This window comes from Mus caroli, unplaced genomic scaffold (genome assembly GCF_978045245.1).
Source record: "Mus caroli unplaced genomic scaffold, Mus_caroli_1 scaffold_5, whole genome shotgun sequence".
NCBI classification, from domain to species: Eukaryota; Metazoa; Chordata; class Mammalia; order Rodentia; family Muridae; genus Mus; species Mus caroli.
This window is the reverse complement of record NW_028227260.1, coordinates 1,292,215-1,364,303: the sequence shown is the minus strand read 5'-3', so window position 1 is coordinate 1,364,303 and position 72,089 is coordinate 1,292,215. Positions and strand designations below refer to the sequence as shown.

General features: G+C 40.5%; 1 non-coding gene across 1 annotated transcript; it reads right to left on the bottom strand.

Annotated features, from left to right (window-relative positions):
* Positions 1–45,364: 45,364 nt before the first annotated feature.
* On the bottom strand, positions 45,365–45,471 carry LOC115030335 (U6 spliceosomal RNA). The gene has a single exon (XR_003835915.1). It is a non-coding gene; the product is annotated as a U6 spliceosomal RNA (small nuclear RNA).
* Between the last annotated feature and the right edge of the window lie 26,618 nt (positions 45,472–72,089).

Below are 72,089 nucleotides of genomic sequence, written 5' to 3'. Positions count from 1 at the left end.
GGGAAAATGGCAGCTCAGGGGGAAAACAAAACAAAAGGAAAAGAGAAAAACAAAACCTGGGGAGTTCTAGTACACATTCAATACATTCTGGGAAGGGAGTGGGGTAGTAGGGGGCAGAAGAGCCAGTGATATAGCTCAAAGGATAAAAGTACTTTCCACCAAAGTTGAGTATCTGAGTTCAGTCCCAGGGACATGAGTGTTGGAAGGAAAACAAAACAAAACAAAACAAAACAAAGAAACTTGTCCCCTAATCTCCAAAATGCCTTTCTCCAAAAGTAAAGTGCATGCCTTTCTCCAAAAGTAAAGATGTAAAATAATTAAGTAAATGCTTTAAGAAAAAAAATACTTTAAAATCTAAAAAAGACCCCTTCAAAACTAAATGATTCTTAAAAATCCCTGTAAACCTCTTTCCTTCTTCCTCCTCTCCCCCTCCCCCTCCTTCCTCTCTCCACATGTTCCCAGCTGACCTCTTCCTCTCTCTCTCTCTCTCTTCTTCTCCTCTCCTTTCTTCTCCTCCCCTTTCTTCTCCTCTCCTCTCCTCTCCTCTCCTCTCCTCTCCTCTCCTCTCCTCTCCTCTCCTCTCCTCTCCTCTCCTCTCTCTTTCCCTCTACTCCCTCTCAACCCCGCTTCTCATGCCCCCAAATAAACTTCATTTTATACAAAAAAACAAAAAAACCTCAAAGTACTAGTAGAAGATAAGAAGTAGAAGAGTTTGAATAAGAAATCCCTAATGCCAGAGCAAAGTGGTATGTGTCTTTAATCCCAGTACTCAGAAGGCAGAGGTAGGCAGATCTCTCTGTGAGTTCAAGGCCAGCCTGGTCTATAAAGTGAGTCCCAGGACATCCAGGGATACACAGAGAAATCCTGTCTCAAAACAAAACAAAACAAAACAAAACAAACAAACAAATCCCAAATCAACTTGTAAAAGCTCAACTTTAATGTAACTATTGGTACAGTATATAAGCTAACTTAAGGTTACTATGGAAAAGGAGGAAACAGAAGGACAGAAAACACTTTAAAAATGAAAAGTTGGAGAGATAGTACTCCATTCCTTTCATATAAAGATGTCATATTAAGTGAGTTTAATTTTCTTTTCTTTTTAAATTTCTTTTTTAAATTTTTTTATTGTTATATAAGTATGTAAGTACACTGTAGCTGTCTTCAGACACACCAGAAGAGGGTGTCAGATCTCATTATGGATGGTTGTGAGCCACCATGTCATTGCTGGGATTTGAACTCAGGACCTCCAGAAGAGCAGTCAGTGCTCTTAACCGCTGAGCCATCTCTCCAGCTCTATTAGTTTAATTTCAAACTGAAGCATCAATGAGCAAATAAGTAAGTAGAAATAGACTAAAGCTAGGATATCTAAAAGAAATTAGTATTGGTAAAGCACTTGTGGATTATTCAATAACACTGAACAACTTTGTAGCTGCCAAAGGAAATAAAATTATGGGGGCTCTTGAGACAGGGACTGATAGTTGTCACCAAAGTCTAGGGGACCTGGGTATATTTGGTAGCCCCATTTTTGGTTGGGAGTGGCTATCCACAAACATTGTCAACGGAGCATAAAAGCAATTTAAACTCTTATCTCTTTTTACTCAATGATCTGCAGGCACTGAAGCTCCAAAGCACTGACCTAGAGATTGAGAAAAAACAATCAAATCTGAATCTCTGAATGACAGTCTGCAAGGAAGGCAGTCAGTGATCTGGAACATTCACCTCAGAGGCATTTTGATTTTGTACTTTTAAGACACTGAATTTTTTTACTCTTCCTTCTATGATAGGCTGGTCTTTACTGCTTCTCATACAAATATCCAATGTAAAAGTAAGAAGTGTAGTAAGATTTAAGATTTATTATTACTGTTGTTATTGTTATTATTTTTTATTAAGACATGCTTTTATTCTATTACTCAGGCTAGCTTAGATTTCCCATAACTCCTAACCTTCTCCTCCCATGTGCTGGGATTACTGGTATGTACCACCACCATACCAACTATTAAGCTCCTTATGAATTAAATTAGTTTTATGTACTTATGATACACAATTTGAAGACTTGCTATACAGAAATGTTGTGAAATAATCCCCACAATCAGGCTAATTATATACTTACCACATCACAGCATTTCCTTGAGTGAGAGCCTACAATCTTAGCTAAATTCAAATACATACTAAGGTACTGTTACCTACTGTCACCCTACTAGATATTTGGTCTCTAAGGTGTATTCATGTGATCTAACTGAAACTTTGTACTGATCCACCTTAATCTATTCTCCCTTCTTTCACAACCACTATCTTCTTTGGCAGGGGATTGCTGAGAGCTGGTCTCATAAGTTGACTTTGGGGCTGGCTAGGTCTTTCCATCAAAGCTAGAGAAGGGGCAGAGATTTGTCCCTCCTGCCACTAATTTGGAAATTTGCCCTAGTATCATTAACTTGTGCTAACGCAAGACCCCCAAAACCCTGGTCAGAGATCCCCTCCCGGGCCAATCCCTGAAACCCCATTTTCCACAGGCCACACCAAGAGGGCCAGATGTTTGTGACTGCAGCTGCCCCAGTTGCATCACAGGATTGGAACCTTCAGTAAGGACGCTGAGTATTTATCAGGCCCACTAGCCCCGCAGGGAACCAACTCATTGCTTGGAATGCCACTGCCTGACTCCCAGTCAGAGGTTTAAAGCTTCCTGGTCTGTTAACTCTGCCAGATGCGCCAAGGACTCCCTGAAGGGGAAAAAGCGTTAGGACCCCAGGATGCCTCCGAAGAAGAACCTGTCCCCTATCTTTATGAGGCCACTATCTCTTAGTTTCAAGACTGGTTTCTTATCAAATCAGCCTATCAGCCAGGGACAAACCTTTTGGGCGCCCTTTGCTCAGAGCACCCAAATGGTGTGGTAACTGGGAAACTCAGAGAAAATTATCACCTAATCTTCTGCTCCTCTGCAGGACCGGAGGTTTGGAGCCTTGCCTGCTGTGAAGTGCTTTGGTATGGAACGGGCCTTAGCTGGCTGAGACCAATGTCCCACGCTTTTATGCTTTTATAAATGCATCAGTCCCTACGACCAGACCACATCTCTCCCCACTCGCTGCCCACCAGCCCCCCCCCCCGTTCCTTTTTAGCATTGTTTGGCCTTTTGACAAGTCCTATCCATGTGTCCCAGACTGGATGTGCCTTTCCAGCCTCTGGGATTACAGGCATAGTTTATTAAACTCTCCCAAAATTGTGTGGTTTGCACAGTTCTACGTGCTTTTTATAGCTAAGTAGTTTATATCGAGAAAAAAAAAGTTACACACACACACACAAGCTGAAGATACTTTTTGCCTAGAACGTTTACTGGCGAGGGGCCTTGATCCTCAGCACAGTGCTGGAGTGGGTGTTGAGGGGGGCAATTTACAAGATAAAATTTTGCTGGCTAAGCATAAAATACTGAACCTCAAATTCTTAAATCTCTGATTTAAATCCTACACTCCTAGTCCACTGGTCCATATTGTCAACCTGTGTGATAGGAGGAACTGGGACACTGACTCACTGCGAGATACCTTGCGTAAGGAAGGACTCAGGAATGCCGTATGGTCCTATTTCAAGTCAGAAGAGGCTTCCAGGTTTCAGTTAGCCTAACTAACTCTAGGAAACTTTATTTTTCCAGGGCTTCCTCTCCAGAGTGACCCAAGATGCCATTCATGAAAATGTTTTGTCATCAGGGAAATGTGTTAATGGTGTGTTTAAAATTGGTTGGGACTACACCTAAACGTGCAAATCTGTAATCATGATAACAAGCCAACCATCTGACTGAGCAGTGGGATCCCAATGGAGGAGTGAGGGGAAGACTGAAGGAGCCAAAGGGGTTTGCAACCCCATAGAAAGTACAACCAACCAGTCCTCTCAGAGCTCCCAGGGACTAAACCCCTAACCAAAGAGTACACATGGAGGGACCCATGGCTCCAGCTGCATATGTAGCAGAGGATGGCTTTGTCTGGAATTAAAAGGAGGGGAGGCCCTTGGTCCTGTGATGGCTAGATGCAGGGGGGAGGGTAGGTTGGGGTGGGGGGTTTTGGAGAGGAAACTGGAAAGGGGGATAACATTTGCATTTCAAATAAACAAAATGTATTGGCTGGTTTTGTGTGTCAACTTGACACAGCTGGAGTTATCACAGAGAAAGGAGCTTCAGTTGAGGAAATGCCTCCATGAGATCCAACTGTAAGGCATTTTCTCAATTAGTGATCAAGGGGGAAAGGCCCCTTGTGGGTGGGACCATCTCTGGGCTGGTAGTCTTGGGTTCTATAAGAGAGCAGGCTGAGCAAGCCAGGGGAAGCAAGCCAGTAAAGAACATCCCTCCATGGCCTCTGCATCAGCTCCTGCTTCCTGACCTGCTTGATTTCCAGTTCTGACTTTCTTTAGTGATGAACAGCAATGTGGAAGTGTAAGCTGAATAAACCCTTTCCTCCCCAACTTGCTTCTTGGTCATGATGTTTGTGCAGGAATAGAAACCCTGACTAAGACACAAAATAAACAATAAAAAAATTATATTTTTAAAGTACACAGAACATATTTTGTTCTTTTTAAAAAAGCTTTTATTTATTTATTTTATATATATGATAAGTACACTGTAGCTGTCTTCAGACACACCAGAAGAGGGGACTGGATCCCATTATAGATGTTTGTGAGTCACCATGTGGTTGCTGAGAATTAAACTCAGGGCCTCTGGAAGAACAGTCAGTGTTCTCAATATTAGATAATTAAAATAATTTCAAGAAAAAAAAAACCCTTTTTCTTTTGAAACAATAGTTTGTCTTTGTTGGCCTGGCTATCCTGGCACTCACTCTGTAGACCATACTGGCCTCAATCTCACATAGATACACCTGCCTTTGCCTCCTGAATTCCGGGTCTAAAGGTGTATGCTACCACACCTGACTACAAGTTTCTTTAAGTATGGTGAATGGGATATAAATTGTATCTAAAATCTACTAGTTACTAAAAATATCTGAACCTAGTGTACTTGCCTAGCAAGTACAAAGCCCTGAACTTGGTCTCCAATGTCACATAAACCCTGTCTATTGTCTCGTACCTGTAATCCCATAACTCTGGAGGGGAAGACATGCAGACAACTTCAAGTGTATGTTTTTAAAAAATACTTTATTTTATGTATATAGATGACTTGCTTTCATGTATGTATATGTAGTATGTGTATGCCCTTGAACTGGAATTGCAGACAGTTGAGAGCCACCATGTGGATGCTAAGAATTGAATCCAGTTCCTTTGGACGAGTAATCAGTGCTCTTAACAGATGAGCCATCTCTCTAACTCCTCAAGTGCATCGTTAACATTGGGACTTTGAGGATACTAGTCCCTCCCTCAATATTTGTGTGTGTTAGAAGTGAAGAAGGCAAAAATGTAGCATGCATTGAATTTGCATATTGATTAATTTAGTGATTGTATTGTTTTCTCTGCATAGCTTGCACATGGGAAATCTATAATTTAAAATCAGTTAAAAAGCCTAAATTACTATTGTAAATCAATTAAACACATCACAGAAAATCCACAGGTAGAACAAACACCCTGAGCCCTTTAAAAGTTACCATAATAAAGAATGAGAGATGAAACTTAAGATATATTTGATATGAAAAGAACATCAGAAAACAATAGCATGGGGATACATTTTGCTTTGGAAAATGTACATTCTATTTGTGTGTAAGTTTGTATACATGAAGATGAATTGGTCAGGATATTCAACTTGGCTACAGTTGAATTATGTCAAGTATGTATTTAATTCGGTGTACCAGTTTTACAATGAGCATATATAATCATCCCATCAGAAAAAAACAATCTAATGAATATTTTCTGTCAAATGAATTCATATATATATATAATTTGATTTTGTCCTGCCACCCAGTGGCCAAATGGAAGAATGGATGGAGACCAATGGAATGGTTTCTTTTTTTCCCACTTTGGTCATAACTACTGTTGATTGTGGTTGTGCTGCCATCTTGTGGACATATTGAAAAATAATTTCATAGGGGCCTTAAAAGAAGTTTATTTTTACTCATTTGTGTTATTTTTATGTACATACATACATACATACATACATACATACACAAGTACATAAAATTTATGTGTTAATAATACAAGAATACATAATATGAGATAAATAAGTATAATGTAATAAATATGTATGTGTTCTTTTATATATAAATACTAATACATAAATAGAACCTTCTAAATACATAAATATAACCTACTCAGTATGTAAAATGCTTTTTGTGTACATTTTGATTGGTTGTGGTTTTCTGTAATGGTCTCTGCCTGCTGTAAAGAAAAGTTTCTTTGATGAGGGGTTAGGAGTATATTTACTTATCTGTTGGTAAAAGGACAAATGTTTCTAGGTTTTTGTTAGGGATTATACAGGCTAAGTAAATTAGTGCTTGTGGACTCTCCCCTAAGATCTATGATATAGTTGCACCAACACTTCAGAGTTAGATAAGTTATGAAAGAAGACATTATGAATATAAAATAACTGATAACATTATTTTAGTATTGTATATAATAGGCCTATGATTTCATCACGTGGACCAATGTGAGAACACATCTATAAATGTAAGGAACAGCACACATGGTTGTTATATACTGATGAAGATACTATCATTTGCCTTTTATGCAAATTTACAAAATTAACTACAAATGAATCAAGCACCAAAACATAAGTCTTGAATCTCTGAGCCAGGGAAGTTGATGCATACCTTTGATCCCAGCACTCAGGAGGCAGTCAGGTGGATCTCTGAATTCGAGGCCAGCCTAGACCACCGAGGAAATTCTAGGACAGCCAGAACTACACAGAGAAACTCTGTCTTGGAGAAACAAATACAAAAACAAAACAAAACAACAACAACAAGAACATGCAACCCTGAATCTGTAAGAGGAAATAGTAGAGAAGATCCTTCAAGATCTAGGTATAAGGAAGCAGTGCTTTCTGAATAGAAATTTAGTTGCTCAGGAAATAATGCCAATAAATAATGAAGGAGACCTCATGAAATTAAGAATCTTCGGAACCATAAAAGAGACAGTTAATTGAATGAAGATATACCTGTACAAGTGAAAAAAATGCCAGCTATATATGAGACAGAGCAAGAACATTCAGATTGTACAAAGAATTCATAAAACTAAAAATCAAGAGAACAGCCCAAATGAAAGATGAGTTAAAGAACTGAACAGAGAGTTGTCAGAAGAAATACAAACGGCTGACAAATATTTTTAAAAGTGTTCAGTATCTTTAATTACAGGGGAAATGCAAATTAAAATCTCAACTCACACAAAGAAACAAATGACAAAACAATGTGGTCAAGGGAGTGTGGAAAGAGAAAGTGATTGTAGGAATGTAAACTGATGCTTTACTAGGAAATTCAGTGTACAAGTTTCTTAATAATCAAATAAAAAATATAGAATTACCATATAGCCAAGCTACATCACTCTTTTGACCTGTACACACATATTTTTGACTTTTCAATGAAAATCGCAATTTATTAACATAGATTTTAAGCACAACCATTAAGAAATTATTGAAATGAACAGAATGATTGAGTAAAGAATAAGAAAAACCTATATATTTGGATATGGACTTCTCTAAGAAGAATCTTAATTAAGCCTTAGGACTAGTATTTATATCCTGAAATATATCCTGACTCTGAAGTTATAACTTGGAGAGTGCTTAATAATAAACTCCCCTTAGCCTTGTTGGATAAATAATATTATAGACTGGATCAGGAGGTGTTTGTGTGTGTGTGTGTGCGTGTGTGTAGGTAGGAATAATAGATGATAATGTAGAATCACGAGCTGCTATGCTTGATATGTGGTTCTGGGAAAATCCTTTTCCTCAATCGGGTATTTGTGGTTAGATTCTTAAAAAAACCTGCAGGTTTATAATTGGAACAAAGGCCTTTAAACATTTCTTCTAATTGAGTTAAATTCCTGATTCTCAGCTGGTAAGAACTTTCAACCAGAACTGGAATCAGAAGCTCTGTTCCTTTCTGTGTTATCATGTTTCCCCAACTTACTATCCTGCTTTGACTAGAAATGTCTTTGAACTATGAATATTGTAGTTCACAGTACAAAGTTGGCATAAGTACAAATACATACCAACATTCATAAGATGCAGGAAATGGAATGAGCCCAAATTTCCATCAGCTGATGAGTGGATAAAGAAAAAATGGTCCAACTCACAGTGGAATTCTATACAGTCATAAAGAAAATGAAACGCACAGGAAAGTGAGGGGACCTGGAAAATCTATTAAGTGAGGTGATTTAGGCTCAGAAAGTCAAATACTGCATGTTCTCTCTTGTATGTGCACACTCTTCTACTTTTATATATGTACATGTACATGAGAATGACTATGCATATGAAATGATATAAAACCCTGTGTTTTGCACAATTTTTGGAAAATTAGGCTTAATATTCAAAATTAGTACATGCTCATTACATGAAATTTAGGGAAATAATGAAAGCAGAACAACAGAGTAGCCCAGGAGTGGAAACTCATGTCTGTTATCCTAGCATGTTTAGTTTATAGCAAGAGGATTATGTATTTGAGGCCAGCCTGGGCTACACAGGATGACCTTATCTCAGTGAAAAAAGAAGAAAGGAGGGAAGGAAGGAAGAAAGGAAGGGAAGAAAGAGAGAAAGAAGAAAAGAAAGAAAAAACAAACAAAAAATCGAAAAGAAAGTAGGGAGGATGGGAAGGAATAAGTCATATCATTTCATTGAGCCATACCAGTAAATCTATAATATTACTTACTTCTTGGAGGGAATGATTGGAAAAGGGTTCAGCAGTTCTTTCATAGGACAGTTTTTCTGCTATTGGAATGCAAACTTTGGACCATCTTCTGATACTTGATTCTTGGTTTGTTTTTAAAAGCTATAGTTCAGCTTCTTTATTATTACAAACATCTAGTCATTTATTTATTTCATGATGACTAACATTGGTTGTCAACTTCACTGGATCTAGAATTAATTAAAATACAAATTATTGGGCATATTTTTCCTGTGAAAGACTTCCTTCTTTCCTTCTTTCCTTCCTTCCTTCCTTCCTTCCTTCCTTCCTTCCTTCCTTCCTTCCTTCCTTCCTTCCTTCCTTCCTTCCTTTCCTTCTTTTCCTTCAAGACAGAGTTTCTCTGTGTAGCTCTGGCTGTACTAGGACAGACTTTCTAAACCAGGTTGGTCTCAAACTCAGGGATCCTCCTTTCTCTCCTTCTTGGGTTCTGGGATTAAAGGGGTGTGCCACTATCGCTAGATGAGGCTTTTTCAATACAAAATAATCTTTATTTTTATATTATGTATATGGATAAATTACTTGAGGGAGTGTGCATGCAGTGCCTGCAGAAGCAAAAAGACTTCAAACTCCCTGGGATTAGAGTTACAGATAGTTGTGAGCTGCTGTGTGGGTGTTTCAAATTCAACCCAGGTCCTCTAGGACAGCAGCCAGTACTCTTAACTGCTGACTCATGTCTCCTGCCCTGGCTTTATTGATCAGATATCTGAAGCAAGAATACCCATCCTAACTGTGAGTGGCACCTTCTGGTGCCAATAGACACAAAAGGATGTAGAAGAAACTTTGTCTTTTGCCTACTTCTTGTCTTCACTCTTGCTGCCAATTCCATCCATTATCTTGCTGCAATATTCCATTTTTGATGTTAGGACCAGCTTCATTTGGAGTTCCAATGTAAAATGAAGACCAAAAGCTCTCCAGGAATCTTCAGAGCTTTTAGTGTCTAATTGGGACTGCTGAGACATCCAACCTTTTGGACTGAGCAATTACAAGACTCTCTGTCTCTCCAGCATGAGATAGCTGCTGTTGAATTACCCAGACTATATCTTATAAGTTAATCTAATACATGCTGTTAATATATGCAAGTACACATATATACATGCTCAATCAGTTCTGTTCCTTTAGGTAACCCTGAGTAATACAAATGCTTTAGAAATATTTATTCTCCTTTTTCCTCCCATTAATTTCCCACTTCTTTCCTCTTTCTTACTAGCATAAGAGCATTTTTCATGCTTATCCTGGTGAACCTGTATAAATATTTGTATCATATAAATTCTGAACAGTCTTCACTAGCTACAAATACTATAAATTTAATAGATATTTTAAATATCACTTGTCACATCATCTTTCAAAAAGTCATACCACTTTTTACTTTCCCAAAGTATTTGAGAACTCATTTCCCCATCCTCCATATTCAACTGCATCAAAGCCAGAAGTGGTTGTCAGTTCCCATGGAGCTGGGCTTACAGCTGTTGTGAGCACCCTGATGTTGGTGACTGTAACCAAATTAGGGTCCTTTAAAAGAACATTGCATTCCCTTATCCTCTTAGCCATCTGTCTAATGCCCTAAATAAACATATGTGTGTGCTTATGCATGTATGTGTGTGTGCATGGGTGCTTGATGTGTGTGTGCACATGTTTGCATGCCTGCATGCCCACATGCCTGTGTGCCTGCATGCATGAGTGTGAGTGTTTCTGTGTGAGTGTACCTGTGTGTGTGTGTGTGTGTATGTGTGTGTGTTTGGGGATTGAACCTGTTGCCATGTGCACAAAGGGCAAGTGCTTTCTCTATGAGCCACATCCCTATTCTTGACAGAAAGAAGCTGTGTCTTGAATTTTTGTTTCATGATTGTCAGTGTGAAAATTCATGGAATTGTACATTTAAGCCTTGTAGGTTTTGTCTGGTAAGCAGGAGGCAGTTTCTGAGTATCTTGAGTGTCTCTCCTTTGTGTCCTGCCATATGTTAAGAGTCTACACATCAGGGCACTGGATTACTATGCCCAGCCTAAGGCTGACTAACAAGACTCACTGATAGTTGATGAGAACAATACTAGGTGTCTCTGCAAGAGCAATACATTCTCTTAACTACTCAAGTACTTCCTTCCAGCACTCACATCAGGCTCCACATAACCACTTGTAAGTCTGCTCCATTGGACCAAGTAACTGCAGCAGTGTCTGTTCAAGATTCTGCCTGTGACAGAGAAACAAATGTCCTTCAAGGAACACCTGCTGCTGTGTCCCAGCACCAGCAGGCTTCTTGTGCTCTATATCTGACCTTTTATCTTAGTCTGTCTCTGGTACCAGTGCTGGAGGTGTCTTAGTTAGGGTTTTGTTGCTGTGAACAGACACTATGACCAAGGCAATTCTTAAAAGGACATTTAATTGGGGCTGGCTTTCAGGTTCAAAGCTTTAGTCCATTATCATCAAGGTGGGACTATGGCAGTGTCTAGGCAGGCAGAGCTGAGAGTACTTTATCTTCATCTGCAGGCTGCCTCTGCCTCCCAAGTGCTGGGAATAAAGACATTGACCATCACTGCTTGTTTAAAATGCTCTTCATAAGACTTAACCAGAGAACACAGTTTGCGACAGGCATTTCTGAGACTTCTCTGTTAATGCAATTAATCTGACTCTCATTACCTTAGCCTCAGGAAGACTCTTCAGACAAGGGGAAAACATAGCCACATTCTTCACCAAAATGTCACAAAAACAGTCTCTATTTGAAACCTCTTGGGCAGGACCACACAATTCAAATCACTCTCAGTAATAAAATCTTCCATATTCCTACTAGCATAGTCATTAAGCACCATTAAATCATTCCACTGCTTTCCAAATCCAAAGTCCCCAAATTTACATTTTTCCAAACAAAAGCAAAGTTAGGCCTATCACATTAGTACCTCACTCCTCATACCAACTTCTGTCTTAGTTAGGGCTTTACTTCTGTGAACAGACACCATGACCAAAGAAACACTTTTCTTAAAACTATTTTTTTACACTCCATATTCCATTCCCTGCAACCCCTCCAGCCTCCAACTGTTCCACATTCCACACTTCCTTCCCACCCCCTGTCTCCATGTGGATGTTCCCCCCCCCCACCTGACCTCTAAACTCCCTGAGGCCACCAATCACTTGAGGGTTAGGTGTATCATCTCTGAATGAATACAGACCTGGAAGTCCTTATTGCCCGCGCTTTTGTTCCCCCTGGTAAGAACATGCTCAGGGCAACCAGAATCTTCTGCAGCACAAGCTTTATTGCTTACCCCTTCAGGAGCCAGTGGAGAAGAGAGCCAGAGAGAGAGAGAGAGATAGAGAGATCACTAGAATGGCGGAAACCCGTCCCTTTTATGGAGGACTGTCCTCCGCCTCGGACGTGTCGCTCCCTGATTGGCTGCAGCCCATCGGCCGGAGTTGTAGTCACAGGGAAGGCAGAGCACATGGGGTGGGAAACTACCCTGCATGCACAGATGGTTTGATTACACGGGTGCCAGTGCCATCAGCGCCATCTTGTAATGGCGAATGTGAGGGCGGCTCCTTACAAGTCCTCTACTGTATATGTCTTGGGGGCCTCATATCAGCTGGTGTGAGCTGTCTGTTTTGTGGTCCAGTGTTTGAGAGATCTCAAGGGTCCAGATTAATTGAGACTTCTGGTCCTCCTACAGGATCACCCTTCTCCTCAGCTTCTTTCTGCCTATCCTAATTCAACAACAGGGCTCAGCTGCTTCTGTCCATTGGTTGGGTGCAACTATCTGCATCTGACACTTTCAGCTGTTTTTTGGGCCTTTCAAAGTTCAGTCATGATAGATCCCATTCTGTGAATGCTCAATGGCCTCAGTAATAGTGTCAGGTCTTGGTAACTCTCCTTGAGCTGGATCCCACTTTGGGCCTGTCACTGGATCTTCTTTTCCTCAGGCTCCTTTCCATTTACATTCCTATAATTCTTTCAGACAGGAACAATTATGGATCAGAGATGTGATTGTGGAATGGCAACCCCGTACCTCCCTTGATGCCCTGTCTTCCTGCTGGAGGTGGGCCCTTTAAGTTCTCTCTCCCTACTGTCGGGAATTTCATCTAAAGTCCCTCCCTTTGAGTCCTGAGACTTTCTCACCTCCCAGGTCTGTGGTGCATTCTGGAGGGTCCCCCCCCACAACCTCTTATCTCCCGAGGTTGCCTGTTTCCATTCTTTCTGCTGGCGCTCAGGTCTTGGACAACATTTATTTGGGGCTAGCTTACAGGTTCAGAAGTTCAGTCCATTAACATCAAGGTGGGAGTATGGCAGCATCCAGGCATGCATGGTGCAGGCATTGCTGAAAAATCTACATCTTCATCTGAAGTCTGCTAGCAGAATACTGGCTTCCAGGCAGCTAGGATGAAGATTGTAAAGTGACCCCCAGTGACACACCTACTTCAACAAGGCCACACCTACTTCAACAGGGCCATACTCTCTAATAGAGCCACTCTCTGGGCCAAGCATATACAAACCACTACAGTACCCTCACACTTACTGATCCAGGACACAACATTAATACTTACGTGATTGCTAGTCATTGTCTATCTGGTGAATTCTTGAAGGCAGTCCAACCAGGTAGCAGAGAACTTACAGTGGGATCTAGAATCTTCCAGTACTTTAGTGACTCTACATTTATCATAATAGACAAAAACCATCTTGATGAACTGTGTAGTAACCCAAATCTGCCTGTTCCAGAAGCATGAGAACAGGTTATGAATGATGCAGAGATGCACATATTGACTCCATTATTACTGAGCAGATGTTCCTACTATAAACTATTTCCATAACCACTTGGGTGACATTTAAGATGAACCATGAAACCCAGAGATGAAACAATTTTACTCTTGGCAGCAAAGGGTCTTTCTAAACAGAGAAGAAATAAAATATATTTGAGATGGAATATTATTGAGAACCCTAATGGGAAGATACAAGTCAATACTTTGTACCTTGAATACACAAGGCCACAAGGCACAGCCAACATCCTTCAAGCAGGGGCTATGATGGGTGGAGGCTTCAGAGACTGAAGGTCTCAGTCCTCTGCTGCCCTAATCCTCCAAATCAAAGCTGTCTCTCAATTTTCAATTGTGTCTTGAGTGTTCCCATGACTTTCTTGAAATAAAAATGATTTGTGGATTTTTGTAGGATATTGTGCCTGAACTAAAATGTGAAGTACAAAAGGAGAAACCACTGTAGAATTCAAAATAAGTTCAAGACCACCTAGCCCCTTTCCCTCTGAAGGGACTTTCAGAAACATAGCAGTCAAAATGACTAAGTCTACAGCTGCCAAAACAAAATGAACTGTTCCCAGAAAAATAACCATAACAAGATTAGCAGTTTCCAGAGAAATTCCCCTACCCCACTCCACACTGAATTCTGACAAAAAACACAAACTGCCCTGACCTTGCTAGAATTCCCTGTGACGTTAATAGCTGTGATGTTAGTAGTTGACCCATAAGTTCAAAATGTACTGCTGCTTTACTGACTAGTCATAATAACCCACCATAAGGGCAGGCAAAGTGAGTCACTAGGTCAAAAGTAGTCAACCTATGCAACCAACCAATGCCTGAAAAGGTTAATTGCTACACTAATGAGAATAAGCCAGCTAGCCTGTTGCCTAAATCTACCCCTTACAAGGTATAAAAAGTGTGTTCTTTGTTTGTTTTGGGTCTCTCCTCTGGCTTGCATGCTGAAAGAAGGGTCCCCAACACATTAGATCAATAAAAATCCTCTTGTGGTTTGCAGTGATGGTGGTCTCTGTGGTCTTTGTAAGAGAGGGTCTTTTGACGGACTCCAACACTACAAAAGAATATCATACGTACCCGTCTCTCCTCTCTGTTAACTTTATTCTGTCTAACTTTAACTATATGTATATGGTATGGTAAATTCTCCAATTTCTATCAAACTTAAGAAGTAAAATATATAACCTCTTCATAGCCAAGTGACGTAGGATTTTATTGCTGTAAAGAGAAACCATGATCATAATAACTCTTATAAATGAAGACATTTAATTGGGACTGGCTTACAGTTTCTGAGGTTTACTCCATTATCTTCATGGCAGGAAGAATGGCAGAGAGTTCTATATCTTGATCTTCAGAGAGCAGAAGGAGTGTGTGAGCCACACCTGGCTTAGCTTGAAATAGGAGACTTCAAAGCCTTCTCCTACAGTGACACAATTTCTTCAACAAGGTCATGCCTATTTCAAGAAGGTCCCCACTCTTAATAGTGCCACTTCCTATGGCCAAGCATTTAAACAAACCTGTCTACAGGGCCCCTTATTATTGAAACCATTATAACTGTCATGTTGAAAGTAAAATACAGAAGAAAAAAAGATGGATTTGTTTTTAAACTGTGTTAGTCAGGGTTCTCTAGAGTCACAGAACTTCTGGAATGACTCTATATATTAAGGGATTTTTTTTTTTTTGTGATGACTTACAGTCTGTCCAACTTAACAAAAAATGGGCAGCTGTGAAAGGGAAATCCAAGAATCTAGTAGTTGCTCTGTCCCATGTAGCTAATTGTTTCAGAGTGTCTTCTGTCTAAGCTGTGTCTTGGTCAGGGTTTCTATTCATGCACAAATATCAAGATCAAGAATGTAACAGAGGATGGTCTAATTGGCCATCAATGGGAGGAGAGGCCCTTAGTATTGCAAAGATCATATACTCCAGTATAGGGGAATGCCAGGGCCAGGAAGCAGGAGTGGGTGGGTTGGGGAGCAGGGCAGAGGGGAGGGTATAGGGGACTTTGGGGATAGCATTTGAAATGTAAATGAAGAAAATATCTAATAAAAAATAAATTATAAAAAAAGAGAAGGAAGTCAGGCAGGAAAGGATTTATTTAGCTTACACTTCCACATTGCTGTTCATCACCAAAGGAAATTAGGACTGGAACTCAAGCAGGTCAGGAAGCAGGAATTGATGCAGAGGTCATTGAGGAATGTTACTTACTGGCTTGCTTTCCCTGGCTTGCTCAGTTTGTTTTCTTATAGAACCCAAGCCCAAGGATGGCACCACCCAAAATGGGCCCTTCTACACTTGATCACTAATTGAGAAAATTCCCTACAGCTAGGAATCATGAAGGCAGTCTCTCAAGGGAGACTCCATTCTGTATGATAACTCTAGCTTGTTTCAAGTTGACACACAAAACCAGCCAGTACAAGCTGAAGGAGTAGGTTCCAACAGATGTACTGTTAAGTAAGTGCAAGCTGGCAGAGAAGAGTGAGTCTTTCTTCTTCCATTGTCCATATGTAAGCCTTCAGCAGAAGGGATGGCCTAGATTAAAAGTGTGTAACACCATGCCTGGATTTGGAAATTTCTCTGTCCCTGGCTATCCTTGAACACATAGATCTGCTTGTGTCAGTTTACTGGGATTAAAGGCATGTACTAAACCTTTTGGATCTAAGCTTTTCATGGACACTTTAACAGCATGTGTCATCCTATGTCAAGATCCAGGTCAGAAGCCTGTGTCTTCCAGCCTCATGATCTGGATCCCAGGTGTACCCTCCATTTCAGCATTGTAGTTTATTCCATATGTATTCAAGTTGACAACAAGAAATAGCCATCACAGTAACTAAAACAAAGTCTTCCAGTGTCTTAGCAATTACAGTGTGTCACTATATAATTTGCAGCTGTGTTTAAGATCCAGGTGACTCCAAAATATCTAGTAAACACACTTCCTTTTTGAGTAAAACATATTATTTCATTCTATTGAAGTACTTAATTTTTTATTTTATTTTACTTTTTTTACGTTTTTTTTCTTTTTTAAAATTAGGTATTTCTTATTTTACATTTCAAATGCTTTCCCAAAAGTCCCCCATATCTTCACCCCCCCACACACTCCTCTACCCACCCACTCCCACTTCTTGGCCCTGGTGTTCGCCTGTACTAAGGTATATAAAGTTGGTAAGACCAAGGGGCCTCTCTTCCCAATGATGGCCCACTAGGTCATCTTCTGCTACATATGCAGCTAGAGAAATGAACTCTAGGGGTATTGGTTAGTTCATATTGTTGTTCCACCAATAGGGTTGCAGACCCCTTTAGCTCCTTGGGTACTTTCTCTAGCTCCTCCATTGGGGATCCTGTGTTCCATCCAATAGCTGACTGTGAGCATCCACTTCTGTGTTTGCTAGGCCCCGGCATTGTCTCACAAGAGACAGCTATATCTGGGTCCTTTCAGCAAAATCTTGCTGGCATATGCAATGGTGTCTGCATTTGGAGCCTGATTATGGGATAGATCCCCGGGTGGTGCAGTCTCTATATGGTTCATCCTGTCATCTCAGCTCCAAACTTTGTCTCTGTAACTCCTTCCATGGGTACTTTGTTCCCTATTCTAAGGAGGGGCAACGTGAACACATTTTGGTCATTGTTCTTCTTGAGTTTCATGTGTTTTGCAAATTGTATCTTGGGTATTCTAAGTTTCTGGGCTAATATCCACTTATCAGTGAGTACATACCATGTGAGTTCTTTTGTGATTGTGTTACCTCACTCAGGATGATGCCCTCCAGGTCCATCCATTTGCCTAGGAATTTCATAAATTCATTCTTTTTAATAGATGAGTAGTACTCCATTGTGTAAATATAACACATTTTCTGTATCCATTCCTCTGTTGAGGGACATCTGGGTTCTTTCCAGCTTCTGGCTATTATAAATAAGGCTGCTATGAATATAGTGGAGCATGTGTCCTTCTTACCGGTTGGAACATCTGGATATATGCCCAGGAGAGGTATTGCGAGATCCTCCTGTAGTACTATGTCCAATTTTCTGAGGAAATGCCAGACTGATTTCCAGAGTGGTTGTACCAGCTTGCAATCCCACCAACAATGGAGGAGTGTTCCTCTTTCTCCACATCCTTGCCAGCATCTGCTGTCAACTGAATTTTTGATCCTAGCCATTCTGACTGGTGTGAGGTGGAATCTCAGGGTTATTTTGATTTGCATTTCCCTGATGATTAAGGATATTGAACGTTTTTTCAAATGTTTCTCAGCCCTTCAGCATTCCTCGGTTGAGAATTCTTTGTTTAGCTTTGTACCCATTTTTAATGGGATTATTTTAATTTCTGGAGTACAGCTTCTTGAGCTCTTTTTATATATTAGATATTAGTCCTCTATCAGATTTAGAATTGGTAAAAATTCTTTCCCAATCTGTTGGTGGTCTTATTGACAGTATCTTTTGCCCTACAGAAGCTTTGCAATTTTATGAGGCCCCATTTGTCGATTCTTGATCTTACAGCACAGGCCATTGCTATCTGTTCAGGAATTTTTACCCTGTGCCCATATCTTCGAGGGTTTTCTCGACTTTCTCCTCTATAAATTTCAGTGTGTTTGGTTTTATGTGGAGGTCTTTGATCCACTTAGACTTGAGATTTGTACAAGGATATAAGAATGGATCAATTCGCATTCTTCTACATCAATTCGCATTCTTCTAAATGATAACCACCAGTTGTGCCAGCACCATTTGTTGAAAATGCTCACTGAGTTAGAAAGGTCAATTTGCAAATTCATCCGGAATAACAAAAAACCTAGGATAGCAAAAACTCTTCTCAAGGATAAAAGAACCTCTGGGGGAATCACCATGCCTGACCTCAAGCTGTACTACAGAGTAATTGTGATAAAAACTGCATGGTACTGGTACAGCGACAGACAGGTAGATAAATGGAATAGAATTGAAGACCCAGAAATGAACCCACACACCTATGGTCACCTGATCTTTGACAAGGGAGCTAAAACCATCCAGTGGGAAAAAAGACAGCATTTTCAACAAATGGTGCTGGCACAACTGGCTGTTATCATGTAGAAGATTGCGAATTGATCCATTACTATCTCCTTGTACTAAGATCAAATCTAAGTGGATTAAGGAACTCCACATAAAACCAGAGACACTGAAACTTATACAGGAGAAAATAGGGAAAAGCCTCGAAGATATGGGTACAGGGGAAAAATTCCTGAATAGAACAGCAATGGCTTGTGCTGTAAGATCGAGAATCGATAAATGGGACCTCATAAAGTTGCAAAGCTTCTGCAAGGCAAAAGACACCGTCAATAAGACAAAAAGACCACCAACAGATTGGGAAAGGATCTTTACCTATCCTAAATCAGACAGGGGACTAATATCCAATATATATAAAGAACTCAAGAAGGTGGACTTCAGAAAATCAAATAACCCCATTAAAAAATGGGGCTCAGAGCTGAACAAAGAATTCTCACCTGAGGAATACCGAATGGCAGAGAAGCACCTGAAAAAATGTTCAACATCCTTAATCATCAGGGAAACGCAAATCAAAACAACCCTGAGATTCCACCTCACACCAGCCAGAATGGCTAAGATGAAAAATTCAGGTGACAGCAGATGCTGGAGAGGATGCGGAGAAAGAGGAACGCTCCTCCATTGTTGGTGGGATTGTAAGCTTGTACAACCACTCTGGAAATCAGTCTGGCGGTTCCTCAGAAAATTGGACATAGTACTACCAGAGGATCCAGCAATACCTCTCCTGGGCATATATCCAGAAGATGTTCCAACCGGTAAGAAGGACACATGCTCCACTATGTTCATACCAGCCTTATTTATAATAGCCAGAAGCTGGAAAGAACCCAGATGCCCCTCAATAGAGGAACGGATACAGAAAATGTGGTACATTTACACAATGGAGTACTACTCATCTATTAAAAAGAATGAATTTATGAAATTCCTAGGCAAATGGATGGACCTGGAGGGCATCATCCTGAGTGAGGTAACCCAATCACAAAGGAACTCTCACAATATGTACTCACTGATAAGTGGATATTAGCCCAGAAACTTAGGATACCCAAGATATAAGATACAATTTGCTAAACACATTAAACTCAAGAGAAGGAAGACCAAAGTGTGGACACTTTGCCCCTTCTTAGAATAGGGAACAAAACACCCAAGGCAGGAGTTACAGAGACAAAATTTGGAAGTGTGAGGAAAGGATGGACCATCTAGTGATTGCCATATCCAGAGATCCATCCCATGATCAGCTTCCAAATGCTGACACCATTGCATACACTAGCAAGATTTTGCTGAAAGGACCCAGATATAGCTGTCTCTTGTGAGACTATGCCAGGGCCTAGCAAACACAGAAGTGGATGCTCACAGTCAGCTATTGAATGGATCACAGGGCCCCCAATGAAGGAGCTAGAGAAAGCACCCAATGAACTAAAGGGAACTGCAACCCTATAGGTGGAAAAACAATATGAAGTAACCAGTACCCCAGAGCTCTTGACTCTAGCTGCATATGTATCAAAAGATGGCCTAGTCGGCCATCACTGGAAAGAGAGGCCCATTGGACTTGCAAACTTTATATGCCCCAGTACAGGGGAACACGAGGGCCAAAAAGGGGGAGTGGGTGGGTAGGGGAGTGGGGGGGGGTATGGGGTACTTTTGGTATAGCATTGGAAATGTAAATGAGCTAAATCCCTAATAAAAAATGGAAAAAAAAAGAAAAGAAAACAAAACAAAACCTGCCTACATGTTCTCAACTTGCCAGAATCTACTTATTGTTGCACAACTCTAGTACTGGTTTATATGGTGAAAGTTCCAAGTCCCATGTGCCAGCACCATCCCTACACTGCCAGGCATAGCTATGTCCATGAAACTTCTGCAGACTTTCCTGGTGATTTCCCTGAGCCAACCCATCTGTGTCATCTCCAATATCCAATCACTATCTCGGTGCACAGAGAGCATTTTCTTTTTTTTTTTTTCAATATTTTGTCTTTTTGGTTTTTTTTTTTTTTTCAAGACATGGTTTCTCTGTATAGCCCTGGCTGTCCTGGAACGCAGTTTGTAGACCAAGCTGGCCTTGAACTCAGAAATGTGCCTGTCTCTGCCTCCCAAGTGCTGGGATTAAAGGCGTGTGCCACCAACACCCAGTAGTTTTTCAATATTTCATTAGATATTTTATTCATTTACTTTTCAAATGCTATTCTGAAAGTCCTCTATACCCTCCCGCCTGTCCTGCTCCCCTACACCCCACTCCCACTTCTTGGCCCTGGCATTCCTCTGTACTGGGACATATAAAGTTTGCAAGACCAAGGGCCTCACAGAGAGCATTTTCAAGTAAGCCTGAGAATACTCCAATTCCATAGAAAGATGCACAAACTTTCATATTTTTGAGGCCGGACCTAGTTAATCAGTCTCAGGAGTGAACCATTGTCCACATAAAAGACTAGACATTAGGAGTTTCCTTTAGGAATGTAACTTAATGGTTTAGCAAGTGACAGTCTATGGGAAAGAGCAAAACCTCACAGCAATTCTAGAAGTGCTAGAGAGCACTTGAGCCACATGAACTCTCATAAAGAAAAACCTTTAGTTGGAATTGGCATTAAGTTCAGACATTTAGTCCATTTCCTCATAGCAAAAAGGGAAGTGCCATGCAGGCAGATGAAATGTTTGAGAAGTAGGTAAGAATTTTAATCTCCATCCTCAGACAGAAGCAGGAGATTATGAACCAAAGTACTCATAGATTAATCGTGTGAGACCTCAAAGTTTACTTCAAAATGATCCACCCCAGTTAACAAGTCCACACCTAACCAACAAATGATACCGCTCCTAATATTGTCAACTCCTGGTTAGAAATCAAGACCATGAACCTAATTGGGCCAACCTTCTTCATACCACAATAGCTGGCTTTCCCTGTTTGATTCTCCAGATGCAATACTACTTCCACTATGTGCATCATTGTAGTGTAGCTATGTAGGCACAGATCTCCCATCATATCTGATACATGGAATGATCCTAAGCTAACAAGGCAGAGCTTTTCCCATTGTATAAGGATTAAATTTCATGGTAACTAATCAACTGCAGTAGCACTCATTCCCTGATCATTCCTGAAATCATGCATGCCTAGGCCATTGCTACACTCCTAAGACATAACTCTGGGGATACAGGAAGTGCACTGGTTTGTATGATGATTTTCCCTAAACCTCTCCTGTCAGTTTCATGGCCATATTCCTTGGACTTGCTCTGGTGATATAAAATCTTCCCTGTAGTGCCCTTGTGAGGAGTTCTAGAAATGACATACCCCAGTGTATTTACATCCTGAGAACTAATTCCTGAGTCACCCATTATTTGGCACATTAGACTGAGAAATTTCTACACTTCCAGGCCTAGCTGTGGTCACAGAATAGCTTTACCTGGCTATTGCCCTAAGACAACATGTAACTGTTCACCTCTGCCATACAGTGCCTAGTTCAGGAAGCATAGATCAGACTTCTTTTCCAGTGCGCACCTTTAGGAACATTGGCTGCTGCCACCATTCTCACACACCCACACTGTCTATGGTCACACACCTGTCTATGGTCTCTTGCAAAAAATTTTTTTGTTGATTCCATGAAAACCAAGCAAGTATGCACAGCATCTGTATTAGGAGAATAAGGTCTAGTCCTGCATTAACTGGAACTTTTTTCCTTTTAATCTTCCACCAAAAATCCCACCTGTACCTTCTGTACAGTGTGCAGTCCTAGGTTAAATGAGCATATCTGGGAAGAATTTCCCAGATCCTTTTGTTCCACTCCTTTCTACAGACATCAAGACAACTTCTGCATAGTGAGAATACATACTAGCTTTCCTTGCTAATTTCTCCATTTTGTGATCCTACAGCCTCATTTACAATATTCCAGGGCCCTGCTGGTCATTGTTCTGCAGCACTGCTTTTCCTCATGGGGAGACTCTCCAGAAATAATTCTGCCTGGTCTATCACACCATCAGGTGTACCTCTTGATGTGTTGAACTTGTACCAGATTTACCTGATGACATTCTCTGTCAGAATAACATGAATGACAAACCAAACTACCCAAGGCTAGGATTGGTAATGGCATTCCTGAATGAGCTTTCACTTATCATTACTGAGAAGCCAGTTCCCTTTGTTCACATACACACTTGCAGATCTATCTTGCTTTTATTGCTAGTAAAAAATTTGCAAGATAATTTCTCAAGTGATAGCATGCTACCTTAATTCCTACAACCCTATGTCTACATATGTCTTTCACTTTTTAATTGGATACCCCTGTAATGTATCCCTAGACAAAGCACTCTGTCTTCTTCTGTACACTGACAACCCTTTTCTTTTTGTGCAATGGTCATATAATATCTTTGTCTGGTGTCCTACCAGAGCCTTGAGTAAGGCAGACTTTTTTTATGAAAACTGACAACTCAATAGAGAATCACCACCACAGTCTATAGTAGAGACACATAAGTAGTCATATTTCTGGTTGTGATGTTGGGTGTCTTCACTGTGACCTTGCTGATAATATGGGATGCTACCTTGGAGTGTGGACCTATGCTGTACACTGTGGATGTCGTTGCCCTCTGGGGAATGTCTCTCCTATAAGGCAGAAAGAGTCTTCTATTGTCCTGATTGTAAATATCACAACTGCACAGGCATTTTCAATGTGCACTGTGACCCAAATTGTGTATATCAGAGAGGGCAGTTCAACATAATTGGTTTTCTTATTTAATCACAGAGTTCATATCCTTGTGAAAATTCTTGGATGCATGTACCCTCACTCATGGAGCAATTATACATAGCCCAAGCACATAATTTTTATGATATAATTATCCAGAACTTCTCTCTATGGTAAAGTCAACTACATCATACAAAATATATATTATACAACCTAAGATTATTCAAGATTTTGGAGCAGTCTGAAGTTGTTTCAAAAATTCAGTATCTTTGGTATGCTGAACAGCTTTTCAACTGTGACAACCTGAACAATCTCTGAATCCAGCAGCTCTCTATCTGTAAACTAGGAATAAGATATAGTCATTTTCATTTTACCGGGCTTAAGGAGAGCTGGCATTCCAGCTGTGCTGGTTGGAGCCTGAAGAATTTCCTTATCATATACTTGTAGCTTTCCATACCAGTCAGAAGACATCCTGAACTCTCCAGCCCCCTAGAATCATAAGTGCAGCATTATTAACTTATTTCATAGCTTCATGTATGGCCCTCTCTGAACCCCCTTGCAGAATATTCACTCCTGACTCACATTTCTTAGACTTAGAACCCCACAAAACATCTTCAATGGTTGTGTTGCATTTTTGCTATTTCAATAATGTTTGGACCATCTTGCCAATTTATTTGGCAAAGTTTTGATGGATCATAGCTGTTCTATTTAGGGTTTAGTCAACTTGAAAAAAATAGAGTTTTATGAATAAAGGAAAGCTCAATTGAAAAAATGCCTTCTGAAAAATGGCCTGTAGGAAAGCCAGCCCAGCATTGCTTTGTTTGATGTTTGATCTGGGAGAAAGTAGCTCACTGTGAATTGTAATGATTAATCTAGGTGAACTCTGCTTACTGTGCATGGTAGTAAACCTGAGCTAGTGACTTGAATTATGTAAGAAGGATTTCTTAGTTTCTTTGCTGTGCAGAGACACCATGACTAAGGCAGATCTATAAAGTACAATATTTTATCATGGGCTATCACACAGGTTCAGAGGTTTAGACCTTTTAAAAATCACTGTAGGAAGCATGACAGCATCCAACAAGGCATGGTGCTGGGGGAAAAAAAAAAGGGTTTTTGTGTCATGATCTCACTACGCCCAGGCAGTTAAGTGGAGCATCTCAAAGCCCACACCTACAGTCATACACATCCACCAACTAGCCCCAAGTTCACTTCTACTCCAACAAGGTCACACTTTTTAACAGTGCCTCTCCCTGGGCCAAGGATATCCAAAGAACCACAAAGGCCATCTGAGGTACCTCTGAAGAGCCAGACAGTAAGCAGTGTTCTCTCATGGTTTATTTTTCATTACTTGCCTCAGATTCCCACATATATTCCTGTCCTAATGTTCATGTGGGACATTCTGTGAAGTCCCTGTGCAGTGACAATTTTGGTACTTTGGCTTCTTTTAAAAACAAAGAAATATTATAAGTTAATATTTTCATTTACATCCCATGTATGAAATATGGGACTTCTTCTGATCAGCTATAGCAACAGACTGTGTTTTGCTCAAGCTCTAGCAGTGGCTTAATGTTGTTTGCTATAGATTGTTTCTGGAATTTTGTAATATTTTTAATACTTCTGACTTTTCAGAGGGTATAATAATCTCTTTTGATGATTATGCTATGCTCTTGTTCTGGAACACTCTATAGGCAGGAAGAACTATAGTTCTAAGGTTTTGTGGCTAAGTTGGTGTCCCAAACCCTCCACCCAAGGCCTGGCTGGTTACAGAAGATGGCTCCTTAATACTCTGTGTCAGTAATTGCTAGGAGTTTTTATTTGTTTTGTTTTTATTTTTATTTTATTTTAGCATTTCTTCCTCTTGTACATTTTATGGAGTCCCTATTGCAATACTGCTAGACATATGGCTCAGTTTTAAAGGGTAGCCTCCCAACCAAAATAAGCATTTGTCCTATACAACCCAGGATAACCTGAGGAAGACTGGCACTCTCTTTTGTGAGCTTACTGATCATATATAAAACAATTAAGAAAATGACAAAGATATTGCCCATATTCCAGTGTGGTGGAGACAATTCTTTTCTTCTGGTTCATTCCTTTGAAGTTCCTCTGGTTTGGGTTGATTTAAACTCAAGAAAATTTCACAATCATCACTGAGACTTTTAGCAGAGGTCTGAAACTGAAACATGCTCTGTGTGTCAGTAAAGTTCAGGGTCAGTTCCCTGGAAACATGAATGTTGCTTCTGAAGTCACGTTTGTTTCCATTAGAATCCATAGTGAGTCACTCACTAGAAAATGGTGATTGCATTCCTCTATCTAACATGGCAGGCTGCAGAAGTTGCCACATTGCCCACATGCACAAAGACACTAACAGCCACTTTTCTGTAGTCAGGCTACATCATGATCTTTCTACACTATTCTAGTCTCATTTTTGATTCACTCACAATCTCCAAGTGATTCTCTCAGAATTTCACCCTATTGGTGGCCTCAGTGTGGTGTGGAAGCAGAAAAAGTAAGTAAGATAAGTTTTGAGTCCACAGTTTTGAGTTGGGAACTATACTCATCTTGAGGATTCAAGACTTCACTGAAGATAGAATTCCAGACTCCTAAAAAGTCTCCAGGCATGCCTGGTGATAGAGTTGGACTTTATGTAAACTGTCCTTCTGAGATTCACCTACTTTTCCACTGCAAGCTGTCTCTGCAAATTGCCTTTTTATCTCTAAGGACCCTTTGTAAACAGATCACTTTGAATAGCATTTGGACATGCACCAGCCAGTGACATGTGTCTCGGATTCTCTACATCCTTAGTCACTCTTTAGTCACGTGTGTTGAGCTCTAGACCACAGGGCAAATCCACTCCTAGTACTCTGAACGTGACCTATTTCTGCTTTCAAAAATTTTTTCCTGTTAGGTGGCTTAAATTATTTTCTACTTAGTAGCATATGTGGGTTTTCTACTTTAGGCACTGTACCATAAATAACCTATGAGTCACAAGATAAATGACTGACACAAAGAAAACCATGTCTTATTTCTTTCTCTGCTCACTTTATTGCTCCAACTCATTGTTACCTGTGTACTTAGTCCACTGGGGGAAGGTTGTCAAAACATGTCTGATATTAAAAAGCAAAATTTCAGTCATTTATAATTTCTGTGTAACATTATGATAGTCATGGTTAAAGTGTGAATCACAAAGAATGAAGATGGATTTCTTTGGCATCCAAATGATATTTCTGAGAAGCTCTTCAAATATATATATTTTCATTATAGAATTTGGTTCTGTGTCTGAGACTAATGGAATTCCATGTGCACCAAAATGCTACAAAAAAAGGAAGATTATGTGCGTGTATAGTGAAAATCTTCCTCTCTCATCTTGAAAGTAAATTTTGTTTGTTTATCATGACTATATGAGGCATGACAGTCATCATGAGTTATGCCAGCCTGGCCTCAAATGACATATGTTGTAGGTTTCATCTTGTGTGCGAATGCAAGATTTCAACTTGTTATATGTGTATTTATATAATTGCCACAATGTTGAAGCAGCTAGTAAGAGACCAGATGAAAAGATTATCCAAGGAAGCTGACAGAGGGTATAGTGTTCTAGTAAGAAAAAGAGGAATGTAGAATAGAATGGGAATGGGAGATTAGGGTAAGAGCAAGAATATGGTAATGAAGAAAGAAACCACTAAATGCCATTTGAAAAACCAAATGGGAAACCTCCAATGTGGAATCTTCTTAACTATGCTCATGTAAAAGGAGTTTACATGGAGTTCCTGTACAGTGGGGGACATAATTCCCTAACTAGACATCTTACGTCACCAATAAAACTTCCAGTGTCAGGAATAGGGTACATCAGTTTGAATCAATGGCCAAAGGGTTTCCAAACACCACTCTCCCACCACCAAAACAAACCACCATAGGCTATTTCAATGTAATTGGTAACTATCCACAATATGATGTCTTGGCACTAATGCAAAAGGTACATTACATATGTTACCGAACATGGAGAAATGGAGCTTACACACAAATACATGTTTCACCCCACTGAGTAGTATTCATGGTACTCTAAGTTGCATATTCTGAGAGGAGGATCCTTATCGTCAACATCAATCAGCACCAAAGCCTGATAACTAAAACACTGAACTGCCAGGAGATATATTGTTATAATAGTATCTCAAAAGTCATGTGATCCTTCTGGTTTCCCTCTGTTCCCAGATCTGACCCTGTACCACAGCTCTCCATACCCGGGTACACCTGGGAGAGAGCTAATCTCCCAGAAGTGCTGACACACCTGTGAGCACAGGTAAAACCACCACTTCTGCTCCAAGGGACCCCTCCAGACCCCCCAGGACACAGGAACTGAGGAGCAGACTGGGGCAGGATCCTTCCAGTTTCCATCTGCTCCAGGAGCAGACCCTGTGCCACAGCTCTTCATACCCAGATCACAGCAGGAGAGAGCTCGTCTCCCAAGAGTGCTGACACACCTGAGAGCACAAGTGAGACCATCACTTTTGTTCAAACTTCTGGAACAAGAGAGACCTCTCCACAGCCATCAGGACATGGAACCAAGGAATGTCCAGGGAAAGGATTGTTCTGGTTTCTGTCTGTGCCCTGGAGATGACCCTGTGCCATGGCTCTCCATACACAAATTCCTCCCGGAAAGAATTTGTCTCCCAGGAGTGCTGACACACAGGCTTGCTTTTTGTGTTTTAGCTTCTGAATCACTGCATTCAAATTCACATTATTCTGTTGTCAAACATATCTACCTACTGACCGAACCCCATAACACAAAACTTGCCATGTTTAAACCTAGATCCAAGAGGACATGGATGTCATGTACTCACTCATAAGTGGAGACTAACTTAGAGTATACCCATGCTACACTCCATTGCCCAAAACAGTTACACCAGAAGAAAGGCCCAAATGATGATGCTTGACTCTAACTTAGCAGGGGGAATTGAATAGTCTTAGGCAGCAGATGCAGAGAAGGAACTGAGTGGGATATTGAATGTAGAAAGAAATTGGAAGATATCAATATCATGTATGGGGAGAGACAAGAGAGAGTATCAGAGAGCCAGGAGAATGTATGCAAATTGGCAGTTGAAGGTGCTGGGGGAGCTTCTCAAGGAAGTACCATAGACCTGAAATGGGGAGGCTTCCCAGAGTCTATAAGGTTAAATTAAGCTGAGACTCTCAGCAGTGCAGATATGATACCTGAAGTGGTCACTTCCTGTAGGCATGCAAAGACCTCAGTGGAGGGATAAGTACACCACCTCACCTATAAAACTTTCACCCCGGATATGTCCTGTCTGCAGTAAGTTCAGGTGCAAAGATTGCGTTGAGACAGAGGGACTGTCCATCCAATAACAGGTCCAACTTTAGACCCATCCCATGGGCAGACACCAGTCCCTGACACTATTCACGATACTTTGTTATCTATCATTCAGACATGACCATAGCTTAATGGTCCTCTGATTATCGCCACACAGCACCTGACTGAAACAGATGAAAAGACACACAATGAAATATTGGTTGGTGCACAGGGACTGTTAAGGAAGAGTTGGGTGTACTCATATGTTTAGTGAAAGCTTTTTGTTTGGTTTTAAATGAAATATGTTGTAAAACCTTTATGTTTGGATTTAAATGAAATGTAGAGCCAAGCAAGCTTTTGCATCTGACAGTGAGTGAAAGGTTTCAGCAAAGCCGTTGATATGTTTGGCCCAATCAGTAGAGGCTGAGATATTGTTATGAGAATGTTTGACCCTTGAAGAAATATCTTGCAGGTAGGTCTGTACTTGATGTCATGAGAGAGCTTGCAGCTGCACTAATCTTAAAAAGGAAGATGTAACAACAGAAATTGAGGAGATTAAAAAAAAAATTAGGCCCTACTTCAAAAGCCTCTACTCCACAAATCTCGAAAATCTAGATGGCATTGACAGTTTCCAGACAGATACCACATAACTAAGTTAAATCAAGATAAGGTAAACTATGGCAAGACTCCCATAACCACTAATAAAATACAAGCCATCATAAAAGTTTCCCAACCAAAGAAAGCCCAGTGATGGGTGGTTTTATTTTAGAATTCTATCAGGCTTAAAAAGAAGAGATAATACTAACACTTCTCAATCTATTCCAAAATTAGAAACAGAAGGACCAGTACATAATTCATTCTCTGAAGCTGCATTTACCCTGATACCTAACTCACACAAAGACTCAACAAAGAAAGAGAACTTCATGCTAATTTTGTTTATGAACATAGACACAAAAATACTCAATAAAATTCTCACAAACAAAATCCAGGAACACATCCCTTATACCACTTGGGCCATCTCCATATTCCAGGTCTGGACTGTATTGTAGATAGTGGATAGGTTTTCCTAATTGTGGTCACTAGAAAGTTGTGTAGCAGTACATTTCCTAACTCCTTTATAGTTGCCATTGAATGATATGGCCACAAACACCTTTGGTAAGAATGGGTTTATACTTCTTTTTGACACCAGGCAGAAGCTTATAGGCAAGAACTGACCCAGATGGCATGAAAGAACACTGCTCCCTTTGTTTCAGCCTATTGGTCACTATGCTTCTATTTTTATATAAATCATTAAACCTTGACAAAGTGTGATACCACCACTACTAGGTTGAGTTCAGCAATATGAATTATTAATTATGAAAATGTTCCACAATCAGTCTTACAGGTCAATTAGATTGAAACATTTTTTTCTTTTATGACTCACTCATTCCAGATGACCCTAGCTTATGTCATGCTGGCAAACTACTAATCCATATGATTGATCACTTATCAAAAACTGAAAGCTCATAATAGAATAAGTGGGGGAGCATCTTCTAGTCCCATCAAGCAGAAAAACTTGGCAGGTATGGCCATGTGGCTCTGGCTTTACAGTCAAGAATAGAAAGGACTACTAGGACAATTGATGCCGTTTAGCTGTACCTAAGACAATAGCAGTGATTAAGAAGATGTGTTTTCTGAGAGAACAAAGACATCACATTCCATAAATAGCCAAAGTTGTATCTCCTGCTTAAGCTGGACTTGTTAACGCGTAAGAATCACCCAGGTGGTACTGGTTTTGAAGGAATTAAGGGTTCATTGAGATCATCTGGGTATTGGCACTGAGAGAAGCCATGGAAGACCACTGATAAAGATGCAGTCTCTGTTGATCACCAGAAGTGATGTGGTCCTGTAAAGAATTGGAGGTTTGCGATTGGGAAAGACCTATATCAATTCTAAATCCAATATGGGACTAATATTCAATATATATAAAGATCTCAAGAAGTTGGACTCCACAAAACTAAATAACCCTATTAAAAGTGGGATACAGAACTAAACAAAGAATTCTCAACTGAGGAATGCCGAATGAGGAGCACCTAAATCAATGTAGTGCAGCAAAACAATGACCAGTAGGACCCCGAAATGTTGTAAATGAGGATGTAGGATCACAAAATGGAGAGATTAGCAGGGAAATCTAGTATGTATTTTGAATTTGCAAAGTAGTCTTGATGTCTGTAGAAAGGAGTGGAACAAAAGGATCTGGGAAATTCTTCCCAGATATGCTCATCTAACCTAGGAGTGCACACTGTACAGAAGGTACAGGTGGGATTTGGGGTGGAAGATTAAAAGGAAAAAAGTTCCAGTTAATGCAGGACTAGACCTTATTCTCCTAATACAGATGCTGTGCATACTTGCTTGGTTTCATGGAATCAGCAAAGAATTTCTTTGCAAGAGACCATAGACTGGAGACTAAGTGTGGGGGTGTGAGAATGGTGGCAGCAGTCAAGGTTCCTAAGGCAGTCCCGCTGGAAAAGAAGTCTGATCTGTGCTTCCTGGCCTAGGCACTGGATTGCAGAGTACAACAGTTACATGTGGTCTTGGTGCAATAGCCAGGTAAAACACTTGTGACCACAGCTAGGCCTGGAAGTGTAGTATTTTCTCTGAGAAACAATAATATCCCCAACTCATTAGCCCAATATGCTGAATAATGGGTCAAACAGGAAGTAGATCTCTGAATGTAGACACCCTCAGGGAGGTTATTTCTGAAAAACCTCAACAGGCCAGTCCCGTGAAGATTTTATGTCACCAGACCAAGGCCACAGAATATGGTCATTGAACTGGCAGGAAGGGTTTTAGGGAGAATCATCATACAAACCAGTTTATTTTCTGGGCCCACAGAGGTATAACTTGGCAGTGTAGCAATGGACCAGAGAATGAATCCTACTGAAGTTGATGAGTTACCCTGAGATCTAATTCTTGGATAATAGCAATGACCCTGTCTAGTTAGGTTAGGATCAGTCCATTTGTCATTTCTGATAGGAGGTCTGGGTATATACAGTCAGGCTTGGTGGGTACATTTGGTGCATGGAGGATTGTATCTGAAGAATTTAACAGGAAAATCCAGCTCTGCTGATGTTGGCCCAATTAGGCACATAGACATGAAATGAACTGTAACCAGTGGTTGGCACTATTAGCAGGGGTATCATTATTGGTGTAGGTGTAGACTTGTTGAAGAAAGTGGATCATTTTCAGGTAGACATTGAGATCATACATTCCTATTGTGGCTCATAATCTCCTGCTTCTGCCTGAGGATCCAGATTAAAATTCAGATGCACTTCTCAAGAATCACATCTGCACTCCTGACATCCCCTCCCCCTCTTTCCATGAGCAATGGACTAAATATCTGAACTGAAAGCCATTCCCAATTAAAGGTTTTACTTTATAAGAGATGATGTTGTTCAAGGGCTCTCTAGCAGCTCTAGAATTTTGACAGGTTGTACAACCAGAGATAGTCACTGGACATTGGAGATGGCACAGTTGTACTTGGATCAGAGAAATCACCAAGAAAGTCTGCAAAAGCTTCATGGAAATTGCTATGCCTGGCAGTGTAGGGATGGTGCTGGCACATAGGACTTGGAGCACTCACGATTCAAACAAGTACTAGAGCTATGCAACAATATCTAGAAGCTGACATGTTGAGATGGGAGAGGCAGATTTTATTTTTTAATATTTTCAAAATTATTTCACAGCTTAGTAACCAGAGGAAAGGTTGAGAGAGTACCTTTATCCCAAACTCTTAAGTTCGTGTGAGTGATTTTGGTCACTTGATGCATTATGCTTGTTATCATCTATGGTGATAGGTTGTTTGGCTTAACCATTGTATATTGATGGAAATTTAAAGTTCTTTTGTTCAATTATTATATATTGATAGAGGTTTAAGTTTATTTTCTTCCATTATTGTATATTGATAGAAATTTAAAGTGGTTGTTTTTGAATTATTGCATATTAATAGAAATTTAGTGTTTTTATTTAATTATATATTAAAATTTTAAATTAGTTTTGATTTAGTATATATTAATAGAAATTTAAATTTTTTCTTTTTTATTAGATATTTTCTTTATTTACATTTCGAATGTTATCCCCTTTCCTAGTTTCCCCTCTGAAAATCCCCTATTCCTCCCTCCACCTGCTCCACAACCCACCAACTCCCATTCCTGGTCCTGGCATTCCCTTATATTGTCTCATAGAGCCTTCACAGGACCAAGGGCCTCGCCTCCCATTGATGACCATCTAGGCCATCCTCTGCTACTAATATAGCTAGAGCCACAAGTTCCATCATGTGTTTTCTTTGATTGGTAGTACAGTTCCAAGGAGCTCTGAGGATACTAGTTGGTTCATATTGGTGTTCCTTCTATGGGGCTTCAGTCCCCTTCAGCTCCCTAGGTTTATCTCTGGCTCCTTAATTGGGGACCTTGTGCTCCATCCAATGGATGACTATGAGCATCCACTTCTGTATTTGCCAGGCACTGGCAGGGCCTCACAGAGACAGTTGTATCAGGCTCCTGTCAGCAGGTTCTTGTTGGCATCTCCCTAGTGACAGGGTTTGGTAGTTGTTTATGGGGTGGACTCCTAAGTGGCACAGTCTCTGTATGGTTATCACTTCAGGCTCTGCACCGAACTTTGTCTCTGTAACTCCATCCATGGGTATTTTGTTCCCCATTCTAAGAAGGAATGAAGTATCTACACTTTGGTCTTCCTTCTTCTTGATTTTCATCTTTTTTGAAAATTGTATCTTGGGTATTGTAAGTTTCTGGGCTAATATCCACTTATCAGTGAGTGCATATCATGTGTGTTCTTTTGTGATTGGGTTACCTCATTCAGGATGATATCCTCCAGATGCATTCATTTGACTAAGAATTTCATAAATTCATTGTTTTTAATAGCTGAGCAGCACTACATTGTGTAAATGAACCACATTTTTTTCTATCAATTTTTCTGTTGAGGGACATCTGGGTTCTTTCCAACTTCTGGCTATTATAAATAAGGCTGCTATGAATATAGAGGAGAATGTGTCCTTATTATAAGTTTGAATATCTTCTGCGTATATGCCCAGGGTAGGTATTGCTTGAACTTTCAGTAGTAATATGTCCAATTTTCTTTTTAAAGATATTTTCTTCATTTACATTTCAAATGCTATCCCAAAAGTCCACTATACCCTCCCCAGCCCTGCACCCCTACACACTCACTCCAACTACTTGGCCCTGGCATTACCCTGTACTGGGGCATATAAAGATTGTAAGGCCAAGGAGCCCCTCTTCCAAATGATGGCCGACTAGGCCATCTTCTGCTACATGTGCAGCTACAGACATGAGCTCTGGGGATACTAATTAGTTAATATTGTTGTTCCACCTATAGTGTTGCAGATCCCTTCAGCTCCTTGGCTACTTTCTCTAGCTCCTCCACTGGGGGCCCTGTGTTCCATCCTATAGATGACTGTGAGCATCCACTTCTATATAGACAGCCACTGGCATAGCTTCCCAAGAGACAGTTATATCAGGTTCCTTTCAGAAAAATCTTGCTGGCATATACACGAGTGCCTGTGTTTGGTGGCTGATTATGGGATGGACCCCCAGGTGGGGCAATCTGTGGATGGTCCATCCTTTTGTCTTAGTTCCAAACTTTGTCTTTGTAACTCCTTCCATTGGTATTTTATTCCCTATTTTAGGGAAGAATGAAGTATCTTCGTGTTGGTCTTCCATCTTCTTGATTTTCTTGTGTTTTGCAAATGTATCTTGGATATTCTAAATTTCTGGGCTAATACCCACTTATCAGTGAGTGCATATCAAGCGACTTCTTTTGTGATTGGGTTACCTCATTCGGGATGGTATCCTCCAGATACATCCATTTGCCTAAGAATTTCATAAATTCATTGTTTTCAATAGCTGAGTAGTACTCCATTGGGTAAATATATCTCATTTTCTGTATCCATTCCTCTTTTGAGGGACATCTGGGTTCTTTCCAGCTTCTGGCTATTATAAATAGGGCTGCTATGACCATAGTGGAGCATGTGTCCTTATTTCCAGTTGGAATATCTTCTGGGTATATGTCCAGGAGAGGTATTGCTGGATCTTCTGGGAGTACTATGTCCAAATTTCTGAGGAACCGACAAACTGATTTCCAGAGTGTTTTTACCAGCTTGCAATCCCACCAACAGTAGAGGAGTGTTCCTCTTTCTCCACATCCTCGCCAGCATCTGCTGTCACCTGAATTTTTGATTTTAGCCATTCTGACTGGTGTGAGGTGGAATCTCAGGGTTGTTTTGATTTGCATTTTTCTGGTGATTAAGGATGTTGAACATTTTTTTTAGGTGGTTCTCAGCTATTCAGTATTCCTCAGTTGATAATTCTTTGTTTAGCTCTGTACCCCATTTTTAATAGGTTTACATGATTTTCTGGAGTCCATCATCTTGAGATTTTTGTATATATGATATTAGTCTCCTAACAGATTTAGGATAGGTAAAGATCCTTTCCCAATCTGTTGGTGGCCTTTTTGTCTTATTAACAGTGTCTTTTGCCTTATAGAAGCTTTGCAATTTTATGAGGTCCCATTTGTTGATTCTAGATCTTACAGAACAAGCCGTTGCTGTTCTGTTCAATAATTTTTCCCCTGTTCCCATATCTTTGAGGCTTTACCCCATATTCTCCTCTATAGGTTTCAGAGTATCTGGTTTTATGTGGAGTTCTTTGATCCATTTAGACTTGAGATTTGTACAAGTAGATAAGTATGGATCAATAAGCCTTCTTCTAGATGATAACCACTATTTGTGTCAGCACCGTATGCTGAAGATTCTGTAATTTTTCCACTGGATGGTTTTCGCTCTTTTGTCAAAGATCAAGTGACCATAGGAGTGTGGGTTCATTTCTGGGTTTCAATTCTATTCCATTGATCTACCTGTCTGTTGCTGTACCAGTATCATGCATTATTTTTTTTTATTATCACAATTGCTCTGTAGTACAGCTTGAGATCAGGCATGGTGATTTCACCAGAGGTTGTTTTATTGTTGAGAAGAGTTTTTGCTTTCCTAGGTTTTTTGATATTTCAGATGCATTTGCAAATTGTCCTTTCCAACTCTGTGAAGAATTGAGTTGGAATTTTGATTCGGATTGCATTGAATCTGTAGAATTCTTTCGGCAAGTTAGCCATTTTTACTATATTGCTCAGGCCACATCATGATCTTGGGAGATGTTTCCATCTTCTTCAATTTCTTTCTTCAGAGACTTGAAGTTCTTATCATACATATCGTTAAGTTATTTAGTTAGAGTCTCACCAAGATATTTTATTTTATTTGTGACTATTGAGAAGGGTGTTTCACTAATTTCTTTCTCAGCCTGTTTATTCTTAGTGTAGAGAAAGGCCATTGATTTGTTTGAGTTAATTTTATATCCAGCTACTGCGCTGAAGCTATTTATCAGGTTTAGGGAGTTCTCTGGTGGAATTTTTAGGGTCACTTATATATACTATCATGTAATCTGCAAATAGTGATAGTTTGACTTCTTCCTTTCCAATTTGTATCCCCTTGATGTTCTTTTGTTGTCTAATTGCTCAGGCTAGAACTTTGAGTACAATATTGAATAGGTAAGGAGAAAGTGCACAGCCTTGTCTAGTCCCTAATTTCAGTTGTATTGCTTCCAGCTTCTCTCTATTTGCTTTGATGTTGGACACTGGTTTGCTGTAGATTGCTTTTATCATGGTTAGGTATGGGCCTTGAATTCCTGATCTTTCCAAGACTTTTATCATGAATGGGTGCTGGATTTTATCAAATGCTTTCTCAGCATCTAAGGAGATGACCATGTGGTTTTTGTCTTTGAGTTTGTTTATATAGTGGATTATGTTGATGGATTTCCTTATATTAAAACATCTCTGCATCCCTGAGATGAAGCCTACTTGATCATGATGGATGATCATTTTCATATGTTCTTGGATTAGGTTTGCGAGGATTGTATTGAGTATTTTTGCACTGATATAAATAAGGGAAATTGGTCTGAAGTTCTCTATCTTTGTTGGATCTTTCTGTGGTTTAGGATCAGAGTAATTGTGGCTTCATAGAATGAGTTGGGTAGAGTACCGTCTACTTCTATTTTGTGGAATGGTTTGAGGAGAATTGGAATTAGGTCTTCTTTGAAGGTCTGACAGAACTCTGCACTAAACCCATCAGTTCCTGGGCTTTTTTTTGGTTGGGAACTATTAATGACTGCTTCTATTTCTTTAGGGGTTATGGTATTGTTTAGATTATTAATCTGAACCTGATTTAACTTTGGTACCTGGTATCTGTCTAGAAAATGGTCCATTTCATACAGGTTTTCTAGTATTATTGAGTTTAGCCTTTTGTAGAAGTACCTGATGATTCTTTGGATTTCCTCAGGTTCTATTCTTATGTTTCCCTTTCATTTCTGATTTTGGTAATTAAGACACTGTCCCTTTGCTCTCCAGTTAGTCTGGCTAAGGGTTTATCTATCTTGTTGATTTTCAAAAAAACAAAACAAAACAAAACAAAAAAAAACCCAACAAAACAACAACCAAAAAAACCAGCTCCTGGATTGTTTGATTATTTGCATAGTTCTTTTTGTTTCTTCTTGGTTGATTTCAGTTCTGAGTTTGATTATTTCCTGCCTTCTACTCCTCTTGTGTAAACTTGCTTCCTTTAGTTCTAAGCTTTTAAGTGTACTGTCAAGCTGCTAGTGTGTGCTCTCTCTAGTTTCTTATTGACAGCAGTCAGAGCTATGCGTTTTCCTCTTAGGACTGCTTTCATTTTGTCCTATAAGTTTGGCAATGTTGTGGCTTCTTTTTCATTAAACTCTAAAAAGTCTTTAATTTCTTTCTTTCTTTCTTTCTTTCTTTCTTTCTTTCTTTCTTTCTTTCTTTCTTTCTTTCTTCCTTGAGCAAGGTGTCATTGAGTAGAGTGTTTGTCAGCTTCCATGTCAACGTTGGCTTTCAATTATTTATGTTGTTATTGAAGATCAGCCTCGTTCCGTGGTGATCTGATAGGATGAATTGGATAATTTCAACATTTTTGTATCTGTTGAGGCCTGTTTTGTGACTGATTATATGGTCAATTTTGGAGCAGGTACCATAAAGTGCTGAGAAGAAAGTATATCCTTTTGTTTTAGGGTAAAATGTTTTGTAGATATCTGTTAAAATCCATTTGTTTCAAAACTTCTGTTAATTTCATTGTGTCTTTGTTTAGTTTCTTTTCCAGGATCTGTTCAATGATGAGAGTAGGGAATTAAAGTCTCCTACTATTACTGTGTGCTGTGCAATGTGTGCTATGAGCTTTACTAAAGTTTCTTTAATGAATGTGAATGCCCTTGCACTTTCAGAATAGATAATCAGATTGAGAGTTCATCTTGGAAGATTTCTCCTTTGATAAGTAGGAAGTACCCCTCCTTGTCTTTTTTTTTAACTTAGGGTTGGAAGTCGATTTGATTTGATATTTGAATGGTTACTCCAGCTTGTTTCTTTGGACCATTTGCTTGGAAAATTGTTTTCCAGCCTTTTACTCTGAGGTAATTCCTGTCTTTGTCCCTGATGTGGATTTCTTGTATGCAGCAAAATGTTGGGTCCTGTTTATGTAGCCATTCTGTTAGCCTATGCCATTTTATTTGGGAATGGAGTCCATTGATATTAAGAGATATTAAGGAAAAGTAATTGTTACTTCGTGTAATTTTTGTTGTTAGAGTTGGGATTTTGTTCTTGCAGCTATCTTCTTTTAGGTTTGTTGAAGAATTACTTATTTGATTTTTTTAGGGTGGCATTTTCTTCCTGGTTTTGGAGTTTTCCCTTTATTATCCTTTATAGGGCCGGATTCATGGAAAAATATTTTGTGAATTTGGTTTTGTCATGGAATACTTTGGTTTCTCCATCTATGGTAATTGAGAGATTTGCTGGGTATAGTAGCCTGGGCTGGCGTTTGTGTTCTCTTAGGGTCTGTATAACATCTGTCCAGGATCTTCTGGCTTTCACAGTCTCTGGTGAGAAGTCAGGTTCAATTCTGACAGGTCTGCCCTTATATGTTACTTGACATTTTCCCCTTACTGTTTTTGATATTCTATCTTTATAAAGTGAATTGGTTGTTCTGATTATTATGTGTCTGGAGGAATTTCTTTCCTGACTCAGTCTATTTGGAGTTGTATAGGCTTCTTGTATGTTCATGGTCATCCCTGTCTTTAGGTTAGGGAAGTTTTCTTCTTTGAAGGTCTGATAGAACTCTGCAATAAAATCATCTGGTCCTTGGCATTTTTGGTTGGGAGACTATTATTGATTGCTTCTATCTCTTTAGGGGAAATGGACTGTTTATATCATTAATCTGATCCTAATTTAACTTTTGTACCTGGTATCTGTCTAGAAAATTGCCCATTTCATCCAGGTTTTCCAGTTTTATTGAATATAGCCTTTTGTAGTAAGATTTGATGATATTTTGGATTTCCTGGTGTTCTGTCTATCTTTTAATTTCTGCTTTTATTAATTAGGATACTGTCCCTGTGCCTTCTAGTTAGTCTGGCTAAGGGCTTATCTATCTTGTTGATTTTCTCAAAGAACCATCTCCTGGTTTGGTTGATTCTTTGAATAGTTCTTTTTGTTTCCACTTGTTTGATTTCAGTCCTGAGTTTGATTATTTTTGCCATCTACTCCTCTTGGGTAAATTTGCTTTCTTTTGTTCTAGAGCTTTTAGGTGTGCTGTAATGCTGCTAGTGTATGCACTCTCTAGTTTCTTTTTGACAGCACTCAGAGCTATGAGGTCCCCCCCCCTCCCTAGGATTACTTTCATTGTGTTTTGTACCCTTCTTTAGCCTAGGCAGCCTGGTTCAGACCATTTGCCACTAAGTCTTTAATTTCTTTCTTTATTTCCTCCTTGACCAAGTCTTCATTGAGTAGAGATTTTTTCAGCTTCCACGTAAATGTTGGCTTTCTATTATTTGTTATTGAAGATCAGCCTTAGACCTTGGTGATCTGATAGGATGGATTTGATGATTTCATTCTTATTGTATCTGTTGAATCCTGTTTTGTGACCAATTATATGGTCAGTTTTGGAGAAGGTACAATGAGGTCCTGAGACGAAGGTATATCCTTTGGTTTTAGTATAAAATGTTCTGTAAATATTTGTTAAAACCACTTATTTCATTAACTTCTGCAAGTTTCAATGTGTCTCTGTTTAGTTTCTGTTTCCAGGATCTGTTGAATGATGAGAGTGATGTGTTGAAGTCTTTCACTCTCATTGTATGAGGTACAATGTGTGCTTTGAGCTTTACTAAAGTTTCCTTAATGAATGTGGCTGCCCTTGTATTTGGAGCATAGATATTCAGAATTGAGAGTTCATCTTGGAAGATTTTACCTTTGATGAGTATGAAGTACCACTCCTTGTATTTTTTGATAACTTTGGGTAGGAAGTCGATTTTATTCGATATTAAAATGGCTACTCCAGCTTGTTTCTTTGGATCGTTTGCTTGGAAAATTGTTTTCCAGCCTTTTACTCTGAGGTAGTGTCTGTGTTTGTCCCTGAAGTGGATTGACTGCATGCAGCAAAATGTTGGGTCTTGTTTTCCTAGCCAGTGTGTTAGACTATGTCAATTTCTTGGGGAATTGAGTTCATTGATATTAAGAGATGTTAAGGAAAACTAACTGTTACTTGGTGCTATTTTGGTTGTTCGAGTTTGGGTTCTATTCTTGCAGCTGTCTTCTTTTAGGTTGTTGAAGAATAATTTTCTTGCCTTTTTAGGGCATAATTTCCATCCTTGTGTTGGTGTTTTCCTTTATTATCCTTTATAGAGGTTGATATGGGGAAAGATGTGTGGATTTGGTTTTGGCATGGAATATTTTGATTTCTTAAAATTTTCATTCTTTTTAAATTATTGTATACAGATAGAAATTTAAATTTTTTTGTTTGATATATTTTTCTTTCAATATTTTATTAGATATTTTCTTCATTTACATTTCAAATGCTATCCTGAAAGTCCCCTATACCCTCCCCAGCCCTGCTCCCCTACCCACCCACTCCCACTTCTTGGCCCTGGCATTCCCCTGTATTGTGGCATATAAAGTTTGCAGGACCAAGAGAGGGTCATCTCTTCCCGATGATGGCTGACTATCTATCTTCTACTACATATCCAGCTAGAGACACAAGCTCTGGGGGTACTGGTTAATTCATATCATTGTTCCACCTATAGGGTTTCAGACTCCTTCATCTCCTTGGGTACTTTATCTAGCTCCTCCATTGGGGGCCCCATGTTCCATTCAATAGATGACTGTTAGCATCCAGTTCTGTGTTTGCCAGGCACTGGCATAACCTCACAAGAGACAGATATATCAGGGTCCTTTCAGCAAAATCTTGCTGGCATGTGCAAGTGTCTGGGTTTGTTTGCTGATTATGGGATGGTTCCCCAGGTGGGGTAGTCTCTGGATGGTCCATCCTATTGTCTTAGCTCCAGACTTTGTCTCTGTAACTCCTTCCATGGGTACTTTGTTCCCTATTCTAAGGAGGAATGAAGTATACACACGGTGGTCTTTCTTCTTCTTGATTTTCTTGTGTTTTGCAAATTGTATCTTGGGTATTCTAAGTTTCTGGGCTAATATCCACGTATCAGTGAGTGCATATCAAGTGACTTCTTTTCTAATTTGGTTACCTCACTCAGGATGATATCCTACAGATACGTCTATTTGCCCTAGAATTTCATATATTCGTTGTTTTTTAATAGCGGAGTAGTACTCCATTCTGTATCCATTCCTCTTTTGAAAGAATCTGGGTTCTTTCTATCTTCTGGCTATTATAAATAAGGCTGTCATTAACATAGTGGAGCATGTGTCCTTATACCAGCTGGAACATCTTTTGGGTATACACCCAGGAGAGGTATTGCTGGATCTTCTGGTAGTAATATGTCCAATATTCTGAGGAAACACCGGACTGATTTACAGAGTGTTTCTACCAGCTTGCAATCCCACCAGCAAGGGAGAAGTATTCCTCTTTCTCCACATCCTCGCCAGCATCTGCTGTCACCTGAAATTTTTATCTTAGCCATTATTACTGGTGTGAAGTGGAATCTCAGTGTTATTTTAATTTGCATTTCCCTGATGATTAAGAATGTTGAACATTTTTTCAAGTGCTTCTCAGCCCTTCAGTATTCCTCAGTTGAGAATTCTTTGTTTAGCTCTGTACCTCATTTATATATATATATATTACGTATTTTCCTCAATTACATTTCCCATTTTTTAGTGGAGTTATTTGAATTTCTGGAGTCCAGCATCTTGAGCTCTTTGTATATATTGGATATTAGTCCCATATGTGATTTAGGTTTAGTAAAAATCCTTTCCCAATCTGTTGGTGGCCTTCTTGTCTTATTGACAATATCTTTTGCCTTACAGAAGATTTGTAAATTTATGAGGTCCAATTTGTCAATTCTTGATCTTACAGCACAAGTCAGTGTTGTTCTGTTTAGGAATTTTCCCCTGTGCCATATCTAAAAGGCTTTTCCCCTATTTTGCCCTCTATAAATTTCAGTGTCTCTGTTTTTATGTGGAGGTCACTGATCCAGTTAGACTTGAACTCTGTACAAGGAGATAAGAATGGATCAATTATCATTCTACATGATAACCTCCAGTTGTGTCAGCTCCATTTGTTGAAAATGCTGTCTTTTTTTCCACTGGATGGTTTTAGCTCCCTTGTCAAAGATCAAGTGACCATAGGTGTGTGTGTTCATTTCTGGGTCTTCAGTTCTATTCCATTGATCTACCTGTCTGTTGCTGTACCATTACCATGCAATTGTCATCACAATTGCTGTGTAGTACAGCTTGAAGTCAGGTATGGTGATTCCCCTAGATGTTCTTTTATTATTGAGAATAATTTTTGCTATCCTAGGTTTTTTGTTATTCCAGATGAATTTGTAAATTGCCCTTTCTAACTCTTTGTAGAATTGAGTTGGAATTTTGATGGGGATTGCATTGAATCTGTAGATTGCTTTTGGCAGTATAGACATTTTTACTATATAAATCCTGCCAATCCATGAGCATGGGAGTTTTTTCCATCTTCTGAGATATTCTTCAATTTCTTTCTTCAGAGACTTGAAGTTCTTGTCATACAAATCTTTCACTTCCTCTGTTAAAGACAAACCAAGTTATTTTATATTTTTTGTGATTATTGTGAAGGGTATTTTTCCCCTAATTTCTTTCTCAGCCTGTTTATCCTTTGTGTAGATAAGGGCCACTGATTTGTTTGAATAAATTTTATATCCAGCTACTGCACTGAAGCTCTTTAACAAGTTTAGGAGTTCTCTGGTGGAATTTTTAGGGTCACGTATATGTATACTATCATATCATATGCAAATAGTGATATTTTGACTTCTTCCTTTCCAATTTGTATCCTCTTGATCTCTTTTTGTTGTTGAATTGCTCTGGCTAGGACTTCAAGTACTATATTGCATAGTTAGTGAGACAGTGGGCAGCCTTGTCTAGTCCCTGATTTTAGTTGTATTGCTTTGAATTTGATGTTCGCTACTGTTTTGCTGTATATTGCTTTTATTATGTTTAGGCATGGGCCTTGGATTCCTGATCTTTCCATGACTTTTATCATGAAGGAGTGTTGGATTTTGTCAAATGCTTTCTTAGTATCTAATGAGATGATAATTTATTTTTTCTTTGAGTTTGTTTATATAGTGGATTATGTTGATAGATTTCCATATATTAAACCATCCCTGAATCTCTTGGATGAAGCCTACTTGGTCATGATGAATGATCATTTTGATGTGTTCTTGGATTCGATTTGTGAGGATTTTATTGAGTACTTTTGCATTGATATTCATAAGTGAAATTGGTCTGAAGTTCTCTCTCTTTGTTGGATCTTTGTGTGGCTTAGGTATCAGAGTAATTTTGGCTTCATAGAATGAATTGGGTAGAGTACCTTCTGTTTCTATTTTGTGGAATAGTTTGAGGAGAATTGGAATTAGCTCTTCTTTGAACGTCTGATAGAACTCTGCACTAAACCCATCTGGCCCCTGGCTTTTTTTGGTTGGGAGATTATTAATGACTGTTTCTATTTCTTTAGGGGAAATGGGACTGTTTTGATCATTAAACTGATCCTTATTTAACTTTGATACCTGGTATCTGTCTAGGAAAATTTCCATTTCATCCAGGTTTTTCAGTTTTGTTGCATATAGCCTTTTGTAGTAGGATCTGATGATGTTTTGGTTTTCCTCAGGATCTGTTGTTTTGTATCCTTTTCCATTTCTGATTTTGTTAATTAGGAGTTTTTACAGTCTCTGGTGAGAAGTCTGGTGTAATTCTAATAAGTCTGCCTTTGTATGTTACTTGACCTTTTGCTTTTGCCTTTATTATTCTGTCTTTATCTAGTGCGTTTGTTGTTCTGCTTAGTGTGTGTCAGGAGGAATTTCTTATCTGGCCAGTCTATTTGGAGTTCTTTAGGCTTCTTCTATATTCATGGTCATCTCTTTCTTTAGGTATAGGAAGTTTTCTTCTATAATTTTGTTGAGGATACTTGCTGGTCCTTTAAGTTGAAAATCTTCATTCTCATCTACTCCTATTATCCGTAGGTTTGGTCTTCTCATTGTGTCCTGGATTTCCTGGATGTTTTGGGGTTAGGATCTTTTTGCATTTTGCATTTTCTTTGATTGTTGTGTCCATGTTTCTTATGGAATCTTCTGCACCTGAGATTCTCTCTTCCAACTCTTGTATTCTGTTGCTGATGCTCATATCTATGGTTCCTGATTTCTTTCCTAGGGTTTCTATCTCCAGAGATGTATCTGTATGAGTTTTCTTCATTGTTTCTACTTCCATTTTTAGATCTTGGATGGTTTTGTTCAATTCCATCACCTGTTTGTTGGTGTTTTCCTGTAATTCTTTAAGGGATTTTTTTGTGTTTCTTCTTTAAGGACTTCTACCTGTTTAGCAGTGTTCTCCTGTATTTCTTTAAGTGACTTATTAATGCCTTTCTTAAAATCTTCTACCACCATCATGAGATATGATTTTAAATCTGAGTCTTGCTTTTCTGGAGTGTTGGAGTATCCAGGACTTGCTGCGGTAGGCATATTGGGTTCTGATGTTGCCGCGTGTTCTTGGTTTCTGTTAGTAAGATTCTTATATTTGACTTTATACCTCTGGTAATCTCTGGAGTTAGTTGTTATAGTTGTCTTTGGTTGGAGCTTGTTCCTCCTGTGATTCTGTTAGCCTCTGTCAGCAGACCTGGGAGTCTAGCTCTCTCCTGACTCTCAGTGGTCAGAGTACTCTCTGCAGGCAAGCTCTCCTCTTGTAGGGAAGGTGCACAGATATCTGGCATTCAGACCTGCCTCCTGGCTGAAGATGAGGGCCCGAAACAGGGCCTGTCCCAGAAGATGTGTTGCCTCTGCAGTCTGCAAGCTCACCTGTGCAGACTGGTCTCTGAGGGATCTGGGACCCAAGATGGCTCCCTTACCTGCTCTGGCCAATCCCTCCCAGTTGGACACCTCTCCTCTGTCAGGGAAGCTGCCCAGATGTCTGGACCCCAAAATGGGGTCTGTCCCAGAAGCTGTGTCACTTCTGTAGTCTGCACTCTCACCTGCACAGACTAGTCTCTGAGGAATCCAGGGACCCAAGGTGGCTCCCTCTCCTGCTCTCGCAGAGTCCTCCTGGGTGGACACTTCTCTCCTGATGGGGAAGGTGCCAGGATGTCTGAAGCCTGAAATGGGTTCTATCCCACAAGCCGTTGTCACTTTTGCAGTCTGTTCACCCTTTTCAGTCCATGAGCTGACCTGCACAGACTGGTCTCTGGAGTTAATATTCAAGCTGTCTCTGGCTGGAGCTTGATCCTTCTGTGATTCTGTTAGAAAAATATGGAATGCTTCACATATTTGCATGTCATCCTTGCACAGGGACCATGCTAATCTTCTCTATATTGTTCCAATTTTAGTATATGTGCTGCCTAAGTGAGCATGATATATTTCATATTAACAGAAATTTAAGTTTTTTGTTTAATATTGTATTTTAATAGAAACTTAAATTCATTTTGTTTGAATCATTGTATATTAATGGAAAATAAATGTGTTTAATTATTATATATTAATAGAATTTAAGTTTGTTTTGTTTATTGTATGTTGATAGAAATATAAAGTTTTTGTGTTTGAATTATTGTACATTAATAGATATTTAAGGTTTTTGTTTAATTATTGTACATTAATAGAATCCCAAACATTTCGTTTAATTATTGTACATTGATAGAAATTTAAAGTTGTTTTGTTAGATTATTTCTTTTTTTTTTTTTTTTTTTTTTTTTGGGTTTTCGAGACAGGGTTTCTCTGTGTAGCCCTGGCTGTCATGGAACTCACTCTGTAGAACAGGTTGGCCTCGAACTCAGAAATCTGCCTGCCTCTGCCTCACGAGTGCTGGGATTAAAGGCGTGCGCCACCATGCCCGGCTAGATTATTTCTGACTATATTTTACATAGGCCATTTATTTAAAATGTGGTCTTATATTTATTTCTATTGTGTATAGATACTTCATGTTGGAGATAAAGAAAATTCTTAAATATTAATAGCATATGAATTGAAAACTATTGTGTTGTTTGGAAAGCCACTTATATCAAATTATGCTGTGCTGGGGCACACAGGGTGAGAGGATGTTTTGCTAAAGCAAACACGTAAAAGGATGTATGGTCTTAAGCGGGAACAAACAGATTGTAAAGAATGTTAGATGGTTTTGGTATACCTTGTCGTTCCTTAATATCCATCATTTGTCATGTCATCATAGAAGGAAACACCAAAAAATTCTGGCTGTATTCTTGGATTTCTTGCTTCTTCCAAATACTCCTGCAAATTGGGAGAGTGATGTCAGAATGGCATGAAGTTTTGCTAAGTCGGGCTCACATGGTCTTTTGATGAAGAAAGATCCATAGGAGGACATATGATACTTGGAGTGAGTATAAATACTATTCATCTGGCAGTGATGGCGGCCCTTTACCACACTTCCCTGGTCTCATGTCTTCTTCACTTCATTGAGAGTGACATGACAGTCAACTTGTGGCATCCATGCTGGTCCTAGACTTTCTGCTGACTCAAACCTATTCAGCAGAGTCCTGGATGTTTCCACAGGGCCATGAAACCACTGCTGATTGGTGATTGCTATTCTAATACTGCTAAGTGGACTGCAGGTATATATCTGACAACACTTGAGAATAGAAGTGACTGGAAGGCAAGGTTCAGAGTTGCCTACTGAGGACAACCATGTGAAATCTTGACACATGTAGGTAGGCCTCCTGCCATTTTGACTATACTTGTAGAACCACTATTGGAACTAACTCACCATGAAATTGGTTGCAGAGCTGAGTTATTGGAGTCAAGCATGGGATGATGCGCAGGAAATGGGAAAACCACTTGTATGTGCCCTGACCATAAGAAACAGGACTGGCAGTGCTCAGGTGGGAAAGTAAATTAAAGGCTAGAGAAACAATTGAGATAGTTAGATGAGGAAGCTGCATGATAGGATCCATGCCTCGGGTTGTTCAGATGGCATAGACAGTTGAGTTCCAGAGAAACTATTCTGGTAAAGTTGTTCAGAGAAATCTGCATATAGGGTTAGGCCTTAGAGTGTGGGAGTATAATGTATATTTTAGTTCTTCAGGAATGGAATAGAAATGGTGCAGTATTTGTGTCACCAGTACTGTCCTGTCACAGTGAATGTGGCATAGAATGGAAGCTTCTGGAGAGCTTACCAAGAATAGACAATAACTGAATTGTATGTCTACACATATTGGAAACATCACTGTTAGTCTTAATTCTGGAATAGAATACCTTTGAAGAAGGGCAGTACCTTAACTGTCCATCTGTGAGGGAAAACAAGTCGGGAATCAAGTAAGAAATCTAGAGGCAGGAACATAAGTGGATACCATTAAGGAGTACTGCATAATGTTTTTCACTCCATTTGTTTTTTGTCTTGCATTCTTGAACAACCCCAAACCATCTCTGAAAGCACAGTGATACCCACAGATCACTGCACACTATCATAGGAACCATTGAGTGTACACCATTGATGTTCCTTCTTCTCAGATGAATTTAAATTGTGTCATGTTAGTATAAAACAAACCAACATGGTGAGGATATAATACTCCAGGCAGAATACTGGCCAGCATTGTCCATATCGTATTGATTCTGATGAAAAAATATGATGCACGTTTTCAGGGTTAAGAAAATCATGAGAAACAGTTTGAGAGGTTCAAATCCAGGCAATCTGTTTCAACCTAGATATCCAGCAAATGGTTCTATAGAATCATGGTCTAGGAGTTTGTACAGAGCAGATTGGTGTTGTATTAGTGCATATTGAACAGGGAAGCCTAGTCCAGGTGGTCTGTGACCTGGGGGAAGCCTGGTAATATGAGAAGCGATTGGAGAACAGGGTTCAGACATGCCAACAAAGGAAACCCTTGTGAAATCTGGACATACTTATGTAGGCCTCTTTCCATTGACATTATACTTGAGGACTCACTACTGGAGGGAATTTACCAGGAAGTTATGTGTAGAGCATTATGCCTGAGTAAGCAAAACAGTGGAAGGTAAAAGTCTGTAGATCTGGAGTACAAATTAGGTATGAACTCAGTCTTTCATGGAAAATACAGGAAGTATAAAAGTCACAAACAAATCTGGGGTTTAGCACATCAATTGAAGAAGTTAGATGCAGAATCTACAGAATAAGTCATAGGCCTGTTGTTGTATGCATGTTATGGACAGGAGAGATTCAGGGAAAATATTCAGGTAAAAAAGGTGTTAAGAGAAATCTACATCCAGAGTTAGCCATTAGCACAGGGGATGGAATGGGTATCAGCCATCTTAAGGAATTAAAGAGAACTAGTGTAGTATAAATGTGACCAGAACTATCCTGGCACACTCAAGGGGAGCTTCTGGGGAGCTCACCATGTAAAAAGAACTAAGATGTGATATTCACGACATATTGGGTACATCACAGTTATTTTTAATTCTGGGAAGACTTAACATAGAAAGCAGGGTAGGAGCTTCAACAGTCTATCAGTAAGAGAACAGAGGTCAGTAATCAAAGAAAAAACTAGAGGCAAGAACTGATGTACATAATACTAAGAAACACTACATAATTCTTGGCACTCTATAGGTACCTTGGCTTGACTTCATTTAAAACCCAGAACTACCTCCCAAAACTTGGCCACAACCTCAGTGGCTCCACACTTCTTTAAGAATCCCTACTCTAAGGAGATTTCAACAGATGTCTCTATAGAGCATTTCATGGAGAAGTGTTCTCAATTAGCATTCCTTCTTCTCAGATGACTTTAGATTGTATAAAGGTAATACAACACAAATCATCATGGTGAGACTCTACAACACCTGGCAGAATAATGTGGCTATATGGTCCATATAGTACTGAATCTGATGAAATAATGATGTAGGATTACAGTGTTAATAGTATCATAACCAACAGTCTGAGGTCCACAAAGGGAATATCCCTGTCAGAGCATAAAGTCCAGCCAATGGGTCTAGAAAAGCATGGTCCAAAAGTATGCATAGATTAGAAATGGATTTCTATGTGGGAGTACTAAATAGGGAAGACCAGTTCTGGTGCTTTGTGACATGCCTGAAGCTTGGGAATAGGAGATGGCACTGAAAAGAATGTTTCAGACTTTCCAATAGAGGAAACTTGTTTATTATCTACACATATTTACCTTCACCTCTTCTGATGAATGCTACAATGGTGGACCCACTACTGGAGAAATACAACTTCAAATTGGGTGTAAGAGAGTGTAAATGAAGTCAAGCAAAAGGGTAGCCTTGTTTGGGATGGCGAAGGTGTGTATATCACATCATGCATAGCAGATATGTGTCCTGTCACTCAGAAACAGAATTAGGAATGCCAATATGGCAAAAGTAACTGGGCACTAGGGAACAAATGGAAGAATTTAAATATGGAAACTGCATGATAGACTAAGGCCTGAGTTTTTGTGCATGGTGTGGACAGGAGAGATTCAGGGAATCTATTAAGGGAAATGAGTTGAGTATATCTTCATCCAGATTTATGCCTTACTATGTTGATGTATAATGGGTGTTCTACTTATACAGAATACAAAAAACATAGTATAGGATTGGTTTGATCAGAATTACCCAGGCACAGAGCCACTGGCACTGGATGGAAACTCTCTGTAGAGCTCAGCAACAAGAGACAATGACAGACCTGTAAGTCTCCACATATAGGGAACAGCACACTGTGGCTGACTTTTAGGTAACTTACCATAGCAAGCCTGAAGTTTCAGTGTCTATCATTCAGAGAATACAGGTTAGTAATCAAGACATAACCTAGAGGTAAGAAATGAAACAGGTACCACTAATGAATAGTAACTTACGCTTTGGACTCCATAGATACCTCAGCTAGCCTTCTTTATATAACCATTTCCTTGTTCCAAAACTAGGCAACAAATGTAGAGGGTCCATCAGGCTTTTCAACAGACCATTTCATGTAGGAGCATTCTCAATTGAGGGTCCCTCTTTTCAGATGACTCTAGATTTTGTAACATATACAAACCAAAACCACCATAATGAGGCTCTGTCACACCTAGTAAAAGAATGTGGCAATATGGTACACATAATACTTAATCCAATGAAAAAAAATGATACCAGATGATACGATTGAATAATTCCTAGCAGTCTGAGAGCTTCAAAGCCAAGCAAACATTCTAAGAAATGGATGTCAAGCAAATAGTTCTAGTGTAGCATGATCTGGATTTGTGCAAACATCAGAATAGGCATATATTTGAGAATTCAATACAGGAAAGCCCATGGCAGGTGCTCTGTGACTTGGAAGAGGCCTGGTAATATGTGATAGCACTGAAAGGTAAGGTTCAGACTTGCCTAGAAAAGACGCCCATGTGTAATTTGCACATACTTAGCTAATCCTCCTCCAGAGTACACTACCTTAGGGTCTTACTACTGGGGGAACATTCCTAGGACTTGGGAGCAGAGCTGTGTGCCTGGAGACAAACATGGTAGTTTACTGGAAGGTAAAGATGTATAGATCACATCATACATCGCTGGTATGCTCCCTGTTCATCAGAATAGGACTTGAAATGTAGACATGGAAAGGAATCTGGGGTTAAATAACCAAATGAGAAAGTTAGATATAGAAGGGGCATGATAGACCTAGGCATCAGACTTTGTGCATGGTGTGGACAGGAGAGACTCAGTGAAGCTATTCAGGCAGAAATGTTGAGAGAAATCTGCATCCAGACTTATCATTCATGTCTGGTGATGGAATGGGTATCTTGATTCTCCAGAAATTCAAAAGAGAGAGTATAGGATCTGTGTGATCATAATTATCCTGTCACATTGACAGAGATAATGGAAAGGAAGTTTCTGGAGAACTCAGAAACAAGGGACAAGGGCTGAGGTATAAGTCTCCACATACTGTAAACACTATAATTGGTCTTAATTCTAGGCAAACCCACCATAGTACGTAGGGTATGATCTTCACTGTCCTTTCCTCAGAGAACACAGATCAGAAATCAAGCAAGAAACCTAGAAGCAATACCTGAAGCTGATTCTACTAAAGAACACTACATAGTGCTTGGAAGTCCATGGATACCTGTGTTTGTCCTCTTTAAAAACCCAGAACTACCTCAAAAAGTTTGAAAACACCCACCAATGGTTCCATACTACCATAAGAATCTTAACTCAATGGAGACCCCATAGAATTTTCCGCACACCATTTCATGGAAGAATTTTATCAACTTAGTTTCCATCTTCTCAGATGACTCTAAATCATGCCAAGATAAGGCAACACAAACCATCAGGGTGAGACTCTACCACACCTGGAAGAAGTGTGCCAGCATGGTCCACATGGCACTGTATTGCCCGCGCTTTTGTCCCCCCTGGTAAGAACACGCTCAGGGCAACCGGAATCTTCTGCAGCACAAGCTTTATTGCTTACCCCATCAGGAGCCAGTGGAGAAGAGAGCCAGAGAGAGAGCCAGAGAGAGAGAGAGAGAGAGCAAATGGCGGAAACCCGTCCCTTTTATGGAGGACTGTCCTCCGCCTCGGACGTGTCGCTCCCTGATTGGCTGCAGCCCATCGGCCGGAGTTGTCGTCACAGGGAAGGGAGAGCACATGGGGTGGAAAGCTACCCCGGCACATGCGCAGCTTGCTTGTTTACTACTTAGAACACGGGTGTCAGTGCCATCAGCGCCATCTTGTAATGGCGAATGTGAAGGCGGCTCCTTACAGCACTGAATCTGCTGAAAAAAATGATGCCAGATTACAAAGTTAATAGAATTCTGAGAAACAATATAGAGTTTTCAAATCCACACAATCTGGTTCACTGCTGGAAATATAGTAAACAGGTCCAGAGAAGCATGGTCTGGGAGAAATCACAGATCACAATTGGATAGTATTTAGGAATACTTAACTAGGAAATCCAGTGAAGGTTCCCTGACACCTGAGGGAGGCCTGACAAATGGAGAAGGGACTCTAGGGCAAGGTTCAGGCTTGTCCACAAGAACACTGATTTGAAATCTGGACATACTTGGGTAGGTCTCCTGCCATTGTGACTATACATGTGGACTCACTTTTGGAGAGAACTCAGCAGGAAATTGGGTGCAAAGCTGAGTGCTTGGAGCCGAGCATTGGATGATGAACCATAACCTGGAAAACATCTTCTGTAGATCTCTTCCTGCAAACATGTTATGTAACCTGAACATAAAAAACAGGATTGTCAGTGTACAGATGGTAAAGGAAGCTGAAATCTAGAGAAACGATTCGGTAAGTTATATGAGGAAGCACCATGACAGGACCCATGCCTTGAGTTGTGCAGGTGGAGTGGACAGGAGCGTTCCAGGAATGCTACTGAGGCAATGGTTTTAACAGAAATCCCCAAACAGAGTTAGGTCTTAGAGTGTGGGTATATAATGGATATCTTAGTTCTCCAGAAAAAGTGCAGGATTTGTGTGAACTGTACTGGCAGAGTGAAAATGGCATGAAATGGCAGCTTCTGGAGAGCTCACCAGAAATGAAAAATGATTGTATTGTATGTCCACACACATTGGGAACATCACAGTTAGGTTTAATTTTGGAATAACATATCACAGTACCAGCGCAGTATCTTGACTACCCATTTGTGAGAGAGCACAGGTCAGGAATTATATAAGTAATCTAGAGGCAGAAAAAGAAATGAATATCATTAGGGTGTACTGCAAAATTCTTTGCACTCCATTGGTATTTTGTCTTGCCTTCTTAAACAACCCTAAACCACATCTAAAAAGCATGTCATCACCCACAGATGACTACACACTACCACATGAGTTGTATACCAGGGGAGCTCTAAACAGGCTTTTCTACAGCTAATTTCACAGAAGAAGGTTTTCAATTCAGGTTCCTTAGTCTTAGAAGAATCACTTTATTATAAAACAAACTATCGTGGTGAGGCTTTAATACTCTAGGCAGAAGAAAGTGGCATCATGGTCCATATGGCATTGAAGCTGATGAAAAATGATGCAAGGTTTCAGGGTTAATATAACCCTGAGAAAAAGTATGAGTGGCCTAGATCCAGACAATCTGTGTCAAACTGGAAATCCAGCAAATGGGTTTACAGAATCTTGTTCTAGGAGTTGGTACAGAGAGTATAATTGGGATTGAATGTGGGAATATTGAACAAGGAAGCCTATTCCAAGTGTTCTGTTATCTGGCATAGGCCTGGTAATAGGGAAAGTGGCTGGAGGACAGGTTTCCAATTTGCCAACAAAAGAAGCCCATGTGAAATCTGGACATACTCATGTAGGCCTCCTGCCTTTGAGACTATGATTGAGGACTCATTACTTCAGGGAAATCACCAGGAAGTTGCTCGCAGAGCATTTTGCCTGAATAAGCATGGAACAGTGAGCAAGACACTAGAAGGCAAAGGTCTGTAGATCTGTTCTGCAAACCAGGTGTGAGCCTTGTCCATTACAGAAATGACTGGGAGTACAGAAATCACAAACAAATATGGTGTGTAGCAGACCAATTGAAGACATTAAATGCAGAATTTACAGATAGATCATATGCCTGTGGTTGTATGCGTGGTATAGACAAGAGATATTCAGGGAAGTTATTCAATCAAATAAAGATGTTGAGAGAAATCTGCATCCAGGGATGGGCATTAGCATGGGCTTTGTAATAGTATCTTCATTCTCAAGAAATTAAAAGAAACAGTGCATTATGAGTGTGCAAGAACTATCCTGGCATACTGAGGGAGAAATTCTTTAGAGCTCACCAACAAGACAAAAGTGTTAAAATATGAGTCACCACATATTGGAGACATCACAGCTGGTCTTATTTCTGGGAAAACTAACCATAAACAGCAGGGTAGGAGATTCAATGGCCATCAGTAAGACAACAGAGGTCAGTAATCAAGGAAGAGACCTAGAGACAAGAGCTGAAGTAGACACCACTAAGAAGTACTACATAATTCTTTGCACTCCATAGCTACCTCGGCTTCATTATCTGTAAAAATCAGAATCACTTCCAAAAGCTTGGCAACTACAACTCAGGGCTCAAGCTTCATTATGAACACCTACTGATGAGAATGTTCAACAGATTTTTGTACAAGTCAGTTTGTAAAAGAATGTTCTTAATTAGGGTCCCTTCGTCTCTCATGACTCCATTTTGTACAAAGGTAACACAACATGTACCATCATAGTGAGTCTTTATCATATCTGGCAGAATAATGTAGCTGTATGGCCCATGTGATCCTGGATCTGATGAAACAATGAAATAAGATTACAGTGTTAATAGTATCATAGCAAACAGTCTGAGATCCTCAAAGCCAGAGCTTTGTCAGAGCTGGAAGTCCAGCAAATGAGTCTAGAGATGCATTGTGGGACAGTGGGTGTGGGGGAATAAAGGGAGTGGGAGAAACCACACAACCTGCCAGAGTTTTGGTGCTCTGGGTGAGAAGACATGGGAGGACTGCCACACTCTTTCCACCTGTCCATGGCTAGTTTTCTGGCTGTGGGAAGCTAAGGACCCAGCCTGAGCAGATGGACAAAGGGCAGTCCTAGGGCTCTGGGCCTAATGGAGGCCAGAGATAACAGGTTCTTAGTCTCTGGCATCCAAGACACAGATGGACACCTCGAAGAAGCTGAGAACAAAATGGAGGCCCTGGGGGCTGCTTTTTCATCCCTGGGGCCAAAAGGGAGGAGAGGTAAGGGAGAAAGGGGGCACTGAGTGGTTCTCAAAAGGGTGACAGTCCTTGGTGTGGTCCATGGCTGGAGTGCAGCAAGGTCTTCCTGGCCCTGCTGTTTATGGTTAGTTTTCCCAGAAATAAGACCAACTGTTTGACTTGGAACTTTAGGGGAAAGCCTATCACATCATTCAAGCATGGAAGGCCTTGGTGAGCAGAGACAGTCTATGGTTTTAGAGCTTTATTTTAGACAGGCAGGGAAAAAGAGAGAAGGTAGAAAGAAGGGTCAGCCATGCCCACATGGAGAGAGGGGGGCAAGGAAGAGAAAGAAGGAGTTCTAGAGATTAGAGTAATAGATGTGAGAGCTTAAGGAAAAAGAGCAGGGGCCAAGCAGCCCCTTTTATAGTATGCTGGGCTATCTTGCTGTTGACAGGTAACTGTGGAGAGGACCATACCTGGCTATAGTCAGGTAACTGTGGAGGTGGATTCTAGCAAGAATGCCAGGATCTTGGGACATTGTCTGCATGATTTATAGTCACAGAATTATGGCATTGGGGTCCCTGTGATGTCAGGCACGTGTCTCAGGGAATGTGGTTCACTGTTCTCTCCCTTGTACAGTCTTCTACATGGTCTCCAGTGCAAGTCTCATTCAACCAAAATAGGCTGCCTTTAACGGGCCAATAATGTATGCTCAATAATTCAAGAGCAAATATGGAGATAAACTGTTGAGGAGAGATGGAAGGAATGGCCAGCCAGAGACTGTCCTACCAGAGGATATATCCCATATACAGTTATCACACCCAGCCACTATTGTGGATGCCAAAAAGTGCATGCTGAAAGGAGCCAGATATGCTGTGTCCTGAGACACCCTGCCAGAGCCTTACAAATACAGAGCCAGATGTTCGCATCCAACCATTGAACAACCTCGTAGAAGCAGGAGGAAGGAGGATGTGATAGGGTGTTTCCAGGAGGGAGGAAAACCTGGAAAGGGGATACTATTTGAAATATAAATAAAGAAAATATCCAATAAAAATGAGTATGCACAGAGAGGAACTGGATTTGTATCTGGGAATGCTACATAGGGAAGATGAGTGCTGGTGCTCTGTGACTTGTTGGTGGTCTGGGAATAGGATAGGTCTCTGGAAGGCAAGTTTTAGACATGGAAAAATAGGAAAGCCATTTGCCATTTATGTATATTTACCTATACCTCTCCTCATACATGCTACAAGTTTGGACTCATTATTGTGGGAACACAACTTCAACTTCAGTGTAGAGCAGGGTACCTGGAGGTAAGCAAAGGATTAGCCTTGGTTGACATGGCAAAGGTGTATATATCTCATCATGAATACCAGATACATATCATGTGCACCAGAAAGAGGATTGGGAGTGTAGAGCTGAGAAAGGAAACTGCGGACTAGAAAACCAATTGAAGAATTATATACAGAAGCTGCATGATAGACTTAGGCCTGGGATTTTGTGCATGATGTGGACATGAGAGATTCAAGGGACCTATTCAGGGAAATGAGTTGAATGAAATCTGCATCCAGGTATAGGCATCAGTATGTTAATCAGAAATGGGTACCCTGTTTGTTGAGAATTCAAAGAACATAGTATAGGATCTGTTTGACCAAAACTATCCTTACACAGCGACAATGGAACTGGAAGAAGATTTTCTGGAGAGTTCACCAAGAAGGGACTATGTCAGAACTGTATGCTTTCACATATTGGGAACAACTCAGTGTGGTTGACATTTAGATAACTCACCATAGCAAGCAGGAAACTTCACTGTCCATCACTCAGAGAACACAGGTCAGTAATCAGCGATGGAACCTAAAGATAAGAACTGAAGCAGATACTACTAAGGAATACTACATAATGCTTTGGCACTTCATATATACCTCAGCTTTTCTTCTTTTACAACCATGAACCTTTCCCAAAGCTTGCCAATACCTACAGAGGGCACAAAGGTCTCCCCTACACACCATTTCATGGATGAGTGTTTTCAATTGAGATTTCTTCTTCTCAGATGACTCTATATATTGTCATGTTAACACAAGATAACCACTATAGTGAGGCTATGTCACACCTGGTAGATTGTGGGGAGCGGGTGTGGCGGCAGTTCCAAAGGCGCCAGGGACTGCAGCTAAGTCGTATGACTTGCACCTGACTTCCTCATATAAACCACAAACATCGTGAGAGCTGCGCAGGTGTACCAGGTTACTGGCGAAGCCATTTTGGTGGAGATATGCCCCTGCTGCCCTGATTAGCTGAAGCTGCGTGCCTGGTGAGGTGGCGTGGCCTGCTGTGAGTGGATGGGAACTGATAGTATATAAGAGTGAGAGCCCAGGGCTCGGGGTCTTTCGCCTACACAGTCAATGCGCAGCCCAATAAACGTGTGCAGAAGGATCCTATTGTGGTGTCTTTCTTGCTGGCGAGTCAGGCGTCCCACAAATAGTGCCGAAACCCGGGAAGTAACATCTTCAGGCATGAGCGAAGACCCCCTGTTACAGGGAGGATTCAGAACTGCATCACGGGGAAGGAGCGGTTAATGAAGTGTTCCTGCAACACAGACTGTTGAGAAGGATTCAACTGCGTGGATTCAGAACTCTTCAGCTGGGGAACAGTGGTACCGGTAAGTAAAAAGAAATTAATGTGAGTCTCTGAGAGGTATGCTTTCTTACGCAGTAAGTCCGGTAATTGTCGCTTGCCTTGATAAGGGTAGCAACTTTTGCAGGAGCACCAGGGAAGCATATCAGAAACAGAGAGAAATGAAAAAGAAGGCATGCACAGAAATATAAGTAAAATAAGAAATATAAGAAGAGAAAAATGAAAATAAGCCATTTCAGAGCTCTCCTAGGGACAGAAGGAAAACGGGAGATGTCCTGTTTCCTCTCTGGCTGTAGTGATCAATAGATCCTCGCTGTGTAGTTATGCTTTTTTCTCCCATTGACCCTTTGTGGGTAGGTCTGATAATTTTGGTCTTGTTTGTTCTGATATATGGACTCTGTTACTGTTTGAAACTGTGTGTAGCGGCAGTCAAGACAGGTCAGAAAATCCTCACAGAGCAACAAGAAAGTATGTTGAAAGAGGAGAAGGGCTTAAAAAGAAAAAGGAAAAAGAAAGGAGACACAGTGTTATCAGGTGGTCAGAAAGGACAAAAGAGCCGAGGCAGAGGAGGAAGGTGAATTAGCTTCTGCTCCCCCTCCCTATGCCTCCTCGTCAGCCGGTTATGGGCGGACCTTCTGTCCGGAGGTCTGTAAAGAAGTTAGGCTCTCCTTGCTGGGATGTCCTGTTTTCACTGACCAAGCAGGGCAGAGATATCATGAGCCTTTAGATTTCAAAGTAATCAGGAATTTGGCTGAGTCTGTGTGGACATACGGCTTAACTGCCTCCTATACTGTGGCTCAAGTAGAGGCCTTGAATAGACACTGCATGATGCCGTCCGATTGGGCAGGCTTGGTAAAGGCCTGGGCAGTATTTAGATTTGAAAGCCTTCCTTATTGAATTTACAAATGAACAGGCAGTGGCTAACGTTGCTGCAGGAAATCCAGCATGGGACAGGGATATGCTGCTTAGTCAAGGTCGCTTTGCACAACAACAGACAGGATATCCAGTGCAGGTGTTTGAGCAGGTAAATCAGATTGCCATAAGGGTGTGGAAATCATTGCCCACCAGTGTTGAAGGTCTTGTAGAACTCCAGAGAGTCAATGAGGCGCTGAATCAGGTAAGAGAGGAGCACTCTCAATTGGTTTGGGAGAGAGGGTCTGTTTGTGTTTCCTCAGGATCATCAACAACAGCTGCAGGTCCCGGAGTGGCTGACCAGAGCAATTCAGGGCAGGTGGAGCTGTGAGGACGTGGATGTTCCTGTGGCTGGGAATGCTCCCGCTAGTGAGAACTGAAGAGCTACGTTGGGGCTGTGTTCCTGAAACCCATGTCATTGACGTATTCAAGTGTTTCCTCAATTCTTTATATCTAATGCTTCGCTACAATTGCCTTTTTTTCTATGCTGCTTCAGCTAAAGGGATTGCTATATTTTCAGATGATTCAAAATATTTCACAGATGAGTGATTGTGTTCAGCTGCATCTACTAAAGTTAATGTTACCTGGATTTGAGGGGTGTGGCCTGCCAGTATATCCAAGGGCAATGGCACTATACCCTCCCAACCTAGATGGGCCCCTCTTTCCTTTTTGTAGGAGTGTTCCTGATTCCCTTCCACCTTGGGCAGTGCCCCTTATATGTATGGTTGTTATGTGGGGTGAATTGTAGTTGCACTGATCTTTCCCCCTTAAGCATGGTGGTGGGAGGGGCCTGGGGTAATGCAAATTTTATTGGAATGGTTCTAATGTGTTTGAAACTTCTGTATTTGAATTTGCTGGAGGAAGGAATGTTTCTTTTCTGGCTATGCCTGTTTGTATGTGATCTCCTTTTGTGTTTATTGTTTAGAAGAATAATGTTAATTGTAGTAGTGATATTCGTTATATCATTTGGCTGTTGTGACTAGGATGCCTTGCTTTGTACCTTTGCCTGTTCAAGTTGCTTTGTTTACAAACTGTCTATCCCTTGCTTCAGGGCTGATGAGCGGGGATGGGAGCCCTGGGATGTATGCTTGTAATAGTGTGTGTGTTGTGTGTTTGGCACATGTGTTAGGTGCAGCGTGTGCAGGCCTGCACTGTCGCCATGGTAGCGTAAGCTTTTGCTGCAGTGGAGGTGGGACAATCTCCTCAGATTCGGTTTGCCACTCTAAAAGAAATTATGCTGCATTATGCCATGGGTTGCGAGGCTAAGCACTGCACAGAGGATAGCTTGCTGTTGGCATCCTGTGGAAGGCATGTCTGATTGCATGAAGGTTCAGTGTCCTAGTTCCCTTCCCCCAGGAAAAACGACACGGGAGCTGGCCAAGACCTCTCTGGGTGATGAGCCCAAGGGATGGGTTTGTGTAGGGCCCCTATGCTTGCACACTGGGGATCAGACCTCTACCTTCACCCATGAGGCTTGCTTGCAGCAATTAAGATCTGGCCATAGACTAATGAACATCCTGGCCTTTTGATGCACCTGCCGCAAGCAAAACACAATCTCCCCAAGTGTGGCTTGGCATGACAGAGAAGTAGTCAGTGACAGATAAGACTCCCTGGGCATGTCACCAACCTAAGACAGGGATCAAACCAATGCTGTTTGTCTCCCAAGGATGGGTAAGGGACATTGCTGCAGGGGGCAATCTAAGACAGATATTCTCTCTGCCAAAAAAAGAAAAAAGGAGATGTGGGGAGCGGGTGTGGAGGCAGTTCCAAAGGCGCCAGGGACTGCAGCTGAGTCGTATGACTTGCACCTGACTTCCTCATATAAACCACAAACATCGTGAGAGCTGCGCAGGTGTACCAGGTTACTGGCGAAGCCATTTTGGTGGAGATATGCCCCTGCTGCCCTGATTAGCTGAAACTGCGTACCTGGTGAGGTGATGTGGCCTGCTGTGAGTGGATGAGAACTGATAGTATATAAGAATGAGAGGCCCACGGCTCGGGGTCTTTCACCTACACAGTCAATGCGCAGCCCAATAAACGTGTGCAGAAGGATCCTATTGTGGTGTCTTTCTTGCTGGCGAGTCAGGCGTCCCACAGTAGATGTATTTCACACCAAGTTCCACATAATACTGAGTCTTCTGATAAAATGATGCAAGATGACAGGATTAATAGTATTCTGTAAGTCTGAATTCCTCAAAGCCAGTTAATCTCTTTCAGAATGGAGGTCAAAAAGTGTATCTAAGGAAACAAGTTCTGTGCATGTACACACAGCAAAATTGGATCTGTATTTAAAATAGTAAAAAGGAAAGCCAAGTACTTGTGTTGTATGATATGGGGCATGGCTGGGAGTAGGTGATGTCACTGGAGGACAAGGTTGAGGCTTGCACACAATGAACATTTATGTGTAACCTGTACATACTTAGCTAGGCAACAAACAATTCAGACTGCAATTCTGGAAGAACTAATGAGGGAACTCCTCAGGTAATTAGGTAGAGTCCTAGGTGCCATTAGACAATTATATAAGCGTTAGAAGGGGACTGACATGCAGAGAGCAGCAGATCTCAACATGCAAAACTGGTATGTGCCACATTCATCAGAAACAGAACTACATGTATAGAGATGGAAAAGGTAACCTTCCCCTACATAGAGAATGAACAGGCTGAGAAAGAAATTAGGGAAATAACACCCTTCACAATAGACACCAGTAATATAAAATACCTTGGTGTGACTCTAATTAAGCAAGTGAACGATCTGTATGATAAGAACTTTAAGTCTCTGTAGAAAGAAATTGAAGAACATCTCAGAAGTTGGAAAGATCTCCCATGCTTATGGATTCGCAGGATTAATTCAATAAAAATGGCCATCTTGCCAAATGCAATCTACAGATTCAATGCAATCCCAATCAAAATTTGAACTCAATTCTTCACAGAGGTAAAAATGGCAATTGTCAAATTCATCTGGAATAACAACAACAACAGAACAACAACAACAACAAAAACCACTCAGATATTGAAAACCATTCTCAACAATAAAAGAACCTCTGGGGGAATCACCATCCCTGACCTCAAGCTGTATTACAAAGCAATTGTGATAAAAACTGCCTGGTATTGGTATAATGACAGATAGGTAGGTCATTGGAACAGCATTGACGACCCAGAAATGAACGCACACACCTAAGGTCTCTTGATCTTTGAAAAAGGAGAGCAGGGCATGGTGGTGCACGCCTTTAATCCCAGCACTTGGGAGGCAGAGGCAGGTGGATTTCTGAGTTCGAGGCCAGCGTGGTCTACAAAGTTCCAGGACAGCCAGGGCTATACAGAGAAACCCTGTCTCGAAAAACAAAACAAAAAAACCCCCAAAACAAACAAACAAAAAACAAAAAAAAATCTACAAAGAAAAGGGAGCTAAAACCATCCAGTGGAAAAAAGACAGAATGTTCAACAAATAGTACTGGCTCAACTGGTGGTTAGCATATAGAAGAATGCAAATTGATCCATTCTCATCTCCTTGTGCAACGGTCAAGTTCAAGTGGATCAAGAACCTCCACATAAGACAAGGTACACTGAAACTAATAGAAAAGAATGTGAGGAAGAGCCTTGAACACATGGGCACATGGGAAAATGTGGGGCATTGGTCTATGCAAAGACAGGCTGGTCTACAGCTGAGCTGAGATCTGATCCCTGGTGGTGATAATTCACCTTCATGACAGTGTAGGCTTTCCCTTATGCTCCTGGAACTCTGGCTCCTGTCTAAGTTTCTGCCCCCCACAGTCCCCACAAGAGAAGCATGGCCAGTAGTCACATAGGCAATGGCCCAAGCTTCTGACCTTCAGGTTAAACTCCTCCCCAGTTACCTAGCAACAGTAAAGACCATAAAAAGGGCTTTTCAGCCCCACCTTGCTCTCTTACCTCTTACCCCTTACTCTCACTCTCTTTCTCCTCTCTCTTTGTCTTCTCTCCTCTCTCCTCTCTCTTTGTCTTATCCTCCCCTCTCTCCTCTCCTCTCTCCCTCTTACTCTCTCTTTCTCTCTAGCCTTCCCCCTCTCTCTTTCTACCTTCTCTTTTTCCCCCTGCATTTTTATAATAAAGCTCTAAATCCAAAGAATGTCTCTGCTCATCAAGGCCCACTGCGCTTGGAGGATGGGACAGGCTTTCTCCTAATGAGCTGTTTCTAATCTCCAGTTATAAGGCCTTCCTGTGCTCCAGTCAAGATCCACTGCACATACTCTAGCAGGTGTTTGGAAGCTCTTCCCTCATTCCTCTCTCCTATAACCATAGTGGCTTTAGCAAAGTTGCTCCAGGGTTCCCAGGTAGGGCTGCCCCTTGGCCACACCCTGAAGAGTGGGTCAGAGGCTTGAATGCCCACTCAGGGCTGAGTGGAAAGTGTATGGCAGCTCTCCCATGCCTGACAGATGAGAGAATAGGTAAAACTCTGGCAGGGCATGGGTCTTACTCCCCCCTCTTCTCCGGGGCCCCCTTATTAGTTCCCAACAGGAAAATTTAATGAACAGACCACCAGTAGCTTATTCTCTAAGATCAAGAACTGACTAATGGAATATCATAAAGTTTCAAAGTTCTGTAAGTCAACCGGACAAAATGGCAATCAACAGATTGGGAAAAAATCTTTACCAACCCTACATCTGGTAGATGGTTAATATCCATTATATACAAAGAACTCAAAAAGTTATAATAACCTTATTAAAAATGGGGTACAGAGCTAAAGAAAGAATTCTCAGCTGAGGATTACTGAATGGCTAAGAAGGACTGAAAGAAATGTTTAACAACCTTAGTAAACAGGCAAATGCAAATCAGAATAACCCTGAGATTCCACCTCACCCCAGTCAGAATGACTAATGACAAAAACTCAGGTGACAGCAGATGCTGGCAAGGATGTGGAGAAAGAGAAACACTTCTCCAATTTTGGTGGTACTGCAAGCTGGTACAACCAATCTGGAAATCAGTTTGGTGGTTCCTCAGAAAATTGGACATAGTACTACCTGAGGACCCAGAAATACCACTCCTGGGCATATACTCAGAAGATGTTCCAACATTTAATACAGACAATATGCACTACTGTGTTCTTTGCAGTCTTATTTATAACAGCTACAAGCTGAAAAGAACCCAGATGTCACTCAACAAAGGATGGATACAAAAAACGTGGTTCATTTACATAATGGAGTACTGCTCAGCTATTAAAAAATGAATTCATGAAATTCATAGGCAAATGGATAGAACTAGAAAACATCCTGCCATCATGAGTGAGGTAACCCAATCATAAAAAACACAAATGTAATGAACTCACAGATAAGTGGATATTAGCTCAGAAGGTTGAAATACAGAAGATACAGTTCACTAGTCACATGAAACTCAAAAAGAGGGAAGACTAATGTGTGGATGCTTCGGTCCTTTTTAGAAGGGGGGCACAAAATATCCATGGAAAAAATTACCTAGACAAAGTATGGAGCAGAGACTGATATTATGACCATGTAGAGAGTGCCCCGCCAGGGAATCCATCCCATAAACAGTCACCAAACCCAGACAATATTGTGGATGCCAATGAGTGCTTGCTGACAGAATCCTCTTATAGCTGTCTCCTGAGAGCTCTACTAGTGACTGACAAATACAGAGGTGGATGCTCTCAGTAAACCATTGAACTGAGCACAGGGTCCCCAATGGAGGAGCTAGAGAAAGGACTCAAGATTCTTAAGGGGTTTGCAACCCCATAGGAGCAATATCAATATGAACTAACCAGTATCCGCAGAGATATCAGGGACTAAACCACCAACCAAAGTATACACATGGTGGTACTCATGGCTACAACTGTATGTGAAGCAGAGAATGGCCTTGTCAGTCATGAATGGGAGGAGAGGACCTTGGTCCTAGGAAGGCTTTATGACCCCGAGTAGGGGAATGCCAGGGCCAGGTACTGGGAGTGGGCGTGTTGGTGAGCAGGGGGAGGGGAAGGAGATAGTTTTTTTTTTTTTCTTTTTTCCAGAGGGGCAACCAGGAAAGGGGATAACATTTGAAATGTAAATTTAAAAATCATGTTATAAAAAAAGAAGCAGGGGAGGTAGAAGGGGGGAAGAGAAAGAGTGTTTCTGCAGGGGTGGGTACTGGCAAAGGGGATAACATTTGAAAAGTAAATAAAGAAAATATGCAATATAAAATGTAGTGCAAGTTATTTAGTATTTCTTTACAGTGAAAGTTTCTTTCCTTCCTTCCTTCCTTCCTTCCTTCCTTCCTTCCTTCCTTCCTTCCTTCCTTCCTTTCTTCCTTCCTTCCTATCTTTTTTCTTTCTTTCTTCCTTATTTCTTTCCTTTTGTTCATGACAGGGTTTCTCTATGTAGGCCTTGCTTTACTAGAACAGACTATGTAGGCCAGTCTGGCCTCACATTCAGACATCATTTCTTTCTCTCTTGAGTGCTAGGGTTATAGTTGTGTGCCAGTACCTGTGGTTGAGGATTTTAAATAATAGCCTTTATTTTTATATTATGTATATGAATGTTTTACATGAGAATGTATGTGTTCAGTGCCCAAAGAACACCTAAGAAAAAGTAAAACTTCCCTAGGACTGGTGTTACAGATAGCTGTGAGCTGCTGTGTGTTTCAAATTGAACACAGGTCTTTTAGAACAGTGCCCAGTTGTCATAACAGCTGACTCATCTCTCTTTCCCCAACTTTCCTGATCAGATTATTTGAAGCAAGAACACCCAATCCAGAAATTCATGACAGGAACTCAAGTAGGGCTGGAATCTGGAGGCAGGGGAAGATCCAGAGAATATGGAGGTGTTGTTTCTCATGGCTTGTTTCCCCTAGCTTGCTCAGCCTGCTTTATTGCAGAACCCAGAACCACCAGCCCAGGGATGGTACCAGCCACAATGTATTGGGGCCTCCCCATCATTGCCAAATTAATCAAATGCCCCAGGTTTGCCTATGGACTGATCTTATGGAGATATTTCCTCCATTGTGGCCCCCTCCATTCTGATGACTCTAGCTAGTAGTAAGATGCCATAAAACTAGCCAGGACAGTCTTGTCCCCAGAGAGGTCACATGTGGCTATATTTTGAAGATGCCACAGAGGGACCCATGCTACCCATTTTGCTTGATTAGGAACCTGCCAAATACAAGGAAAATGAAAGAAAAAAACCCTACTCATCCTACGTTTGAGTGGCACCTTCTGGTGCTAATACAGTTAAAAGGATGCAGAAGAATCTTTGTCTTGATATCCTGATCCATCTTAGAGGACCTGCTGCATGCAGAGCAGTTGATAAATCACAACCCTCCCCCTGTCTCAGATTTGCTTCTAGAGGAACCCGGTGGACTTTGGACCCATCACCTACCAAACCTCTGCTCTCCTGAATACTACTCCTCTTCCATCCCTTCCACCCCTTCAGCCTTGTCTTTTCTGCTGGGGGAGATCCTCTACTTAGTCTGCTCCCATGAATACTCCATATCCTGATAGATCCTAGAGGACCCACTGCACTCAGAGAACTTGGTCCGAAAGGAATGAAAATTGGTCTGCTTCTGTGAAGACTCCATATCCCGATCCATCTCAGAGGACCCACTGCACTCATAGTTGTTGTCTCAAGGCCTCCAAGGAGATCTACTGCAACCAGGGCAACATATCAGCAGCTTCTCTGTACCTGTGAAGAGTCCTCAGTTGGAAGGCCCCACAGGTGGTCAGATACAGCCAGAACCACAGGCATAGTGGGAGACCTGAAGCAACTCAGAGACAAAATGGGCACACTCCATACAGTCACCCAGACCAACAAACACCAGGGCTATCCAGATGGCGAAAGGCAAGCACAAGACCATAAGCAAGAGAAGTCAAAACATATTGACATCATCAGAACCCAGTTCTCCAACCATAGCAAGCCCTGAATACATCAACATACCTGAAAATCAGGAATCTGTCCTAAAACACTATATCATGAAGATAACAGAGTCCTTTAAGGAGGATATCAATAAATCACTGAAATAAATACAGTAAAACACAGTTAAACAGGTTAAGGAATTGAGTAAAGTGATCCAAGACCCAAAAGTGGAAGTAAAAATAATAAAGAAAACACAAATGGAGGCAAATTTGGAAATGGAAAACCTAGGGAAAATGTCAGGAATTACAGATGTAAGTATTACCAACAGAATACACGGGATAGAAGTGATAATCTTAGGTGTAGCAGATGCAGTAGAAGAGATAGACACAACTGTCAAAGAAAATTCAAAACATAAAAAACTCCTAACCCGAGCTGGGCGTGGTGGCGCACACCTTTAATCCCAGCACTCGGGAGGCAGAGGCAGGTGGATTTCTGAGTTCAAGGCCAGCCTCGTCTACAAAGTGAGTTCCAGGACAGCCAGGGCTATACAGAGAAACCCTGTCTCGACCCCCCCCCCCCAAAAAAAAAACCCTCCTAACCCAAAGCATCCAGGAAATTCAGGACACAATGAAAAGACCAAAACTAAGAATGATGCGAATTGATGAGAATGAAGATTCCCAGCTCAAAATTCCTGAAAATATCTTCTACAAAATCATAGAAGAAAACTTCCCCAACCTATGAAAGAGACAGACATAAATGTAATAGGCATGGGGGACTTTTGGGATAGCATTGGAAATGTAAATGAAGAAAATACCTAATTAAAAAAAAAGAAAAAAAAAAAGGTAAAAGAAGCCTATAGAACACCAAATAAATGGGATCAGAGAATAAAATCCTCCTGTCACATAATTATCAAAACACTAAATCCACAGAGCAAAGAAAGAATATTAAAAGATGCAAGGGAAAATGTCAAGTAACATACAAAGGTAGACCTATCAGAATTACACCAGACTTCCCATCAGAGACTATGAAAGCCAGAAGAGCCTGCTCAGAGTTCATGCACACTCTAAAAGAACACAAATGCCAGTCCAGGCTACTATACCCAGAAAAACTCTCAATCAACATAGAAGGAGTAACCAAAATTTTCCAGGACAAAATCAAATTCAAACAGTATATACTACCAACCCAGCCATACAGAGGAACCTAGATGGAAAATTCCAATACCAGGAAGAAATAGAGAAAGAAATTAAAGACTTTCTAGTATTCAAAGTAAATGAAGACGCATCATACCAAACTTATGGGATACAATGAAAATAGTGCTAAGAGGAAAACTTATAGCTCTAAGTGCCTCCAAAAAGAAACTGAAGAGAGCTTGTACTAGCAGCTTGAGAGCACACCTGAAAGCTCTAAAACAAAAAGAAGCAAGTACACCAAAGAGGAAATAATCAAACTCAGGGACTGAAATCAACCAAATAGGAAAAAAAAAACTATACAAAGAATAAACAAAGCTAGAAGCTGGTTCTTTGAGAAAATCAGCAAGATAGATAAACCCTTAGACAGACTAACCAGAGGGCACACAGAAAGAGAGAGTATCCAAATTAATAAAATCACAAATGAAAAGGTACATATAACAACAGAAATCATGGACATTCAAAAAATCACCAAAACCCACTATAAGGGGTTGAACAACATTGGAAAATCTGGATGAAACGTACAATTTTCTAGACATATACTGTGTGCCAAAGTTAAAACAGGTTTAGATAAACCATCTAAACCGTCCTATGCTCCCTAAAGATATAGAAGCAGTCATTAATAGTCGCCCACCCCTCAAAAATTCCCAGGACCAGATGGGTTTATTAAAGAATTCAATCAGAACTTTAAAGAAGAGTTAATACCAATACTCTTTAAACTATTCTTCAAAATAAAAACAGAAGGAATACTACCCAATTCCTTCTATGAAACCATAATTATACATAAACCACAAAAAGACCCAACAAAGAAAGAGCAATTTCCCTTCAGACCAATATTCCTTAGGAGCACTGATGCAAATATTCTCAATAAAATTCTTTCCAGCCGAATCTAAGAACACATCATAACGATCATCCAACATCATGATGTAGGTGGCATCCCAGGGATACAGGGATGGTTCATTATACAGAAATCCATCAATATAACCCAATTTCACAAATGAACTCAAAGAAAAATACCACATGACCATTTCATTAGATGCTGAAAATGCATTTGACAAACTCCAGCATCCCTTTATGTTAAAAGTCTTGGAAAGATCAGGAATTCTAGGCCTATTCCTAAATATAGTAAAAGCAATATACAGCAAACCAGTAGCCAATATCAAACTAAATGGGGAGAAATTCAAAGCAATCCCACTAAAATCAGGGACTAGACAAGGCTGTCCACTTTCTCCCTACCTATTAAATATAGTACTTGTCCTAGACAAAGCAATTAGACAACAAAAGGAGGTCAAGGGGATATGAATTGAAAAGGAAGAAGTCAAAATATCACTATTTGCAGACGATATGATAGTGTATATATAAGTTATCCTAAAAATTCCACCAGAGAACACCTAAACCTGATAAACAGTTTAAGTGAATTAGCTGGATATAAAATTAACTCAAACAAATCAGTGCCCTTTCTCTACACAAAGGATAAACAGGCTGAGAAAGAAATTAGGGAAGCAACACCATCACAATAGTCAAAAATAATATAATATCTTGGTGTAACTCTAACCAAGGAAGTGAAAGATCTGTATGACAAAAACTTCAAGTCTCTGAAGATAGAAATCGAAGAAGATCTCAGAAGATGGAAAGATCTCCCATTGTAATGATTGGCAGGATCAATATTTTAAAAATGGCTATCATGCTGAAACTAATCTACAGATTCAATGCAATCCCCATCAAAATTCCTACTCAATTCTTCACCCAGTTAGAAATGGCAATTTGCAAATTCATCTAGAATAACAATAAACCTAGGATAGCAAAAAACTATTCTCAATGATTAAAAAAAATATATCCTCTGGTGGAATCACCCTGCCTGACCTCAAGCTGTACTATAGAGCAATTGTGATAAAAACTGCATGGTACTGGTACAGAGACATACAGGTAGACCAGTGGAATAGAATTAAAGTTAGAGAAATGAACCCATACACCTATGATCACTTGATTGTTGACAAGAGATCTAAAATTATCAGGTGGAAAAAGACAGCATCTTCAACAAATGGTGTGGGTACAACTGGAGGTTATCATGTAGAAGAATGCTAATTGATCCATTCTTATCTCCTTGTACAAATCTCAACTCTAAGTGGATCAAGGAATTCCACATAAAACCAGAGACTTTGAAACACATAGAGTAGAAAGTGGGGAAAACACTTGAAGATATGGACACAGGTGAAAAATTCCTGAACAGAACAGCAATGGCTTTTCCTGTAAGTTCTAGAATTGTCAAATGGGACCTCATAAAGTTGCAAAGCTTCTGTAAGGCAAAAGACCCTGTCAAAAAGAGAAAAAAGCCACCAACAGATTGGGAAAGGATGTTTACCAATCCTAAATCTTAGAGGAGATTAATATCAATATATATAAAGAATTCAAGAATATAGACTGTAGAAAATCAAACAACCTTATTTAAAAATGGGGTACAGAGCTAAACAAAGAATTCTCAACTGAGGAATGCTGAATGGTTGAGAAACACCTGAAAAAATGTTCAGCATCATTAATCATCAGGGAAATGCAACTTAAAACAACCCCGAGATTCCACCTTATATCAGACAGAATGTCTAAGATCAAAAATTCAGGTGACAGCAGATGCTGGCGAGAATGTGGAGAAAGAGGAACACTCCTCCATTGTTGGTGGGATTTCAAGCTTGTACAACCACTCTGGAAATCAGTTTGGTGGTTCTTCAGAAAATTGGACATAGTAATACCGGAAGATCCAGCAATACCTCTCCTGGGCATATACCCAGAAGACATTCCAACTTGTATTAAGAACACATGCTCCACTATGTTCATAGCAGCCTTAATTATAATAGCCAGAAGCTGCAAAGAACCCAGATGTCCCTCGACAGAGGAATGGATATAGAAAATGTGGTACATTTACACAATGGAGTACTACTCAGCTATTAAAAACAATAAATTTATGAAATTCTTAGGCAAATGGATGCATCTGGAGAATATCATCCTGAATGAAGTAACCCAACCACAAAAGAACACACATGATATACACTCACTGATAAGTGGCTATTAGCCAAGAAACTTAGAATATCCAAGATACAATTTATAAAACACATGAAACTCAAGAAGAAAGAAGACCAAAGTGTGGATACTTTGTTTCTTTGTAGAATGGGGAAGAAAATATACATGGAAGGATTACAGAGACAATGTTCACAGCTGAGACAGGCGGAAGTACCATCCAGAGACTGCTGCACTTGGGGATCCATCCCATGTTCAACCGCCAAACCCAGACACTATTTTATATTCCAGAAAGCTTTTGCTGACAAAACCCTGATATAGCTATCTCTTATGAGGCTATGTCAGTGCCTGGCAAATACAGATGTGGATGCTCACAGTCATTTATTGGATGGAATACAGGACCCCTAATGAAGGAGCTAGAGAAAATACCCAAGGAGTTAAAGGGGACTGCATCCCTATATGAGGAACAACTATATTAACTAACCAGTACCCTAGAACTGTGTCTCTAGTTGCATATGTAGCAAAGGATGGCCTAGTCATAGTCAGCCATTAATGGGAGGGGAGGACCTTGGTCTTGTGAAGATCATATGTCCCAGTACATGGGAATGCCATGGCCTGGAAACAAGAGTGTGTTTCAGGCTTGTAGTCAGGGTGTGAGGAGTGTATAGGGGGGTTTGGGGATAGCATTTGAAATGTAAATGAAGAAAATTTCAAATAACCACCTTCTTGCAGCTAAAACCTGTAACAGAGACAGGAAAGGGGACCTCACGCCAGCTGGCAGAGGAAAACAGAGCCCTGTTACAGGTTTTAACTGCAAGAAGGTGGTTATTTGAAATTTTCTTCATTTACATTTACATTTCAAATGCTATCCTTAACGCCCCCTATAAACTCCCCACGCCCTGACTACAAGCCTGAAACACACTCTTGTTTCCAGGCCATGGCATTCCCATGTACTGGGACATATGATCTTCACAAGACCAAGGGCATCTCCTCCCATTAATGGTTCCCAACACTGATGAGAGTGAGCACAATGGTTCTTGATGAGCAGAGACCCTCTATGGTTTTAGAGCTTCATTATAGAAAGGCAGGGGGAAAGAAAGAAGGTATGAGAGAGAGAGGGTGGGTGAAGGCGAGAGAGAGAGAGAGAGAGAGAGAGAGAGAGAGAGAGAGAGAGAGAGACAGACAGACAGACAGACAGACAGACAGAGACAGAGAGACAGAGAGAAGAGGGAAGAGGAGAGGAGAGGAGAGGAGAGAGGAGAGAAAACAGAGAGGAGAGAGTGGGTTAGAGTGAGGGGTAAGAGGAATACATGTAAGAGAGACAAGTAAGAGGTAAGAGGGCAAGTAAGAGAGCAAGGTGGGGCTAAACAGCCCTTTTTATGGTCTTTACTGTTGCTAGGTAACTGGGGAGGAGTTTAGCCTGAAGTTTAGAAGTTTGATCCATTGCCTGTGTGACTTCTAGTCATGCTTCTCTTGTGGGGGCTGTGGGGGGTGGTAGCTTAGGCAGGAGCCAGAGTTCCAGGAACATAAGGGAACACCTAGCATGTCATGTAGGTGAATTATGACTTCGGGGTTCAGATCTTAGCTCAACTAAAGACTGGCCTGTCTGTGCATAGCCCAATGCCCCACCAAGAAAACATCTAATAAATGTGTATTTGGAACTTAAAAAAAGAAAGCCAACCCCAATTAAAGATATGTATTTATAAGAGTTTTTGTGTTTCATGTGTTCTCTAGCATTTCTAGAATTTTTGTGAGTTTTTCCCCTTTTCCATTGCCTGTCACTTGCTAAAGAATTAAATTCCATTTAAAGCATTAAAACAAACTCCCAATGTCTTGTCTCTTATGTGGATAACAGCTTGCTTCTGAGAC